This window comes from Amborella trichopoda, chromosome 6 (genome assembly GCF_054954075.1).
Source record: "Amborella trichopoda isolate Santa Cruz 75 chromosome 6, AtrichopodaSantaCruz75HAP2 v2.0, whole genome shotgun sequence".
NCBI lineage: Eukaryota > Viridiplantae > Streptophyta > Magnoliopsida > Amborellales > Amborellaceae > Amborella > Amborella trichopoda.
In genome coordinates this window covers 51202205-51261644 of record NC_142341.1, presented here as the reverse complement: position 1 = coordinate 51261644, position 59440 = coordinate 51202205, and the positions used below count along the sequence as shown (strand labels likewise).

Sequence of the window (59440 nt, the reverse complement as noted above, 5' to 3'; positions counted from 1 at the left end):
TTTATTTATTTATTTCATATTCATGATTTCTATGTTAGAGATTATATGTCCTTAAATATTAAACCTTAAAATCCATCTTAAAAAAGGATTTATTAATAGGCTTGCATTTTTACATTTATTGGCTTGGCCGCATAGTAACCAAGTCCATTTTTTAAAGATAATTTGATCTTAATTTTTAGAGTATATGTAATCTTTAACATGGAGATAATGAATATGAATAAATAAATAAATTTTGAAAATTAGAAATAATGATTATATTGAAGAATAAAATATTTAGACAGTTAGTTACAATTGTTTTTAGATAGATCGCCTATTTGCATCCATCCTCTGGATGGCATATTGTAGAAATGCGGTCGACACATGAAACAATTGTTCTTAGAAAAATTTTATTTCAATCGTCTTGGTTGAACATTATGGTTGTAAAAAAAAAAAGATTTTAAATTCTAAAAATATGGTTATCAAAAATTATCTAGACCATCAAATTCGCCTTAAAAATAAGTGTTCATAGATCCGTAAGATCTGTACTACTTTTTTAGTTTTAAATTTCATTCTTGGTGTTGAAAATTGTGCTAAAGCCATCATGGAGATTTCCGTTATCGAAAATGCTTTGTGGACGAGGATTTGAGGTGAGGGTTTATTTTGTTTTCATAAAACATAGGCCTTATACAAAAATCATCTTTTATTAAAAACCGACATTTCTTTGTCGTCTCGAGACACCATTCTCCCGGGGAGCGTTAATTTTAATTTTAATTTTAATTTTTTTCTTTTTTAAAACAGTTTCTTAGGCCCGCAACTTATCAAAATAAATAAATCATCACCTCATTACTCATTAAAAATTGCAATTCAAGCATTGAAAAACCTTTACGTCGATTATCTTGTAAAAAAAGCCTCACCAAACACGGGCTTCAAAAAATAGAAGAATGAATAGATCACCAAATAAACACCTAAAATTTCACCTAAAATTGTGGTTGATCCATAACCAGAAAAACTAGGTGGTCTTAACCCTAAAATTTCACGTAAAATTGTCGTTGATCCATAACCCGAAAAACTAGGTGGTCTTAACCCAAAACTAGTTTTCAAAATATATGGGTCTTAACCAGTCTAGGTCGGTCAAGCAAGGCAATGGTCTTAATAACTATGGTGTATGCACGCAAAGACGACTTAAACTCACATGATTTATCTCAATGCACATCCAATATGAAACACTTATATAATATTTAGAGCAAATTACATACGGATACCATGGTCATTACAAAATAGAACGTCATTTGTCCGAAAATACGAACACCACCATACGCTCCTTTTCCTGTGACATTTTTTTTTCCCGACAATACAAATACAGAAAACGAGATATTTTTTTTAAATCTTTCCCATGTTATCCGGTATTCTTAATACCAGATAGCTAACTGCTATCCCCAAAATTAACGAGCCGTCCATAGCACCAACTTGGCAATGCCCCACTTAGAGTCGAGAGTGAACGATCCGCCCGCATACACGAGTTTTGAAACACCAAAAAACACAACGACACGATGTGGAAGCCACTGACCCGATTATGCAAGGAAATAATTATGTAAGTGTCAAAAGGCCAAAAATGAAATCAAGAGCTTTCCAATAAGGAAGATAATTTTAAATTTTTCACAAAAAAAGGGGAAAGGGTTCTGATTTCAACAACATTCAGCATCTATTTAACCATAAACTCAAATATACATTTTAGTATATCCATAAAGGTCGACTCTACAGACAAAATCTCATTCTATAGATGAAATTCTCTGTTAAAAAAGATGAGCAGTAAGCTGAATAATAACGATGACATCTCTTGCACCAGCTTGACTCAGAACAATTTACACTGATCCGCTAAACATGTCTAGAGTTCCTTTCCCTCGATGAAAACATAACTCTGAGAAAATCTGGCACTTCCAGAACTGTTATAGTCCACTCATCAGAGTGACGGGCCCCAAAAATACCTACCAGATTAAAGTTTGAGTGAGAGATACCTAAAAAGAACAATTGGAGAGACCTGCCTCATTAAACTGAGGGAGATAGATTTTAAATCTACAAGTCCCTCTCCATTGTGAAACAGATGGATGAGAGAGAGAGAGAGAGGACTGACGATCAAATGTAATTTGAGGGGAGATACAATACAAGCGTGCAGGTTTACAAAGAGCATGGCATCAGTATTCCAACCGAGAGCATCAATCGGTTCTGTCCCTCTCACACACAAAAAATCTCCCAAATTAAAAAACACAATGAACCCCAGCAAAGAAAACCAGAAAGCAGAGGCAGAGAAAACAAGAATGAGGTAGACCATCGCAACACAACCAGAGATATGAATCCAAAACTCTTCTTGGTCAAAAAGAAAGGAGAGAGAGAGAGAACCTCATCTTTCAGTTTTCTATACTCCATGAAGAGCTCAAAGAAACACAAAGTGCAACTCTACAACGAGAGAGGGAAGCATCTCGATAATTATTCTTCTCTCCTAACAGATACCCGTCCGGTATTGGAATGCCGGACAGCATGGGATAAATTTAAAAAAAAAAAACCATGTCCCATGTTTGTATTGCCAGACGGAGGGGCAACTTAGGAGAAAAAAACATTGCGGGAAAAAGATGGTGCTCGTAATTTCAAACAAATAGCATCCCATTTGGTAATTGGCCCCCTTCAAAAGTGTGCGTATGTAATTTGCTCTAATATTTATGATTCCATCAAATTTCTAAGAACTAGCCAAACAAATATATTTCACATAATAAGGCCACCATGTTTCGCAAAGGAAAAGAACAATATAGTTTAGAAGCCACTTCAAAAATTTGTTTGGTTATGGGATTTAAAGATTATGTTTTTTTTTTGAGAACATTTATGGGATTTGAAGATTTAAAAACCACATATAAAAAATTTGTTTTCCTATTGGATTTCAAGTTTGGGACATTGGGCTGCAAGCATCAAAACAGTTACCAATCAAAGCCAATGCTGAAACAACAAAACATATGGTTCAGAAAAGCTTATCTCTTAAACCATTCCAACTTAACCTTTACTAGAAACCAGAAAGGAACAGAAACAAACATGCCTCTATGTTGCACCTGAAATTCCTATGCTCAAACTTGGCTATCAAATATTAGGGTTCCATCTCATGGCCAAGGCCTCAACACTCCAAAATTATGATAATTCAGCGAAAATGTTGAGTTTCTTTTGGGTAGAAGCTACCTCATTCCACATTAAAGAGAATCCCGAGTTACACAAGTTATTGATCTTTTATATTTCAAAAAAGAATATTTAACAAAAACCGAGAGGAAATCCAATATGCAAGAAGCCAACATTATTCTCAAGTAGTACTAAATAATCATTTTCCAGTTTTTGCAACAAAATAAATGACGCACATTTTATTCCATGGTTTTAGGGACAACAAATTGTGTTCTACAGGGCTGAGCTTGCCCTTCCAGAGCACGTTCAAAAAAGCCATTGAAAAAATAGGCACATCCATGGCAGTTTTAAAAAAAACAAATAACTTACGAAGTTATATTTATATATGGAACCAAAACCAGATATTATCAAAGACACAACATGATGAATGCAAAAAGCTTACATATTACTAGAAAAAACACAATCAAGCCTGCAAAAAGCTTGCATACTTAGCCCCGAGGAAGAGCCTTTGAATGCACAGAAGAGCATTCTTTGTTACCTCAGGGTTCTCATGGTTCATAAGCTTCATGACGCGGTCCTTTGCCTTTAGGTCCGAGAGTATGCCCCTTCCAGCTGGATGGTATTGAATGAATTGAGACAAGTCATAACAGGCGACAGCTAGTGCCCTTGGGTCAGTAGATGTGTCAAGAATTGTAAGCAACACACGAACAATCTGTGAAAATACCAATGTAAATTTCAATATTCAAAAAATTCTCTCAGAAAACTTGCACATGCAACTAATTGGTTTACAAACATTGAATCTAATCAGAGGGCTTTTGACAAAGAATCCACAGTTTTTAAGCACAGAGAAGTATTTCCAAAGTTCTCAAAATCTCTACTAGGAAAAAGAAAGAGTACACTCCATGTTGGGTTTAAATTTGACTCGTGATATACTAATCTAGATAATGACCGAAGCCCTCAGCTCAAGTCAAATTCTGGAATGGCCATGGTAAACTCCAATAAAAGCTCCGTTTTATTTTTCCAGTGGATAGGTCCGATACATGCTCTATGAAAGTTTGGGTGGATACTTCTACCACTTTCTTAGCCAAAACACAAAATCTTTTGAAGAAGTGACTCAGACCCTTCTCAGTACAAAGATCATGCCACTAGCACAACCACCTTCTTTGTTTGTTCATTCAAATTTTGACAAGAAAGCACATCGTTATTCAATTTATTACAATAAAATCTAAAAAAAGAATTGCACAGCTGAAATTTCTCATGGTATGCACTTTTTTCTTTTAGTTTACTTTATTCTCATTGCATGTTTCCACTTTTCTTTGTTTAATATGTTAATTTTTCTAGGAGTAAGAGAAGAGATTACACATCACCAAAAATAGGCTTCCCACATGCCTGGAACTCTATACAAAAAATAGGCCTCCCGCTGAGAGGGAGCTCTTTACAAAAAGAAGAAAGGCTACCCAAAGACAGGTAGCACTGTACAAAAACCCACCTAGGGCTGAACTTATTTCTCTCATAGGTTGCTCTTCTTAGCATTGTTTTCATGAATTGCAGTATTACAAAAAAACAGACACAAGACACCGACAAATTTTAAAACCAATAGGAGATGGGGAAATATAATCTTTTCATCATTACAGTTCAAATAAACTTCAATGTTAGAACATCATTCTAAAATCAACAGTAGTTTTCGTCAAATTCCTTAGATTTAAAATGACCCTTTTCAAAACATAGGGCTAAGTTCCACAAAGTTTAAAGCTAGGAATAGATTGAATTAGGATGACCAGCACACCCAGACTTTCAGACAAGGACATGCGGGATAACACCTAGGTTTTCCAGAAGTACCCCACAAGCCTAGGTTTTAATTAAAAAGAAAAAAGCAAGAAGGAGAAAGTAAAGGCAACGACCGAAAAGAGAAATAACCCAAAGTAAGTAGTACCCCACCTTACAAACTCACACCCTCTGAATGACAAATAATTTTACATTCACTTTTCCCCCCTGCACTGAGTTAAAGTGATGAACAGAAAATCCTGCAACGCATCACCAAGGATGAAAACCATACCTGAAAATCATTCTCCTCAAAGTTTTTAATATTCTCACGCCAAAATACTGGGTCTCTGTGCATTGGTGACCAGTCAAGATGGCCGAGAAGTACTTCCTGTTTGTACTTGTCAAAAGAGCTCATTTTCTTGATATTATCTTTCAACCCCTCCTCTAGTTGATTAAGGGCATCCAAAAGATCCTAGAAAACAGAATTAGCAGAAAAAATTTAAGAATAAAGGTGCTGAAATACTACATAGAGTTTCCAAAACCATGGTTCTACATCTATATTACAAAGGGATAATAAATAGTGGTGTGAAAATTGAATTTCCCTCCATGACTCCTTCCCCAGGACAATTTTCCTAACACCTATCTCCAAGGGAATAAGTTCATAATTCCTAGATCATCTCTCTCCTCTCATGTTCTATTCTCAATCTCTATTTAGCACATACACGTTACTCTTTAAATTATGGGAAAAATAATGGGTCAAGGTAGTATTGATCTTGATCCTTTTTGCGAAAGCATATTACCAATTGAATCTTTTTTTTGACACCAATATAAAATGTCCCTTTCTTTATTTAAGGGTTTGTGTCATCATTAAGAACAAAATGATAGAAGATGTCATCAAGAGCTAAGCCCAACATTTTCTTGTTACCTCATCACTCCATGCTTGCGCTTTCAATATCTGAACTATTTGGGGAAGACCAAGATCAACCATTTGTGCCCCAAATGTCCCCTTTGGAAGCAAATTTTTGAGGGTTAAGACAACAACCCTGACAACCTGAGACAAAAGCACAAATCCAAAAAACCCATACAATTAAAGTTAAATTCTTATAGGAGGTGGAGTTTGATGAGATATGCAGTCATACCTTCTCCTTAGTGGAAGTTTTGACAACTTCTATTAAGCGTGGCAGGGTACGAGTGGTGGCCAGATATTCCACAGCCGGCTCAAAGTATGACAACAGCCATATACAAAGGCATGTCTCGTAGAGCAGCTGCAAAACTGAATCCATCATCAGTAGAAAGAATATTCACAGATAGCTATAAAAGGCGGTAATTACAAGTAAAGAGACCAAGAACACATAAAAGAAAAAAGGTAAAGTCGTTTGTGAGTCAAGGGACACATGCATCACCTGACCCACTGAGGTCCATCTTAAGATGGACGTTAAAAGAAAAAAGGCACCCAAATAAAAGATGCAAAAAAATTTCAAAAAAATGACCTTTCAAATTTATTATTATTATTATTTTCATATTCAAGATCATCATGGCTTAGATTATGAATCTCTTAAAAATTCAGATTTAAAATCTATCTTCAAGATGGAATTTAGAGTGGGGACACACATGCACGTGAGTCTGGGGACTCATAGAAACCCCATCCCAAAAAAAAATATTTTAAACAAACAAACAACAGATCATGTCACCTGGATAGATTGCTGGGTTGATGCAGGAGAAATCAAAGGAGCGAGTAATTTCACACCATCTGCTTTTACAAACGACGATCTAACTAAGGGTTCCCTGAGCAAAGTTGCAAGGCAACTGACAGCTGTTGGAACCCCGCGATTGGGATGAGAAGGTTTCTTCAACTGCATTTAACATTTCCCAGTAGAAACACAAATTAGGCCAAACAAGTAGAAAAAATTACTACTTACTATAGTTCCCTCGGAGAACCATTAATCTAAGAGCATCTTTATCCATTTGGTCCCTTGATTCAGCAAAAGAGTTTCTAAGTTGAAGAAGCAACTATTATGATTAGGTGCCAGAAATTCCTAGACCATCAAAATTTATGTCAACTACCTCACGTCTTGGAGTCTCAGAATAACTACAACAGCTCTCAAATAATAATAAGCAATGAAATTAGAGTATGCTGAACTGGAAAAATCAGAGGTCCCATGTGATCCATGTCCACCAAAACAAGGAGAAGGAGTCACTAGAATACAACATAAATTGCTTCTTGTTGCCGCAATATGTAAATTGTAAGCTTTTGTGGGATTTGTTCAAGAAAAGGCTCTTTGAATTTACTTCATAATGTGAGAAGCTGTTTTCGCAACATGGTCAATCTTTCTTCTTTTTTCTTGTTCTTTTTTTTGGTTGTTGCATTACCTTTTTTGAGTTAGTAAGTTCAGATATTTGAAACCTAGACTTCTCAACTACGATCCATAAAATGACTCCCACATCAAAGAAGAATCAAACAAGAGAAGGCTGACCTGAGCACAGAGCCACTCTACTAAGCCCTTCAGTACATCATCAATTGTAGTGAACTTTTTTTTTGAGGATTCTCCATTTGGAAGAATACCTTGGGACTTTGGCCTGGCACTGTGTACCCAACATAAGCATAAGGAAAAAAGTCTCAATACAAAATTTCCAGGAATTTCCAAGTAAATGCACGGAGACTTGGGATCTTAATACCATATTATTAAAGCCAGTATTTTGCAGCTTTTCTCTTGTATAAACCAGTTTCCTTTCCAAAGCAACCTGAAAACAATGATAATGTCTTGTGAGGAAATCTTTACCATATTGTATGATCCAAGGGAACATATCACACTTATGATTTCTATTTTACATTATTAAACATATTATAGATAAATGTGGGAGACCAAAAGACTTAAGGACCTGCAATTACAGTCTTGATTTTGCACTCATGAAAGAAAAAGAAAAGCCAATCATTTTCCAAATGCCATAAGAAACCCCTTATTTGGGGAAAAAGCATTATTATTGACCATGACGTTTGCATTTATTCAGATATCAATAGTGTGCAGTTCATTCAGATGTCTGAAAGTTCCAGAGCAGAAATAATTAACATAGTAGCATTGCTACTAGTATGAGCATAATATAATTGTAAAAGAAAAAAAAAACTAATATTAGAACCCATGTGATAATAAACAACAAAGACAACAATATTTTTATATCGTAAGAGCCTTCTTATGTAAATGTTTAGCAACAGCAACGAGCCTTCTCATGGAAAACAAATCAACATGTTTTCACTATTTATGTACAAGGTTGCAGTTGCGATATGATATTAACCTACACTCCGTTCTAATTGTCTTCTCAGAGATTCACACAACAATCCCAGCCTTCGATTTTCTTTTTTATTTTTAAGTTTTTTAATGATAATCCCATCCCTTGATTTTATGTAAGAGAAAGTTGCGGTTAAGCGAAAACCCTACGTAGAAGGAGAAGGAATGAGAAGTTTCACGATATTTTTCCCCCAATTGCATGGAAGAATGGCCACTTGAAAAACCTATAACCAATCACAGCCTTCCATTATCTCTTTTGAATTGGTACCCTTTATATCTATAAATCCAATCCCACAAGAAAAGTTATTCTTCATCTTTTTAAAAACTATCTCTGTTTTTCCTCTTTATGAAAATCCATTCACATAGACTCCTCAAATAAACAAAATCTAGCAAAAAAGTTTCCATTATCTCTTTTGAATTGCTGCCCTTTATTTCTATAAACCCTAAATCCCACAAGAAAAGTTTCCATTCATCTTTTTTAAAACTATCACTCTTTTTACTCCTTTATGGAAATCCATTCGCAGACTTCCAAAGGAGACATATTAGGCAAAAAAGGGATTTATTACACTCCCTCCCTCCCTCCTTTCTTGCATAGCATGGACCGTGGACCAGTGCAGCAAATTTCCAAAACCTAAGTAAGAAAGTACTCTATTGTAAAAGCAGCAATAACAAGATAATAAAAGTAATAACGAACTAAACAGCCATTTTTTGTTCATATCAGATAGTGTGACATGGGAAAGGAACTTAACTTAAGAAAGGCTCGTAAATATCCTCATTTGCAAGGGAAGGATCATGAAAAAGCCTTGCACGTTTAGGATTAGCTGCAAGAAGAGAGAGAGAGAGAGATAGAGAGAGAGAGAGAGAGAGAGAACAATATAAGGAAAATATGAGGCAGAACAGGCAGTTGAAAAAAGAGCTCTAGCTTGTGTTACCTGTCAACATTTCATCAATAAGAGCAAGGACATATTCTACTGTTTCCTCCTTGGTGATGTCGCGCAAAATGCTAACAAATACCCTTACATAGGCTGGTCCATCCTGTCCCAGTTCACACCATTCAGCATTTTCATAATAGAGATACTTTTATAATTAACTAGTATTGCTAAAGAAATGACAAGAATCTCCTGCATTGATGCCCCATAACCGATTGCTAGGAAAAACATTGACTATTTCATTGACATTGTAATACACTTTCTGAGATGGATATCTAGAAAGCTACAGACATATTCATTAGGTATAAGATATTCAGAGGCTATATAGGAGGAATGTAAATTTAAGATCGGAAGTAGGTGGACTTGTTAAATAGGAAAAAAAATGTGGCCATGGGAAAAGATATGGTCCAATAAGCGGTGGGAAAATAAGTGACGTATCCAAGATCCCAAACAAAGCCAATCCTAGAATATCAAACTTTGAGATTTCCAATTTTTGATTCATAAGTTCCAGATAATAATGAAACTATCTTTTAACCAAGAAATAATGTATCATACACAAAGTGAGAAAACTGACTTGAAATGCACATTTTAAGAATACAACTAATTCCTTCACAAAATTCAGGCAGCAGGATGTACGATGTTTGGTAGGAAAGCTGGTAAGTCTAAATTCTTAGAGGCATGATGAAGGAGTAACATTCAATCATAACCATTTGAAACAAAAAGACGCCATAATTACATCACAAAAAAGGCATAAAAGAAACCAATATTAAGGCACAGTGTGAAATAGAAAAACATACGAAAGATGACCAGGAAATATCAAATTTAACCACATAACATCCAGAAAAAGCAAACAAGATGACGAACAATGAAAGAACCTCACCCCAGCACAAAAGAATCCATATTGGAGTGCTAAGAAGTCATTACTTACATCATCAAGCAACTGTGCACAATAGCTCTCAGACCTCTTCTCATATCTTCTCAACAACTGAAGAGATGTTCCACTAATCAATTTGGTTGCCATGTAAGTTTCCCATGGAATGTCCCTTGTTAGAACCTTAGAACAAAATAACATGTTAGATGATCACCACCATACTTATGAATCACAATCAGTAGCCATCTAATATACCTTTCAAACTTCCATGCTTTACCATAGTACTATGATATGAGGTGAACTTAGTTTCTCAAGAGTAAGAGCCCCAGGTAACTGAAACATGTGATGTGCACTAGCCATAACAGCCTTCTGATTGGGTCTGAATATTCTCATCCAATAGATAAAAGAACCAAATCCAAGACACAATGAAATATGGTACACTAAGATTCCAAGCAGAATTGAACAGAATGAATCATATCATAATCATGACAGTGGGTGCACTACACATATCAACACTTAAAATCCATAGATAAAATCTAGAGAATGTCATCTGCACTCTGACGATGAGATCATGACTATAATATATTAAAGTAGTGGAGGCACGCGCATTGCACATAGCTTATGATGATATAAAATGAAAAAACAAATATTCGAAGAAAAAGTATACTATGATCCATATGATTGAGGTAATAATATGGTCATGTTACTTATCATACTTTAATCAAGCTTGGACAGTTATGGAGAGTCCAACCTACCCATGGAACTTCAATAACCCTTGTGTTCTTAGGACAATTAGTGTTAACTTGGGAACTGCTGGTGGTTGTAACTATAACCATATAGCTCATACAATATCTTTCCTTCGGTAATCAGGGTCAACATTGATTGTGCTATAAGCCTTTTCAGCTAGACAATCATATAGTATATCTTTGCATCTTTCAAACCTTTTTTTCCTTTTGACGACCATAATCACATTGAACCTCTATAAAACAAACTAAATATGACAGGGGACAACTGGATTGTTAAGGTGATCATGATTTCATCTCACCAATTCAGCAGCGTAATTAAATCTTAACATGTGTTCATCAATAAAAAATTAGGATATAAAACAAAAGATTATTACCATAGCTACGCATACAATTAATGCATGCCTCTCTCTCCAAACCCCCAAGGGAATAGAGAAATGTATTCAGCATCAGTTTTATGGGACTCGCCTAAGTCCTAAGTAAGTTGGCTCGCCCCTAGGGCGAGCCTGAGTTACCCCAAGTTTTGTGTACAACCCAGGGTACACTAAAAAATTAAAAAACATCCGAAAAATTGTAAAAAATATGGATTGTTCTATAAATATTTTATATATAATTTGGATGTTTTCGACAAAGATTGGTGAGCTTTTTTAGCATAATTTTGAATTTTATATTTCCTTTTTTGGATTTTTTAAATGGTCCCAAATATTTTTTTAATATATTTTTTCTGTACTTTTTTTAGCTTATTTTGAGTTTTTAAGGGCTTTTTTTATTTTATTTAACTTTTAGTAGCTTCTTTTTATTTTTTAAAAGTTTTTCTATTTTTTTAATTCATCTAGGGCTTTTGTCCCTGTAAAAGGCCCGGCCGAGTCCATTCGGACTCAGCAGAGTAACTCGTCTCAATCCTTCCTAATCATTGTCTAGCATTGTCATTTAAAGAAAAGATTAAAATTGCAATTTTTGTGTTTACTATCCATTTTTTAGCCAGAAGTTAATCCTAACCCAGCAAGATTGAACAATACAAATTCAATGAATTCTCTTAATTCGAGCATTGCATAAACAGATGAACACAAAAAAGGGGAAAAAAAAAAACATTACTTCCTTAAATCCCATTCAATCCATTTTTAACATTCCAATCCAAGTACTGCATTACTATATCAACCCAAAGCCATCTAAAATGGGACCACAAAAGGGATAGAAAATTCAAATTAACAAAATAACAAATGAATCCCCCTAAAAGGTTCGTTACATATAACATTTCCATTAAAAAATTAAAATTCATTTTGAAGCTAACATCAAAAGCCTGTTACCTTCTCCGTAGTCAACTCGGCTTGATCCATCTCAACAAAACTTTCAATAAAGACACAGGGTATCCCTTAACAAATTCTATCACGAGCTAGCACATATCCAGTATTCCCAAGCTGAAAGCAAATACAATTCAAGAATGAGACAAAAATATCCAAATTATCTGCAGAATCACAACAAATATCACAATAAAAACTAAATCAAAGGAAACCCACAGTTTCAAAGTCACTAAAAACTGAATACTAAGCTGTAAATAAAATAAATGAAAAATTGTGAAACCGAGAGCAAATATCCAAATTATTGTCATAACTGCCACAAATCTGAGTAAAAAGTAAAAACAATACTAAATAAAAGAAAACCCAAATCCAAATCACTGAAAATCGAGGAATTTACAAGTGGGAAGATGGTGGAATTTATTAAGGAATCTCGAATGGAAAGCCACTGAAAATGGAAAAACAATAGCAGAAAGATCATAGAACAAGTAACGGGAGCAGTCTAGATCCGAAACAAAAGTTACTGAAAATGGAAAGAATTACCAGTTAGGGTTTTTGCTCGCTAAATCATGGATTCCTTCGAGCTCGACTAGCAGAACATAACCTTAAAATCCCAAACGAGAAAAAAGGAATAAAATTGCCGATCTCTATATATATATACATAGAGAGAGGGCCTGTATGGTGGGATGATTTTTTACTATGATCCGTACCTTCATGATAAAACCATGGTCACAAGGTATCACCAGCGTTCAATTGATATATTTACGGTGATTCAGGCAGAGTGTGTACAGCTAGGTATTGTGCATGTTTGGTGGGACCATTATCTCTCCATCACCGTCCAATAATTTATTGGAGGGAGATGATCACCGCCATTCTTTTTACCGCGTGACAATGCATTGTTTTTTATAAATAAATGTAAATTGATAATCTTTGCTCTTTCATTTGCCCTTGAACAAAGGGTTTTTCAAATAGGGAAAAGTTTATATAGCCCAGGCTTTAAACAATCAAATTAAAACTTAAGACAAATATTTTGCTAGAAGAGGTGATTTTGATGATGCTCAGATATCCTCAAAATGATCATCTCGATATCAATATGGATGGACATGAGAAAAAAATGGATTTTAAGTTTTCGAAATAATGTATTTTATAACGCATTGTTAGACCGTCAATTTTTAAGATTTTTAAATTTTCATAGAGCTGTCGATTTACATTATTTTTTAAGCTTTAAACATTGTAAATAAAAATATAAAAATTTTAAAATAATCACAAAAATTTTCAATATTAAAACCACATTTATCGTCACTATTTGAAAATAGGTTTTCATTTTGATTGTTTAGAGCCTAGACCTTATACAAACTAGAAAGAGGGACTTGTCCTTTTAGGTAAATTAGGAGACGCAGAGCTGGCAAATACACGTGCCAGATTATGGCCCACTAAAATCGGGAGCGTTCCCATACACCAATGGTGTATGATATGTTATGTTTCATTGAGGGTCAACCGTCTGTTTCTTTGATGGACGGGAACAGGTTAACCACAATGCCAATGAAGAACTATTACTTAAGGAGCAGTGATTTAATGCAAAATGCAACGACCTTTAAGAACCATGTTATGGATGGTTTTCATCTTCACATCCCATCATCCAAACGGACGGCCTCTGTAGCCAGTTACATCATATGGAATAGTGTATATTACTTAAGGAGCAATGATTTCATGCGACAGTTGCTTCATAATATAATATAACAACCTTTAAAAACTATGTTATGAATGGTTTTCATCTTCACATTCCATCATCCAAATGGAAGTTAATCTCGATTATTGGATGTGAAATTTAAGTGAGGCAACAATAGTTGATAAGATGGGATATAGTAAACTTATATAAGATAAGATATAATAAACTTAGGTGAGCTATGTGTGGCGTAAAACCCGAATTATACATCTACATATATATTAAGAAGTACGAGTTAGTTCAAGCCGCAGGCTCAAAAAAGATAAAAGTAGACCTTAAATAATGTGGTTGGAAATAGTGAAAAAATATACGAGAATTTATAATAAATCGTAATTAATTAGAAAAAAGCTATTATGATGATGATTAGATGTGAAATTTGGTCGGAGCATTTACTAATCAAACTCAAAGTTTTTTAAAAAACTATCCAATTAAAGTGTACCTCCAAATTTTATCATAATATGTACTTTTGTTGTCAAAAATTCTTAGGATTATCTTAAAATATATTTTTATATCTAATTAGAAAATTTTAAATTGAAAAATTGCTTAAAATAAAGTAGATCTATAAATATGTGAAAATATTGAAAATGCACGGTCTAGAAAATATCTTGCAAGATGCACTATTTATGGGATTCAAAAAATAAATAAATTATATTTATACATATCGATGTCGAGATGATCAATTAGAAGGTTTTTCAAAATTAAAAGGTTTTTTAAAATTAAAACAATATTTTCGATAGATTTTTGAGGTGCATATGTGATCCTAAATTAAATTTTAAAGTTGCAACTTTATATAAACTTTTCCCTAAGACATATTCAAGATTGTGCCTCATCCCAATTAAATAGGGAGGTTAATACCGCTTTTGACTGATCAGATTAAGGGTAATTTCGGCCTTTTTACCAATTTTGACGGTTATGGGTTAGTAAACGATCAGTATTATTCCCGCCGTTAAAAGGACTATCTTCTCTCTCTAAAGCCTCTCTCTAGGAAGCCATCTCTTTGAATATATTCTCTCTAATATCTCTATAAAACTATCTTCCTCTCTCTAAAGTTAAACTCTCTTTCTCTCTCTAAAGTTTTTTTAAAGGCCGGTTGAATCCCTCTCTAAAGGGGAGAGGAGATAGCCATTCTCTGCAAATATGGGTTATTCTAATGGCTATCTTTCCCTCTTCTTTTGTATCCTTATGGTCATGGCTTCTGTCCAGTCCACAAGAGACCATCAAAGAGAGTTCGATTACTTTCTTTTGGCCCTCCAATGGCCTGGAACCATATGCCAGAGGACCCACCATTGCTGCTCTTCCAATGCCTGCTGCCGACGGTAAATTTGCTTGCTCATTTTACATTTAATTGCTCATTTTACATTTAATGTTATGAGAAGTGCTTTGCTTCTCCCTTAACTTTCCAAAGCTCAATTCTGATTCTTAGTTCCCATCCATTCCTTTTCAAAACCCAGTTCTATTTTTATCTACTTTAACAAATCCACTTTCCATTTACATATTGTGGGTTAATGTTTTTGCCAATTCAAGGTCATAATACAATCAAGGCTCTGATTGGGTAAATTTCTCTATGGAGCTCTTTGAACTTTATCAGTTTTTGGTTCCTTGACATTCCACGAAATAGGATCTTATTTATGTTGCAAATTTGGAGATTCTGGAATTGGTGATGTAGTATTGCTATTCAATAACCCTAACTTATCATTCTAGAAATTGCCAACTCCGATTTTGTAACATGTGTGAAAAGTGTATCATTTCTTCAGGCATAGCTTGTGGAAGATTAATGGGTCCTTTCCAAATATTTCCATAGTGATTGACATATGAGTTAAATGGTTCTTATAGGTTTTACTATATCTAAGCGTGTCACAAAAAATTATATTCCAAATTTTCTGATATAGGGTTGGAATAGTTCATTCATCCTACAAATGTTGGTTCCAGTGATACGACGATGAATTTTGTTGGCCCTTGTGTGAATGCTTAGTTGTCATAGGAATGTGTTATTCATGCACTCGGAGTCTCTCTTCCTTTACCATATCTATTTTATGTCGTGATCAAGAACCTATGAGTCAACCATAAAACAGCTAATTATTTTTCTTTGATAGTTCAACCATAAAAAGGATGATTCGGTCCTCGGTCCTTTTCTCTTCTCCTCGGTCCTTTTCTCTTCTTGATTGGTAGAGGAGACCAAAATGACCTTACCCAGATATACATTTCAGAGTGTTAAGTTGTTCAGATATTATGATTTACAAACCCAAAATTAGAAAATTAAGTTCCAACATACAGGAGTAGAAAAAAAGTAAAATCTGGCAGATGATTATTTTTATGGCCTCCCTCTCTAGAGATAGGTTCATTACCAGTGAATCTACAAAACTGAAAACTGTTTCCTTCATGGAAATATTAGAGATGTTTCCGTTCACAAAAAATTTAATGCCAACGCAAATAGTTCACTAAACTGCCAAGCAGCTAAAAAAAATATCACCAGGAAACTAAACAGTAATAACCAATGATTACTCTTTAACAATGGAATAGGCTTTGTTTTAGTGATGCAAATCGAATTAAAAAAAAATTCATTTATTTCAAACTTTATTTTATTTTTTTATTAGGAATTATGGAATTTGTTGACTTGAGATAGATTTGTATCATTATGGGATGTGAGTTATGAGATTTGTTGACTTAGAGGGGAAATCATTATTGGGATAAGAGTTAGTGGAATTTATTGAATTTGAGGGAAAACATTATTGATATGGGAGTTAATGGGATTTGTTGACTTAGAGGGGAAAGCACTTTTGGGATGGGAGTTACTGAGATTTGTTGACTTAAAGGGGAAAGCACTATTAGGATGTGAGTTAGCGGGTTTTGTTTGATTTAAGGGATTTGTATGGCTTATAGGTTTATGATGTACGAGAGTCAAAGATAGAGAGAATGTCTATGGGGCATTTATTAAAGAGATAGGCTTATGTTAGGGGGACTTGGTAATTTTTGTAGAGACTCTTTATGTTCATGAAAGAAGAAAGAGGTTCTTCTCATCCTTGGCTTGATTTACAGCCACCTATTTCCTCCATTTTTGTCGAGTTTTTACTTGTATCAAAAGAAGACCAAATTTAATTTTCTGGGCTCCTTTCGCATCAAGTGGTATTAGAACACGGTGCGAAAAGGTTTAGCAACTACGATGGCTAGTCATGGAGGTCGCAACTGTAGGAATGCTGAGCGGGACCAAACATACAAGAAAATCGATAACTTGACGGAGATGGTTGAAAAGTTGTAAAAGGAAAAATTGAGACAACACATATCAAACAAGATTAGATCTACAGTGTTGATCTATATTGTGCAAGTTGTTGTAGAGATCAGTGTAAATCAGAACGCGATCCTGAGCAGGAACGACCTGATGTTATGCTTGATCATACTTATGGCTTCGATGCACGACGACATCGACGAGAGCATGAACCCAAAGAAAAGTTGGGTAACCAACAACCCTTAAGCTGATGTGATTGGCGTAGGGGAGTAGGCTCAAATCAGATTATAGACAAGCAGAGAAAGAATTTTACCACATCCAAATCCACCCCTGGAGTAGGATCATCCTAGGCTAGGAGACCAATACCTCCAACCCGGGGAGTTGTTATCCCTTCAATAAAACTGCGACCTGAACATCACAGAAGTAAACAGACAAAGGTATGTGATATTCAGGTTACAGTGTTATTGTAGGAATAACAACTCCCCGGGTTGGAGGTATCAGTCTCCTGACCTAGGATGATCCTGCTCCAGGGGTAAATCTGAATGTGGTAAAATTCTTTCTCTATTTGTCTCTACATTGATTTGTTGATTTGAGTCTACTCCCCTATGCCAATCACATTGGCTTTGGGGTTGTTGGTTGCCCAACTTTTCTCTGCATTCATGCTCTTGTCACTGTTGTCGTGCATCAAACCCATAGGTGCAATCAAGCATAACATCAGGCCATTCCCACTCAGACTCACACTCTGATTTACGCCAATCTCCACAATAACTCACACAATATATAATCTAACACTGTAGATATCATCTTGTTCGATGTGTGTTATTGCAATCTTCCTTTTACAACAACTTTTCAACCATCTCCATCGAGTTGTCGATTTTCTTGTCTATTTGGTTCCGCTCGGCATTCCTATGGTTGCGACCTCCACGACTAGCCATTGTAGTTGCTAAACTTTTTCGAACCGTGCTCTGATACCACTTGATGCGAAAGGAATCCAGGAAATTACATCCAGCCTTCTTTCAATCTTAAACAATAAAAAACTCAGCAACAATGGAGGAAATAAATAGTTGTAAATCAAGTCAAAGATGAGAAGAAGCTTTTTCTTCTTTCATGAACATAAACTCTCTCTATAAAAATTACCAAGTCCCCCAAACATAAGCCTATCTCTTCAATATATGCCCCATAAACACTCTCTCTATATTTGACTCTCGTGCCCCATAAACCCATAAGTCAACAAATCTTACTAACTCACATCCCAAGAGTGATTTCCTCTCCAAGTCAACAAATCTTACTAACTCTCATCCCAATAATGCGTTCCCCTCTAAGTCAACAAATCCTACTAACTCCCATCCCAATAGTGTTTTCCCCTCCAAGTCAACAAATTCCCCTAACACCCATCCCAATAATGTTTTTCCCTCTAAGTCAACAAATCTTATTTAACTCTTATCTCAATAATGCTTTCTCCTCCAAGTCAACAATCATAACTCCCATCCCAAGAATGATGCAAATCTATCCAAGTCAACAAATCCCAAAACTTTTAATAAAATAAATAAAGTTTTAAATAAATCAATTTTTTTAATTCAAAAATTTGCATCATTTAGGGTTCCCTTTATTAGTATGGCTGAATGCACACTAATGCATCATGGAATTCAATGTACCATGAATCCATACATATATATCTGAATGTTTTGATGTACGAAACGGATGATTTTAGGGACTAACATCATCTTGTATCATACTTCTTACACAAATAAGAGGTCAATTGTCCGACAACAGAGAGAGAATTCCTCCTTTTATTTGAGTAACTGATTGTTCTTTTCATATCTTTAGTAAGTTGCTTGCGGCTATGGTGTAAGCCCCTACTAAGAGGGAACACATTAGCCATTGCATGCGACTGTTTGATGTCATTTTGTGTCAGCTGTCAAGTAGTTATTGGACTTCAATACCTGGTTAGTGTTCCTTGTGTTCAGCGTCTTGGCTTGATCTTCATCAAGAGTGTTTAGAGTTTGTGGCCCTTCACTTTATGGTCCCAAGCGTAGCTAGCAAATCCCTAACAGCGATAAATGTTTTTGCCACAAAATCAAAATTAATTTGGTCTGGTCCAAAGAGTAGTAAAATAGCCAAAAGTTAATAGAGTGCCAAAAAGACTTTAATGAAAAGGTGTGATTATTTGGATTTTACTCAAACAATCAGATTTAAAAAGCAGCCATATATGAGTATTTTTAGGTGAATTTATTTCGGGATGGTTACTGCAAGCAATATATTATAAGTAGAACAAAGAAGAATTTATTTTCATAATGTTGGTGGGCTATACTAGATCAGCAATAAGACCTTGTTGTTTTAACCAAATAAAACTCATTTTCTCAAGTGAAATTAACTAAGGTTAAAACGGCATCCCATATTCCATAACAGGGCTGTGATGATCAAATGCAAGACGAGCAAAATTTGGAGAGAGAGAGAGATAAATAGGTTGCATACTATGGGCCATGAGAGGTAGATACAGTTAACATGTGATATCTTTGAGGCAATTTTTTGGAAGTTTTCTTGGAAGTGTTTTATATAATGATGTAATATGGATATATCTTGTTTCCTTCAAAAAAATGAATGATTTTGTAGTGATTTTTAAAATCACACCTTTTTTAATGTTTCTTAAAAACAGTCATTTTTTAAAAAACAAGTAAATGGAGTATTGCTAACTATGGTCCTAAATTCTTGGTGCCTTTACCTTACTAAGTGACTTTATGAATAGATTATTGATCTTTTTACCATGACTTAGGCTTAAGGCATATTCTGGCTTTCTATAGGGTGTGTGGTATTTGCGATATTGCACCTGAACCATTTGGTAAAGGAATTTTTGTGGTTGGACTCATCCTTGATTCTCTCCTATTCATTTTTCTTTCCAGAATGGATGTGAATTGTGCAACATGCTCATGTTGCTTTTCTCTTCCTATAAAAATTTACTTAAACTTGCCTTTTATTTTTCTTGTTAAAACTCTAACTGATGTGGCACATGTTATTTATGGTTTTTTGCAGCTCTTCCAGCCCAACAGAGTTTACGATACGTAAGTTCGGCAGCTCTTTTCAAATTGACCCCTGTAGTCAAATGCTAAAATGGTTACTGGCATGCTTTTCTTGTCTTTGACATGAACTAACCCATTAGCTAGATTAAGTCTGTCGTCTTTCATGAATGAAAGAGGTGCATATGATTTCTCAATATGGATATTGGTTTGACATGATATTTTTGCATTTTATCTATCAAATGGTCTTTCATATCTATTCTCTTCCGTAAATACCGAAACTTCCAATCAATCCATCTGCTAACTCTGTCATTTGGCCATCACTAAGCCATGTATGACTAATTTGTGCATTCGGCTTTCAATTTAACATCTACATACATGGTCCTTTTTTGGTAATTGGTTCTTGGACTTGGTGATCTTCTCTCTTTTCCTATAACTAGTTCATGGCTAAGTTTTCATTCTTCTTGTCCTATTAACTGACTTTGGATAACAGTGCTTCTCTTTTTTGATAACTGGTTCTTTGATTATAGTTATCTATTTATCCTTCTTTTTTGGTGACTTGCTATTCATTTTTATTTTTATTTTTGTTGTAGTTAGGGCTAAGAATGTTTATTTGTGTATGCCATGGCTTAACAAAAATGTTGTTTCAGATGGATTATGGGCTGACTATAATGATGGAAGCTGGCCAGCTTGCTGCGGAAGATCTGATTTTGATGAAAATAAGGTTATTATAGGACAGCCCTGAGCTACACTCATGCATTTCTGATTTTATCCTCAATTCAGTTATGCTTTTAATTATTGTTTATTATGTCACTATTTATTGTAGATTACAGCTTTGATTGGAACTCTTGAAAAGTATTGGCCATCCTTGTACTGTGGCTCTTCATCTGTTTGCCATGGTGGAAAGGGATCAATCTGGGCACATGAGGTACATCTGGATAGATTTTCTTTATTATTCTGATGCCTTTTTTGTATAGTTTCTTTTTTTTTCTTTTTTTTTTAAGTGTTAAGAGTGGGAAAGGAGCCTGGGCCATTATGTTGTGATACCTGCCCCCCTAACCATCGACCGGTATAGTTTTCTTTCCACTTTATTAAAAATAAAATTTCAGTTGCATTCTGTACTTGAATTATGGTTCCTTTGCCTAACATTGCTTTTCTCTGATGTTGTTTTCATGGCTAACTCTGGTTCAATGTCATCAAACAGTGGGGTAAGTACTCAAACAATAACCCAGGCTTCTTATTTTCATTACTGATAATTGGTCTCTCTCATAAGGACAACTGAAATATATTGAACTTTCTGCTAGTGTCAGAAGCATACTCCAGGCTTGGTTTGATTTAGAGCTTATGTTGTCCAAGTGAACGAAAGGGCTCACAGAAACTTTGCTCCCTCGCCCTTCCTAATCTCTCTCTCTGAATCAATCAAGGGAAATACTGCCCTTTCCTTTATACAGTCCTACATAGAGAGAGAGAGAGAGAGAGAGAGAGGTGGGGCACAAATGTGCTTGTGCTTCCTTTATCTGTAGACTATCCAAACTATGTTTCTGAAAAAGTACCTGCAGTAGTCAGAAGTACCTGATTTCATCCAAGTCTATGATTAATTTTAAATCATATTGAAAAACCCGTGTTATTTTATCTTCTTATATCAGTTCCTAGGGAAATAATTGTAACAGGATTGATACTTTATAATTAGTATTAATAGAAGTGGAAGTTCCTGATGATTTAGTCAGAGGCTTATTCAAGAACAAGTTGGTTCTATAGATGATAAGATGATTTAACATACCCATTAATCAATGGATTAGAAATGTAACAATATTGTTATTATCAGGATATTTTATTTTTTTCTCATATTATCTATAAAATACTAGTTATCCTATATTAAAGTACCGTCTTACAAGTTCCCACATTTCTATATAATGATGTGTTCCTCCATTATTAAAGAAGCAGCAGCTAGCATTTTTCACTTCAAAATCGCTTTCTAATTGTTGTGTTTGGCATTTTTACTATGCAGAAAAGCATGGGACATGTTCTTACCCTGTGATTCAGGACGAGTTCAGTTATTTCTCAACAACTCTGGATCTCTACTCCAAATATAATGTCACAGTTAGTTACCTAATTCTATATATTGAAATCTTAGTCGGTTTCAAGGCTGTAATATATACTGGGTTTTCATGTTGTTTTCTTTATAATCTTCCCATTTGAGAGAGAGAGAGAGAGAGAGAGAGAGAGATCTATTTTGAAACTTTAAAATGAGGAATGTCCTTTTTGCTCTTGGACAACAGAAAATCTTGTCTGATGCGGGGTATACTCCCAATAACCATCAAAAGTATCTGCTGGGAGACATTGTTGCAGTGGTTGAGAGAGCTTTTGGGGCCTCTCCATTAATTATCTGCTCACATGGAGCAGTGGAGGAGCTCCGTCTATGCTTTTACAAGGATTTCAAGGTTTGTTTGTGTACTCCCCCACCCCCTCCCCCCTCCCCAAGAAAAAAAAATACACACACGCGCACACACACGCATATACTTCTTTTCTTTTGAAGAACACTCACAGACATACACATGAGTTTGCTAGTACCATGTTCGATATTGTTACTCATTCTCTCTTCTTTTAACAAAATTTGCCAGCCACGAGACTGTGTCCTGCGTACTGCTTTGCTTGAATCAAAAAGCTCATGCCCCCCATATATCAGCTTACCAGAAAATAATGCCCTGAGTAAGTCTCGATAAGATTTTGACACAATCTTCTGAGTTCAGGATCGATAAATCGTTGAAACTGGCACAATATGATTTCCCAATTGCAGCTGTTTAACTTTGTCTTGAGTTTTCGGCATTAGAATTGTGTATGAATTTACTTATATCTTTCTCTTCCTTTGTTTACAGTGCTAGAAACTGAAGTAGCTAGAGAGGTCCTATGAGAGTTGAAATGAAGATGGGATCGAGGAAGCACGTATTGCTGATCACTGCCAGCCTCATTTAGATGCTATTATTACTGTAAAATAGTATTTAATTATTATATTCTTATTAGAATGCTGATTTGGGGTGTGTGTGAGAAAATGAGCTTCTCTATTTGTGTAAAATCCAGAGATATAAGAGTAAATATAAAAGGGATTGTCGACAAAGAGAGCATTTATTTTGGTACATGGAAGTCAATTATTCTCTCATTAAATGTCAAATTGGATGGCTCAGGATGAGGCACAAAGTACGAAAAATTTTTTAGCCTTTGAGTCTATTCAATGATACTTTTACGACCACTTATTTTGAAATTCAAGGGATAAGAATGATTGTGACCTATATGTGCAGAAGAAAAATGGTCTCTTTAGGCAATCCCTCTACATAAAAGTTCCCATGTAAGTTATAAAATTTAAGATAAGAAAACCGAGACAATAAAATTTAAGATGTAAAAAACTAAGATAAGTTTATAGGTGCCGTTGGAAGCTAGAAACAGCTCACAATATTGTGTACGTCGAGTCGAGCTCTGCGGAAGCACTCCAATGGTCCCTCAGGCAAAGGAGATACTTGTGAGGATTTAGTTGATCTGAATTATTCAGATTTGTTTGGAGTATCTAGATGAGAATTTTACATAAGGAATTATGATTTCGAGTTCTGAAACATTTTGATGTAACAGTCTAAAAATTGGATGGTCTCCGTTGGATTGTAAGAGGATTTTGAGTTTTCAAACACTTGATGTGATAAACTAAAATTTGGATGGTTGGATTTTAAGAGGTTTTTGAGTTTTCAAACACGTAGATGTGATCAACTAGAATTTGGATCGTCTCTGTTCGATTTTAAGAAGTGTTTTTCTTTTTTATGTTGGGGAGGATGTCCTCCTAAGATCTTTAGGTCTAAATATGTTCCTAAGTATAGCTGAGTGTGTATAGCGTGCTCCCACAGAAGTGTAATGTACAGTTACCCCCTTGAACATCCGTTTCCATGGACACAATGGAGACACAACAATTATGCCACGTGGTCAAGAGTGTGAATACTCGTGTTGGCCTCATGGCACGGTTTAGATAATATGTTACAAGATAATATGTTACAAGATGCAGTATATTTACGACTTCAAATCTTTTCCTTTTTTTTCATTTTCATCCATTATGAGGTTGAGATGATCAGTCAAAAGGCTAAGGGATGGCAGCAACTTTTTTTGGCGGGTTTTTATATTATAAAGTTGCCGTCTTATATGCGCTTTTTTACACGCTTACACATGGGTAAGGTTCTTATAAGATCCCCATCTCATTTGGTGCAAGTAAGGCATACCTCTACATTTTGTTGAAAGATGTTCTAGTATAAGAAACATTATGATGATTTTGAAATCCATGTTCAACTTTTATTATAAAATTCAAAATTTCAAAAATGTTGCGAATCGAGTAGATCAATAAATACTTAAAAATCTTGAAAATAGATGGTCTAGATAACTTGTTACAAGATGTATTATTTTAAGTCGTTAAATACTTTTTTTGTTTTCTTTTACATTAATGTATCTCAATATCAATATGATCAATTAGAAGGTTTTTCAATTTTAGAGCTCTCGTTTTTATTGGATTTAAAAATAAATTAAAAAATATATCCTCAGATATTGAAAATCCAAAATTAGTAACTGGCAACATCGGAATAAAAATGATAACAGTGATGCACGCCTAATATACAAAAATAAAGACGAACTTCCATAATTAAAAAACAAACCGGTAACCTAGATCGGCCATCCCAAAAACCATAGCCGGCGATTTCGAACAGGGAATCAGTTGGGTTTTGCCTCAAAGAATTTCAAAAATTAACTAAAAACCTTTAAAATAGTGTTTTTTTTAGTTTTCGAAAAATAAATAAATATAGGTGATATTGGGGGTGGTGCATTATGCGTTAAACAATGGTTTCTTTTTCAACAAAAATGACATTACCGCATCCTCTCTCTCTCAAGGCTCGACTACAATGTAAGAGGCCAGCTCTCAGCCTCTCGACAATCATAGAGTTGCTGTGGCCTATGTTAAGCATAATAAACAATTATTTCCTTTTTTACTTAAATGACAAATACCTGTTCTCACTCAGCTGAAATGGTATGAACCTTCTCTCTCTCTCTCTCTCTCTCTCTCTCTCTCTCTCTCTCTCTTCAAGTGTCCATTTAATTATTCTTGCACAAGTATACTAATCGCCAAAACCAAAATGCCAATCAACCCATTACCCACACTAATATTGTGCTTACCCAATTTAGTGGCCTTCCTCACTTACATTATTAATTCTCTTTACTCCTTCAAAATTATCACAAACTAACCAACTATAATATTATGCTCTAAAATTAAATGTATTAGTGCATAATTTATAATTATTTTACATATAAATATGAATAACTTTAAACTATTTTATAATATCATCTAATTTAAAAAATATATATATATTTATATAAGGTTACCACCTTAGAATGTAGAATTAAGATGCACCTCAAAAATCTATCATAAAATATTGTTTTAATGTTAAAAAACCCTCTAATTGATCATCTTGACATTGATATGCGTGAATATAAAAAGAAAACGGATGTTGAGTCTCATAATTAGTGCATCTTACAACACAATATCTAGACCTTCCACTTTTAAGATTTCATATGTTTATATATCTACTTGATTTTGGCTATTTTTGAAGTTTGAAATTTTAAAATTAGATATGAAAATAGATTTTGAGATAATCCTAAGACTTTTTTGCAATCAAATTAGATAAAATTTGGAGTTGGGCCTTAATTGGATTGTTTAAGGTTGCAACATTATAGAAACCACACCTTTTAAAAAAGGAAAAAAGTTTATATAAGGTTGAAACCTTATAATGTATAACTACGGGTGCACCTCAAAAATCCATCGAAAAAGGATGTTTTAAAGTTGAAAAACTTGTGATTGATCATGGGGATGTATGACTATGAAATTTAAAAAGATTTTGAGTCTCTTAAATAGTGCATGTTACAACATATTATCTACACTGTCCATTTTCAAGATTTTCATACATTTATAGATTTACTTGATTTTAACTATTTTTTAAATTTAAAATATTATAATTAGATATAAAAATAGATTTTGAGATAATCTCAAAAACATTTTACATCAAAATTATATATTATGATAAAATTTGAAGGTGCACCATAGTGGGATTGTTTAAGGTTGCAACCATATACCACACCTTTTAAAAATATCTTAGTTATAACAAAAATAATACAATATAGAATTTATAATATAAACAAATTAATAAATAAAATACAATAATTTCTTATTAATGCATAACATAATAAATACTTTTTGCTCAAAAAATATAATAAAATATCTACCAAAATATAAAATAAAAAAAATAAATGGTGCGGTTTGTATAGAGCCTAGGCTCTAAACAATCGAATTAGAGCCTACCTTCAAATACCATTGAGAAATGTGGTTTCAACATTCGAAATCTTTGTGATAGCCTTAAAATATATTTTGATTTTTATTTATAAAGTTTAAAGCTTAAAAAATAGTATAGATCGACAGATCTATAAAAGTTTCAAAATCATGAAAATTGACGGTCCAAAAATTCATTACAAAATACACTATTTCCAAACTTGAAATCCATTTTTTTTCTCATATCCATGCAACTTGATGTCGAGATGATAAATTTGAGGATATTTGAGCATCAAAACAACCTCTTCTAGTGAAATATTTGACATAGGCTCTAATTTGATTGTTTAGAGCCTCGGCTCTATATAAACTTTTCTCAAAAATAGAGCCCCTCATAGATTTCAGGCTATGACATTTTCGAAAAATATCTTTAAAAAATTATTTTCCTTAGAAAAAAACAAAAATAATGGCATCAAATTTTATACAATAAAAAAATAATAAAAATTGAATCACATACCATATGAATCAATAACCTAAATGCATTAAAAGCCCTAGTTTCTCCATAAAATTATTAAATTTCCATTTTTTTTTAAAACAAGTTCTCAATATCCCAAAAAATCAATTTGTAATTTGGCCCAAAATCTATGCTGTTTTCGATTTCTATACATTGTATTGGATATGTAATATGGAAGACAAGAAGACAAGTTCACTATGATCATTTTGATTCAAGTTTTCAAGGATTTTGATAGAAATTTGAGGGATAACAGTTTGAAATAGCGGAAACCGTAATCCGTGCTATCTTCATGCAAAAAAAATTTGTAGAAAAAATGTACCAAATGAAAGTGAAAATATCTTGATATATATCAAAGCTAAAGCTCTGTAGATCAAAAACCCTATTAAAATATGATCCAAATCAACTGAAATACCCATTGATTTATTGATTTTTTTTTACCATTAAAGTCTCGGGAACGTTTCGATTTATTGGACTTTGAAGCAAAATCGATTGGGATCCTAATTTAATCGAACAAATTAGCAATATAATATCGTGTAATTTTAATTATCTCCAAATAAAACCAAATTTCAGGACATTTGATGACAAATCGAAGCTGAAATCCATAGAATGATGGATTTCTACAAAAGCTTCCAAAAACCCCTGATTTTGATTGCCAAATCTGATTTTTTTTTTTCAAAAATAGATAAAATAATGGTTATATAACCAATTTGCAATCATTTTAGAGTAATATTTATGGGAAAAAAAAGGCCACGAAGATGGATAAAAAAGCCGCAAATCTGGATCGAAAGTATGGAAAACCTATGCCCAAAATAGTGGAATCGGTGTTTTAATGTAGCAAATTGCCAATTCGCTACTGTGGAATAGGCGATTCAGGTAGGACCCGCGACTCGAGGGATCCAAATTGTTGTTGACGATTCTTGGTTCTGATGATCCTGATCGCCAAATTTTCAAACCTTAGGTAATCAGGATTAGTGAATTTGACTGATTCTTTATCTGAGATTTGGATCCAACAAATTTATTAATAAATTTAATTTTGAAAAAAATTAGAAATAAAAAAATATCAAAATACCTATAAGGAGTTAACTATTCAATACTTTACCCTTTTGGAACTATTCCAACTCAATATCATATGATTTTTTTTACGTGTTTTGAAAATGAATTTTAAAAATTAAGGAAAGTCTTAAATTGTTCATTTCGTATTGATGGGAACCAGACAATGTAGGCGATTCAGATCAGCCCGTTTCCTACATACTCGCTCAAGTCTCCGATATAAATGGGCAAGTCCGTCAAAATCAGTGATTAAAAAATCGGTGACTCAATCCGGAATCGGGTGATCCAAATTGAGAATCGCTATGACCGTCTTGATCCGGTAAAAAATCGAGATTCGGTCGATTAATAATAATACACTTGCCGAATTTTTTGTGGAACCGTCGATTCCGTTGATTCTTCATTGAGTTTAACCGATTCTGACTAATTCTTCATTGAGTCAAGCAAGAAAAAAAGAGAAAAATAGTTATTTTAAAATTATTTTCTAAAAAATTTTGGGACAAAAATTACCAATTCCATTCATTTTTTCAATCCGACATTACCACAAATTCCCTTGATCCGACATGGATATGGGTGTGACCGATTCGAATCACTGATCCATTCGATCAAAATCAAACACATTCCCATTCGAATTGGGAATCTGGTTAGTTCCTATCATTCTCAATCGAAAACGGCAAATTAGGGTTGACGGCAGGCTGGCCCCTTCCCACCAAGGGCGAACCCTCCCAAGTCTTGGGGACAAGGCCAGGCCAGGCCAGATAGAATAAAGTAAAAACGATGCAAAAAAAATATACAACAATAAAGGTAAAGCTGGGCCAAGTGGTTTTAGCCCGGCATGGCCCGACCCGACCCGGTTATTGCCCAAGCCTTTTTTTTAAATTTTTTTTACCCAGCCTATTTACCATCCCTACGGTTAATTTTGTCTCAGAAACATAAAACTTTAAGGGCTATATCGCCATTATGAAAATTGTCCAGGGGTTCCAAGGTCATTCTAAAAGGGCAATTCGATCGATTTTCCCACTAGTGCCCTAAACCTCATCGCGAGCTTCTTCACTCTTTGTTCATAGATTATAGCAGAACCCCCCTCCCTTTCTTTATATATCTTCTCCCTCTTTATGTATACTTTTAACTCTCTTCCTCTCTCTACAACGCTCTCTCTTTCCACCTTCTCGATTGCTGGAAATCAGAAACCCTATTTTTTTTCCCTCTGAAGGTATGAACCTCAATCTCGTAACAGTAGTAATAGATTGCTTGATATGTTTTTCCTTCTGTTTTATTATTATTATTTTTTGTTGTAGATATCCATTAATCGATAAGCATAATACTTGCTATTTTTTATTGACCGTAACATGCACAGAATCTGTTACTTTTAATCATATGAGGCCTATGGTTGCCTTTTTTTCGTGTACTTTTTTTTTTTGGGGTTTGATAATGTGGTGCTATTTTCGAAGCGTATTCAAAATTGGCTATTTCATGTTCATAGGGCCAGATCTTGATGGTTTAAAACCACTATTACAATGGAGTAGTATTCAATAGCATTGATGATAAAACCAGTCATCAATGGCTTTATTTTAGTGATTGTTGGATTTGATAATATGTACAACTGGTCTGGGGTTTCTCTGAGAGAATAGATTCTTAATTTGCTTGAGATTAAGATTTTACTGGTTTAACAGTACTGATAAGGTAAAAATCCGATATTTTAGGGCTACTATATCTTTGTATGCATCTGGAATTTTTTTTAATCTAATTATACGGGAATTCGTCGATATTGTTTCGTTTTGCTTCATGGGTATAGAAGTAGTTAAGTTTATATTGCTCTGGTAAATGAATAGAGTGATTGTATTATTTGGTATTATGGCTGAAATTCCCGAATGAATGCTTATATATTATGTGATTTTTCTATTTCTTTTTTCATGGCTAGGATTTATTAGACTGGTTGAAGTAGATAAAATGATGGCTGATGGAGCACCGGTCGATGCAAGGGAGGAAATTCCCGAGGTAAGTTAACTTTCTGGGATTCAATGGGAAAAATTCAATGATTCATTTGTTCTTTTTCGTTTTTAAAGGTTTTCAGACTAAGAGAAGTGTGGATATTATTATTTATCTACCATGCTATATTAATTATAAATGACCCTTCAAATTTTCTACAGTGATACTTTGCCAGTGGTTAAATTGGATGTGGAGATATATGTATACCTATACATAGTTAAACATGCATAAGATTAAATATAGATGGATGTCCTTGAGATGTAGTAACTCATAAGTGAAATATATAACATTTAGGGTTTATTCACTTTATGGAGGCCATTTTATTTATTGTTTTTGGCCCTTTAATCACTTTCATTGGATTACTTGTGTGCTCTGTTTTTATTTTGATGGACTTTTGAATTCTATTAATCAATTTTGTTGGGGGAAAAGGAAATCTTTGCTTGAAAGCTGTGTTTGGTTCCTGCATAAAGGTAGTAATGAGTGTCAAAGAACGGGAATCTAGAAACAGGAAAAGGTTAAACTAGAACATTTTTTTCTTTGCAGTAACTCGTAGATGCCACATTTCACATTATTTTGTTATTATATTAATCATTCTTCATGAAAAAAGAAGAATTTAAGACTTTAGGATTCTTGAAATCAATCTGACTGATGGCCATGTAAATGGCTTCTTTCCCCTTTATGCACCAATTTACTTCCTAAAATTGTGCTTTTCTTTTATACCTATATTATGCTGATTCCTGCACCTAAACTCATTGTTTTTACCTGTTTGTGATGGCCTCTCACTCACTAGTGTGAATGTTCTAATTAATTCTGAGGCCACTTTGTTTATATCTGTTACTTTGTTAGGGTGGAGGCTCTAAGTAACTGTGACACAAAGACTAGTTTCTGGTAGGAATTAGGGGAATGCATATGTATATATATATATATATATATATATATATATATCATCATGATCATCATCATTTTGGCCTTTTCCTAATTAATTGGGGTCGGCCACATGAATCTTGGTTCTCCATTCTGCTATTTATCAGGATTCATTGTGGGTTTTGGCAAAATTTTACTTTAGCTGCCTACCTGACACAATCATGCCCCTTTACCCGGGCATGGGATGGGTTAAGGGAAAGTTTAAGGTCATCACCCTTCTTAGACCTATATATATATATATATATTTATTTATTTGGCGTTAAACCATTTATATCAAAGAAGATTGCATTTGTTGGTCTTATTGTAAGTTTGTTCTTATGGAAGCATAGGTTATGTGTAGTTTGCCAGTCATTTCTCATCGATATTTAATTTCTTTTGTAATTATTTGTAACATATTTTCAGTATATTATGTCTGTATTCATCTTCTTTTTGTTTTTATGATCATGTAGCTTGCCCCATTTGATCCTACTAAGAAGAAGAAAAAGAAGAAGGCTGCAGTCCAAGACCCCACAGAAGAGGCCGATAAACTTGCTGAGAAAACAGAAAACCTTTCAGGTTAGTTCATTTTATTGTGTATGAATGGCTGCCTTGGACCATTTTCTATTTGTGGATGTCTTTATCTTGATAATTTTGGTTATTGCTTGTTGTTGTTACGCTGTGGATAAATTTGTTCTTTTTTGTTTTTGCAGTGGCTGATGGACCTGAGACCTCATTTGCTGGCATGAAGAAAAAGAAGAAGAAACCCGTAAATAATGCTACATATCTATGTGTACTTTATTGGGACAATATGGTAGTAGTCCAGCAGACTCTGGAATCCATAGTCCATTGGGGTTCATCACCATCTATTGAAATGATGGACAGGTGATAGAGAGAGAGAGAGTGGGACCACCTGTGCATGACATGACCCCTGTGGTGGGTCTCACTTTCTCCCCAATGTTGAATCCCCAACAGACTATGTTTTTTCTCCATGGTCCATTGGATTATAGGGTACTTCTCCAATCTTATATTGTGCTATTGCTTTATCATTGGGAGATTTTGATTATGCAATTGTCATTATGTTAGGTAGAGACCGACCTCAATGAGGACAATGGAGATGCAGGCGATGATATTAATGGTGAGCACTTTGGTTATTTGTATGTTTATAGAAAACAATGAAATAATTTAGCCTATGAATCACCATCTATCACTAAAAAGGAAAGGAAAGAAAGACCAAAGACCTTATAACAACTTTTCTTCTAGTTTTTGACTTTTGGAGAAGTTTACTTTGGTCATGCATACTTTAGGAGGCAGCCCCTTGTGAAATAGTTCTCAGCTCCCTGAGTACCTTTTTAAACTCGTGTATTTTTTGCAATTTATAGGTGATGATGTTGGGGAGGATGAAGAAGGAGAAGGCATTGTCCTGCAAGGTCGGTATCCTTGGGAAGGTACTGACCGTGATTATAAATATGAAGAGGTAGAGTTGTCTTTTCTCTGCATAGTATTTCAATCTCTATTTCTAAAATATTTTGGCACAGTTGCAGAATAATTAATGAGTGTAAAGCTTAGGGTTGATTCTCAATTAAAATAATATGAATTATGATTACTAGAAATCATTTTCTTTGTCGAGGTTTGTCCAGATTATATGTCAGGGAATATATTATGTATTTCATTGATTCGGAATTAATTTTTTTACCACTTATATGAAGCACTTGATTTTTTCTGTATGTGATCTTTATTGGACACTCATGTTAATAGGTTTAATGCCATACTAAAGAGCAGTTTGTATTCAGATGGACTATCCAGCTTACCTGGGTGGCGTTCCTGCAACCCTAATGTTGTTTCTGACTAGTATACCTGTTTAGGTATGTTCATTATAGGGTCTATAAATTCCTTTTGTTGAGCATCCTTAATCTCTTTGTAAGATTTGTATCTACCTCATGCATTTCCTTCCCTAGGAGTAGTATTTTAGACATGATGCATCCTAATCAAAGCGATGTCACTCAATAACTCAAACCAATAATTTGTTGCCTGAAGGTGTTTCTGACCTCCGACGACATATCCTCCCTTGCCTATCTAAGAATACTATCCCGCTATTAAATCACCCTCCGTGGACTTTTCTCCTCGACCGCAATATCTGTCCTGCATTCCAGTTTCGTCCCACGCATATTTCACGGAGACTGATGGAGAGAATGGGACCTGTCATTGTTGTCATGTCTTGTATTGATTGACACACTCTTTATCACTTTCTCTCTTTCCATGGAATGCAATGAACCCTATGATGTATGTTTTCACAGATGCCATTGGACTATATTAAACTTCCTATCTATTTTTATCTTTCTGATATTGCCCTTGTTTAGATATTCTAAGCCCGGAGATATGAAGATCTTATTGCCATTAACCAGAATCCTATCCCTTTGGTATGCATTCTTCAATATTTCTTAGTTTCACCTTCAAATCACAAGAGATCTGCGTACACTATGGCATAGCAAATGGGGAGATTTTGAAATGTTGCATAGTAAAATGGGAGATCAACAATATCATGGTCTTAATCAACATTTTCCTACCTCTTGTATGCTGTATCCTTGATTTCCAGTTTCTTATTTTGATTGGATTTGATAGTTTCCTTCTCGTGTGTGCGTGTGCATGCGTAGAGTGTGGGTGCATGTGTGTGTGCTTGTGAGAATGGCTTGGGGCCTTGGCGGTAGTATTGCCAAGCCTCGATAAGGATTCTGACTCCATTCTCACCAAAGGGTAGGGGCCCAAAATCCTCATTGACTTACTACTTTCCATTCTCACCAAAAGGGTAGGGGCCCAAATCCTCACTGACTTACTATTTTACTTACCCAAAAAAATGTGTGTGCTTGTGTGTGTGGGTGTGCATGCATGTGCCTGTTGCATGTGTGTGAGTGTGATGGGTTAATATATATTTATCTGTTTTAATTCAAGTGATATTTGTGCAGCTTCTTGATAGAGTGTTCAACATCTTGCGTGAGAATAATCCAGAGCTTGCTGGGGATAGGCGAAGGACAGTGATGAGGCCTCCCCAGGTTCTTCGGGAAGGAACCAAGAAGACAGTGTTTGTGAATTTCATGGATCTATGCAAGACGTATGATCTATTTTCTTTACATATACAGGGAAAGTGTACAAAGAGACCATTTACCTTTTGTACATAATATTCACAATCATCCCAAGCCGCTAGATGCGAAATTTGACAGCTGGAGTTGTACCAATGACGATGCTCAAAGTGTGAGAAGATTTTCTCCCAACTTTGTGCAGAGAAATACAGCACACCGTAGCAATCCAATTTTACACTTGACAGCTTGGGGTGTTGGTGACCTTACTGTACAAATGCTAGGAGTTTCTTGCATGAAATCCCTTATTATATATGTATGTATGTGTGTATGTGTGTGTGTGTATGTGTGTGTGTAGGGATAGTATACTATAAGATCATTTACTTTTGGTGCAAGGAGATGCCATCACTGTTAGCTGTTCGATGTGAAATCCTATGGGTTAAAGTGTGTCCCAACACGTCTTCAACCACTTGATTTCACATCTAACATTCAATAATGATTGCTACCTCCTTATACCAAAAGTAAATGGTCTTATGATATGCATTTCGACATACACACGCGCGTGCACACATACACACACATATGTCTGTGTATATATATACACACACACACATATATATATATTGTTGTTTATTTACGCTCTTTTTTTTATTGTATAACTATGGTATGGTTGCTATGCATGTGTAACCTATGCTCTATACTGGTCATACAGCTTGATTTGGTTTTTTGGTTATGCCATATTAGTCCATGAAGGTTGTTCAATTTATTTATTTTTCCCATTATCTGCATTTTCCCATTGTCTGCAATAAATTTGAATGAACAAAGCGAAACGGAAAATCTAATCCTTTGGTTTTGTTGCGTCGGATGCATATGTTTTAATCTACTGCAATGGTTCCTTTTTGAAGCGAACAATGAACATAAGCGAACAATGGACATTTGATACATAGATGGTTTCTCAGGAAGATCTACAAAACGAAGGTGTGTAGTCCATGGAATATGGATAGTCATTTTTATGGAAAGGGACTCCTAAAGTCAAGGGATGGTTGGGCAATAGCTGGTTTTCACCCTTAGTCTGTTTAAGGGAAATGTTCTGTTTGATGGAAACCAACCCTTTATTTTATTTGTTACTGAACTAGGTAGAACTGTATGATGCTATTGGCCTGCTGTGATGAGTACCCCTGGTGAGTTTATCAACAAGGTGTTGTGTGGGTTTTGGAGGTATTCTCGAGTAAGGAAAGAAAAAAATACACATCTTAGAATTTTTAGGTGTGTTTAACACTCATATTTTATCATTTTATGTAATGTGAACGCATCACGTCAACTCCTCTTTGGATTTACCATGTTACATATTTGCCTTTTAGCAATATTTTTGGCTGAGCTATTTAATTTTTTTAATATTTGTCTTTGCAAATATACCCACCATAAATTAGTTGAGGGGGTGTATTATGTCTTCAGGAATGTCAAGGAACTACAGAAACACACGGAGCAATTTATGCTTGGTATAATCAAATTGAAAGGATTTGCTCGGGAGTATACTTAGATTATTTGGAGTTTCATTCGAATACAAGAAACTCACTTATTTCCTTGTTGATTAATAAACTCACTTCCCATAAAATAATTATGATGATATTGTTGCTTCTAAGTAGTGACTAATTTCAATACTATATTTACTTATTATGTTGATGATTCTGTCTTTATCGGTGCCTTTCATGCTGATGTTATTAGCGTCATGTTTATGACACGCACAAGCGTATCATTAATCAAATTCAAATGATGTTCCCTATAGTACATCTGTATGTGTATTTCCTTGTTTTATTGGTCCCTCTAATAATCCTGATTTTTACATAGTTGGAAGTCATGACACTTTCAGATCATATTTTGCAAAAAAATTTTCATGCCCATGGCCAAAATTTTTTGCATGCCCATGGCCTTTTACATTAGTTGCTTTTTAATGGATGGAGGCCTGGTATTGTTTACTTGAAATATATAGTTGTACTTTATGTTTATTTTAACTATTCTCAATTTATTATGTGCAGGATGCATAGGCAGCCCGACCATGTCATGACCTTTTTACTTGCTGAAATGGGAACCAGTGGATCACTTGATGGTCAACAACGTCTTGTTGTTAAGGGGCGATTTGCCCCTAAAAACTTTGAGGGGATATTACGAAGATATGTCAGTAAGTTCCTTTTTTTTTTGGGCTTTACATCAGTTATCCATCTCAATTATCAAGAAACAGAAATGAATATCATGTACTCACCACCTATCAAAACTGGAAGAGTATTGCTCTATGTAAATTTGTTCACCAGTAAAGATTCATGGGAGTTACGAGGGAATTATGTATCAAGAGAGAAAGAGAGGGTGGGGGGGGGGGGGGGGGTGGTGTGGGGTTATGTTTTTTTGTTTTGTGGGAATGGGAGAATTCTATATTGGAGGGGGGTGATTGCAGAGAGAGAGAGAGAGAGAGAGAGAGAGAGAGAGACTAAACGCTGATGTCCTTTTATAGAAGCTTTTATGCTTGAACACTTTTCTTATTATGTATTATTGGCATTCCAGATGAATATGTTATGTGCAATGGTTGCAAGAGCCCAGACACTATCCTTTCCAAGGAAAACCGACTATTCTTTCTTCGATGCGAACAGGTTAGGTCTTGTGTTTAATCCTCTCCTATATTTTACTATCAGAAGACTATTTTCAAGAGGCTACAACTTCTTAGGGCCTACAATTTGTGCATCACCTCCATTGATCACCATGAGTAGATGGTGGATGTATTTGTTTTTTATGCATATACATACACTCCATGGGATGTTGTATGTTTGCCTTTCACATATTGTTTATTCTCTCTCTCTCTCTTGAAATGTGCCTTGTTGATTCTTCTTTGGCAGTGTGGGTGCTCGCGTTCTGTTGCCCCAATCAAAGCTGGTTTTGTTGCACGTGTTGGGCGCCGCAAAGCTGGAACCTGATTTCCAAACCCTCATAGGTTCTTTTTTGCTGATTTTGTTTGTGAATTTAAATGATAGCGAACTCTTTTGGCATGTGTACTCTATTTGATTGTGTACTTTGTGACTTTAAGTCTGAAGGTCTCTTTGGCCAAGAAACTTTTAAAGAAAATATGGTTCCCTCGGTTATTTATAACTTCTATGGAAAAGGAATTTTTTGGTTAGGCAAATGAGAATGCATACAATTTTTTTCGTTTTTCTTCCAATTGAAACATGGTTATTTTGCTCCCTTCTGTAATATGAGTAGGGGTGTAAATTGTCAAAATATGCTCCTGTTTTCCCCTCAATTCTATGGTATGAATCAAATGCTTTGGTTGGATATTCATATTGGCAGTTTATCTTTTTCTTTGTTTTGTTTCTGGGAATTAGATCAATAAATGAATTAGATCAACAATTTTGCCAACAAAGTGGTTATTGTGGTTATTTTGACAATATCTGTTCACTTAGGTAACTCCTCGAGAACCTGGTTAAAAAATACTCAAATTGCAATTCTTCCAATTTGGAACCCTAAAGAAGTGATGTTATTCACTTGAGCTAAATGAACTAAGTTCTGGTACGGGGTTCCAAATCAAGTACATGATTCTATCTCGAAATTTTTGCTTCTTATTTGGAAGTTGTCACGTGCGTTTGGTCTAATTTAAGCCAGCTGAAAGATATATTTGTTTAGTTCTAGGTTCCAAATTTGGTACATTATGTTTTATTGAAAATATATTTGCGTTTGGAACTCAAAACAAGGATTGAGCTCAAATGACTGAAGTGGCGAAATTAAAAGAATGCCATTTAATTGTTCAACGTTCCAAGTTTTTTATCAAAATATTTCAGAAGGTGGTTTGGTGAATTAAACATTGAAAGTGCAATTTAGCACCTCAATGATTTCTAAATATGGTTTGGCCGTTTTGGTGATTTTTTTTTGTTTCAATTCGATGGAGAGAGAGAGAGAGAGTGTGTGTGTGTTAAAAGGCTCTTGGCACCTCAAGCTTGGGAGAGAGAGATAAAAGACTCTTTGCACCTCAAGCTTGGGACCCTGTGCACCCTATCTATCCAGTAAGTGAAAATTGGAGGGGTATGTTTAAGCCCTCGAGATATTAAGATTTAGACCCCTTTGGCAGATTTTCGTCAAAATTATCACTCTCTTTGGGAGTTATTCGAATTTTGATTTTGATTCTCCTCTGCTAAGGTGCTGCCACAGCTTTTATTAAAGATCACCAGTTTATGGAATGCTTCGATCACCAGCTTATGGATTGCTTCCTCGTGGACCAGGAGTGCATCCATATGACAACAAAAAAAAGGGAAAAATAAGGTAAGAGTGCATCCATATGACGAAAAAAAAAGAACAAAAGGAGAAATAAAAAAAAAATGAAATAAGGTAGACTAACGTAATCTTATTTCTACAAGTATGGTTGTCACCAGTGTAGGAAAAATTGGGTGGTTCAACTTCTAGCCACATGGTTAGATAGGAATCGGCCACAAGCCAGTTCCGGTTTCAGCTCGTTTTGGTGAACTAGTTGGGTATTTAAAAAAAAAAATTACATAAAATATCACAAAATACTATCTAGCCACTAGCCAGTTTTGGTTTTGGTGAACCAATCGGGTATTTTAAAAAAAAAATTACATTAAATATCAAAAAATAAGAGATTTTGTTTGTTATGCATTTTTTAATGTCTTATCATTTTGACAAAGATTGGAAATTGTTTTGGCCATTAATATTTATTTTTTATATTTTTTCTTGTATAAATTTTTTCATTTGAGAAGTTTGGTTGGAGTTAAAATATGATTACATATAGATGAATTTTGTGGAAGTGCTGAAACTTAGAGAATGATAATTAAATATATGGAAAAGGACAATTGGAGAATTTTAAACTTAGTCTCTTAAAGAGGGATTTTAGAAAAATTTAACAGTAATAACAATAACAATAATAACAATAACAACAACAACAATAATAATAACAATAATAACAATAACAACAACAACAATAATAATAAAATTCAAATGCATTTTGTATGTGTAAGACTCTGCATGCAATAAGAAGTGTTTGGATGGCTCCATGTCCACGTAGCATAAGCTCAACTTTGATGGAAGTTCTTTGGGTAATCCGGGACCGGCTAGAATTGGTGGAATTTTATGAGATTGTTATGGTAATGTACTTTTTTCCTTTGTTTGGCCAATTGGTTGTGCTACAGCTAATTTCGCAGAATTGAGTACTTTATTATGTGGCCTGAAGATTTCATTGAGAGAAATTTGGGAACTAGCTGCTCGATAGAAGGCGACTCTTTGGATGTGATAAGATGGTGCAGAATGGAACAAAAATTCCCTCGGGAACTTCGACTTTTGTGGCTGCAAGTGATTGATTTGACAGCAACTGGTATGGTGTCTTTTACCCATGTTTATAGAGAGGCTACATAAAGTAGCCGATTGTCTTGCCAAAAGGGGTACTTCTTTTCCTTCACTTCAACGACCTTGATCCAAAAAAAAAAGATTCTATATGCAACAACAAACAACAACAACACAATAATAAAGTTCAAATATTGCATGCAAAAAGTCTCAATATTGAGGGACAACCAGATCTCAAAATTCAATTTTTTTTTCTTTAAGAATAAACTGAGGTAGATCTCAAAATTTTGGATGTAAATTATTGCCCGAGGAAGTAATCATACAACATGCCCCCGCTCAAGCATTTTATACATACTCTCACTAAAATTGATGCTTGGAGTGCTATCATGGATGATGGAGAACTTAATCGACCGGTGATAGAGCAATTAATGTGTAAGGTAGTGTTTTAAAAGACGGCGATTTTTCTAAACATTCATGATGGTTGCCTTTATTTGGATCGGGAACCGCTCATCGGTAATGTTCAAAAAAGAAGGAAAAAAAAAGAACCTCTCATCAAGATCAAAATTAGTAGTTGGGCGATCTGATCCCCCTATAATCGTATATTAATATCATTTAAAGACCCATTTGGATTCGGGAAAAAAAAAAGTGCAGATAAATCCATTTCTTGTGAAATATTTATTGCGAAAGGTATCTCCTATAAAAACAGCTCTGTTGTTTTGAAAGCATCTAGATGCAATCTATGATATACATTTCATCTGAAAAATCTTAAATGCAAGCAATCTCTAGAGCGAAAAACATGATGGAGAGAAGGAAATGACTAGAGCAAGATGAAAGTAGAAAGAGTGCGGATTTTCTTGCCAAAAGAGGCTCTGATTTAATTATTGATGTTTCTCTGCCCGCTTAAATTGATTGTAATTTCTTGATGAGCAATAAAATTTCGTTAGATTGTCCAAAAAGAACAAAAACGAAGAAAAAAAACAAAAATGAAAGCAGAAAGAGGCTTCAATAGAAGAGGAGGGATAAATAGAGAAAAATATTTTTGGCAATAAAGTTTCCTCTCCAGATTTGGATCCAAACCAAAGAACTTGGAAAACCATCTTTTTGATAATCTTCCCCAGAATTCCAAATGGCCCCTTGATATTCTAATTCTCAATGCAAATCATCGATCCGTATCAGTATGTTGCAAGCAATCACCCGGGTTTTGAAACTCTGGTACGATCAATTCACTATTTTAATTATGGAAAATTATACAAAGGAACTATATTAACTTTCGGTACGTGAAGATCACAATCATTGTTATCCGCCGGATATCAAATCGAGTAGTTTTAAGAGTGTCATCGACTAGTCCAAAATTCCAAATACAATTTTTTGAACTTTATGATACACCCCAAACCATTCAACGTGACATCTAATGGCTAGGAGTCATTGTGACATCTAATGGCTAGAAGTAATTGTGATTTTCGCGTAATAAAGATAACTGGGTCTCATGACATACAATCCGTGTTATATTGTAGATGTAGTTTCTATAAAGCCAAGGGTTTATAAAAACAAAATAAAACTTCATTTTGAATGCTCGTCCGAAAAGCACTTTGAGCATAAAAAATCTCCATGAGGCCTATAAAATTAATTTGTACACTGAAGACTAATTTGAAACTAAAAAAATAATATAAATATTGCAAATATATGAACACTTATTTATAAGGTGAAAGGACGGTCTAAATAATGTGTTATACTAAAGGTTTAAAATCTTTTTTTTTTTCCACAAAAAATTCTCTCTACACTAGAATTATAATTTTTTTTAGTGAGTCTTTAAAATATTTTCTTTTAATATTTTTAACAAGTAAGCGAGTGAACCCGGATCTCATTCTTGAGATTTGAGTTGAGACCAAATAAAGGTGATTTTTACAAGACCCATGCCATTAAGATCATTATTCTTAATTATTTGGCGTGGCTCGAGGCCACCATATCGATCACCATCAACACCAAACTCCAGGAAACGATGTGTGCCTGCATTATTAGGAAACATTTAATCGCCATCCATTTTAAGAATGGAGGATTCCCATGCGAACAACCATAATACAGACTACCACATATTTAGTGTATGGTGTGCACATGGTGGTAGATTTAAATAGTACACTCCCTCGACAACTTAGACCCACTACACGTTGTAGAGAGAGAAAGTGTAGAGAGAAATAGAGGAGAGAAAAAGTGTGTGCATGTGAAAACCAACTGTTCCGCTCTGCAACACACGCCACTTGTCTCTCTTCCTCTCTCAATCTCCTCTGTTTTCTCTGCCTCTCATTTAATTCTCTTGTCTTTCTCTACTCTCTCTCCTCCATTTTTGTTTTCTATCTTCTCTCTCCTCTGTCTTTGTTTTACTCTCTCCTCTATATCTCATTTAATTTGCTTTCTCTCTCTACCACTCATCGAAACTTTGTCCTCTCCTCTCTCTTCACTTCTCTTTCTCTCTCTAAGATTTATTTGTTTCCTCTCTCTACTCTCGAGAGTCTTAGACGTAAACAATTCGAAAAACTGAGAGCTTATTGGTTCGCTATAGAAAACAGTTTCGCTCTCTGCAACTGCCTGTAACTGCTCTGCCAAGAAAGAGCTTGGATTTTCTCTCTCCTCTCTCTCTCATGGCTGATTCTTGTGATCTCCAACAAAAACATGGGCTTTCCGATCTCCAAAAACCAGAAGAAGAGAGAGAGAGAAAAGAAGAAGAGGGGGGAGGAGAGAAGTGTGTGGGTTTGTCCCGAAAGGACTTTCCCCCTTCGTTCATTTTCGGCGTCGCCACTTCATCTTACCAGGTACTTCCCATTTTTGGTTTTTGCTCCCTCTCTCTCTCTCTCTCTCTCTAACCGTTTTTCTTCCTCTCTCTTACCAGGTACTACTCATTGGACATCTCTCTCTCTCTCTCTGTCTAAATTTGGTGGCTTCACTTAGGTTGAGCAGTCATGGTTTCTTATAACCTCATCATTGGGGCTTACTTTTTGTTTCCCTTTAATTTCCTATTTAGTTGTTATTTTTTTTCAGAGTTCATCTTTGCTGTATGTATCAACAGTCATCCCTCATTCTCCAGTTTATTTCCCCTTTCATGCATTTCAAATCATATTTTCCCGCCTTAAAATTTTTGTTTTTACTTCATTTTTCCATATAACTCATACTTGCAATCTGACTGTACCACTTTCCTTATTTACTGTAAAGCTGTACTCTCCTTCCTTTCAGTATAGATGTATTTATATTGGTTGAATCGGTGTTGGAGAAGTCGGGTTAGTTGGTTATGGCAGGTTTGCAAAATCTGGAAGCACACACATGGGAGCCGGCCAAGTCTGTCAGACTGGCACAGGCTCGGGACCCTGGCAAGCCCCGCTCATATATATATATATATATATATATATATATATATACACTTCATTTTATATGAAATAACTGTTGCAAAGTGGGGCATTCGTGACATGCTTAATGGTTTTGTGGTTTCCTTAATTTTACTTTGAAATTATATTCTCCTTCTTTTGAATAGAGGTATAGCTATCTTGTGTAAGCTAATGAATACCATGATAAGAGCACCATTGTGAGACGCACTGACATGCTTTATGAAGTTACCTTCATTTTACTTGGAAAGTTTGTTATCCTCCTTTTCAATAATACAATGAAAAGATAACCATTGCAAAATGAGACCTCACAGACTTGCTTGATGGAATACCCAATCTGCAGATTGAAGGGGCTACAAATGAGGGGGGTAAGGGACCTAGTATATGGGACATTTTTTCACACAGTGAAGGTATATGCCATTTTAGCTATTCAGTTTAGCATTTCTTATTGAGATTCTATTGTTTGTTTGTTTAGACGTTTTTTTCTTTGGTTAAGTTGTTATATATTTCATTTGTTCATATACTCCTTTTGGGTTTTCCTATATCCATCTTTGACATATGCATCAGGCAAAATTCGTAATGGAGACCATGGGGACGTTGCAGTCGACCACTACCATCGTTACAAGGCATAGTCTCTATCATCTATTCCTATTTCATTAGAAGTTCCGTTTGATTAGTACCACTGTATTAGAAACAAATAATGAGCATGGTGCTATTATGCTTAAAATTTTATTTTGTTTTACCTGAAATGGATTTGCTATATGCTTTTCTGGAGTTCCTTGTCAAAGGTATATTTAGGATATTTGGGATGGATTTTTTATATGTTATCTTGGAATTCCTCATCTATATTGATGAATAAACTATGTTTCTATTCTTTAGCTCTCTCTTTGTAATGTTGATTTAGTCTATCAAAGGTTTCACTATACTTCATTTGGAAACTATTTGTTCTAATTGCTAGGAAAAGTTGATATTATTATGTTTTCACAGTTATCTCAGTCTGCGGTAGCTTTGAAACTTTAAATATTTATCAAATTGTACCAATCAAGTGTTTAGGACATTCGCTTACATTTGTATGCATCTTAGTCTGCTCTACTAAAACAACAACAACAGTGTATACCCATTTTGATGTGAGGCCTCTCACATATATATATATATATACACACACACTTCATTTTATATAAATTCAGGTTCTTGGTGTTATCTGTGTTTTCTTTTCTTTTCTTTTTTCTTCTTCTGTTTTTTTTTTTTTCTTTTCTTTTTTTTCTGTGTAGGTCTGCTTAGTTTGCAAAAAGGAAGCTTGAAACCTGGACCTTCCTCCTGTGAACCAAGCACCTCACCATTATCTATTGCTTATTGGAATCTTGACTTTTGGTTCTATGCTCTGCCTTTTGGCCTCTTTTTGAATTTTGGCTATTAATTCTTACTAAAGGACATGTGGTTACGCACCATGATGCATGAATGCTTGGAAGTGGGTGCAATGGTGGTTTTTAATGTTTCAAAAGTGCATATCGAATTAATAGGAAACTTTTTATCATAGTGGTGGTGCTTATACCTTTAACCTTTACTTTTGGGCTATGGACATAGATAGCCTTCACATGTATATTTATATGTGCTTATGGACATAGATAGCCGTCACATGTATATTTATATGTACTTAAGGGAACCACTGACAAAAAATAAGAAAGACACCAACATCAAATGCGATATATTACCACAATACATCATTTACCTATATTATTTACTCTCCTCGAGCTGAGAGGGTGCCTGCATTGAAAGCTTGTTGTATATAGATGTCTACTTGTCGATTTAAAGTGCTGTTGGCAAAATATCACACTTTCTGATCCTTTTATGTGAAAAGATTTTTATGTGCTTATGCTGATTCATTTTCGTTAATGAGACGATTATCTGTGTTGACACTTAGCATTCTTGTGTGAAATTCTGATTTGTAGTAACCAGTATCTCTCGTATGGTAGCATTAGGCATAATAATAGATGGTTTGTTCTTCACCATTTTCAATCTTCAAGTATGTCGTATGGCCATGTCATGTCCACTGCAACAGATCAATTGCTGAAATCTACAACCACACCTAAATGTGCAGCATTTCTCTTTATCGATCCCATTAAAGTGGGTACTCAGGTTGAAATCTGTGTCATTTGGGAAATTTACCCATTGGTGTTTGTCTAGGAGAATGGTTTGATAAGGGTGAGGACCTTAAACTTTCCCTTAATTCGTTCCAAGCCCGGGTCAAAGAGGTGGGTCGCGTTAGATAGGCAGCCAACGTAAAATTATCCACATCATATCATGAATCCTGGACCTATGAATGGAGGAATATGATTCATATAGGCAACCCCAAATAATTGGGATAAGGCTTGGATGATGATGATGTTTGACAAGGAATTGATGTATCACTATATCCCCTTCATTGCTTTATAATGCTCATTTGGCCATTTATGCATGTGAAAAGATATTTGATTAATAGTAAAGACTATGTCAGATGCTGAATATATACATTCGGGACTTAAAAATTGTAAAAGAATTGTTCTCAATTTCTTATAAATTGTGCAGGGATATACTTCTATTTATGTAAGGAAAAGTAGGGATCAAATTCTTTAAGCCCATAGAGATAATTTGTCCATTATTTCAGGCCTTTTAGGTTATGGAGCTAATATCAAACTTTCACTAGCTTCCCCGACCATTGAGGATAAAGTCTTTGCTGTGTGAAACATGTAGTGAGGTTCTTTCAGAATTGTAACCAAGATCACCCAGCTGTGTGAGAGATTCTATTAACCTCATAGAATTTCTGTTTGCTATCATATTAAAATCATGTTATAGTTAGATATCAATTTAAATGGAATGCCTTTTCAAAGATGCATGAACAATAAAATTTTTCTTGGCCAATATAGATCACAAATTCAAGTAGTGCTTGTTGGCTCTATCTTTCTAGTATTAACATTATTCACATGTATTTTCTATTTATTGAATTATCAATTTGGTGTTGCATTTAATAATTGTAGGAGGACGTCGAACTTATTGCCAAATTGGGATTTGATGCATATCGTTTCTCCATATCTTGGCCTCGTATCTTTCCTGGTATTCTATTTGGTTTTGTATCTTTTCTAATTATCTTATCGAAAGAGGTAACATGTTCCTTTGGAAAAAATTTCCCCCTTTTGAATGGGAATTTTCATGTGCTAGATCAGTGCATAACTCACTTTCATAATGTTTTATGTAGTCCTGTTGTTTCAAGAAGAGGAGGATCTCAAATTGCCCTAAAATTTGTCATATTTGTAGCTTTAGTAATTATTGTTTGATTATCAGCACCTTTGTTATTGGTTGCTATTGCAATTGCGATTAGCTGTTGAGGTCAATGTTATTAAGACAGGACGGGAATGGCCGCTCCAACCGGTTCAAACCGGACCTGGAATTGATCTGATCTGTCCACTGAACCAGCAAATGGTCTGAACTGGTCCTTCAAACTGGGTTTTATTCATATTTTCCAAACAGGTCTGACCTGCAAACCAACCAGTTCGACATGATCAATGTCCTCGTTGGTTGAATAACTGGTCCAGTCCTGTTAAAAATGGCAAGATTTGTGAATATTGCACTGCTATTTAATGCAATGTTGATTTTATAGGTTTTTATCATTGTTACTGCAATATTGATATTTTAGGTTTTGTATCATTGTTGGCCTTAGCTGGTGGTACAATCATTGGGCTGTGCTAATTTTTTATTTAAATTGATTGTTTGTCATACATGCAGATGGGTTTGGTACTGAAGTAAACAAAGAAGGAATTACCTACTACAACAATCTCATTGATGCCTTGCTAGAAAAAGGTCATTTTCTGCTCTTTCGTTTTGACCTTTGAGACACATCCAACAAAACAAAGTTTTGTGAAAATGTGGATGGTTATTGCAGGCATTCATCCTTCTGTGACGTTGTACCACTGGGATCTTCCATATAAACTTCATGAGACAATGGATGGGTGGCTTAGCAAGAATATTGTGTGAGTTTCTGATATATATAAAAAATATTTAATTCCTTTGTACCTTGTAGATATTTTGGTGGGATCTATGGATTTCTTTATATGACATATTTAGTTCCTTTTATTATTATTATTATTATTATTATTATTATTATTATTATTATTATCATTATTATTATTATTGATATGTAGTTCTTTTTTATCTCTTGCGGCCTTAGAGAACTTGTATAATTGTATAGGACACGGTTAGCATGCGGCCAGCCCGCATATTGTATAAATGCGGGCTTGGCAATAAATATATTTTTTAAAATATAATTTGATCCTAATTTTTAGAGTATATATATAATCTTTAATATGGAGATCATGAATATGAAAAAATAAATAAAAATTTTAAAACTAGAAATAATAATTATATTAAGAAGACATTTGGACCGTTACTTACAATTGTTTTTAGATGGACCACCTATTTGCATCCATCTTTAAGATGGATGCCTTATACCTCTGGACTGCATATTGTAGAAATGCAGTCCGGCCCGCATGAAACAATTGTTCAGTTGTATATTGGGTAGGATCAAACCATGGATATATGCAAAGTCTCATGCATTTTGGGTAGGATCCAGCTGTAGATATATGCAGAGACTCATGCTCAATGAATGGTCTTAAGAATCAAGCATCTGATTTTGAGTGCCTTGACGTATTGTTTGGGCATGTACCGCACATACCCTACTGAAAGAAAATCTGTGACAATGCGGTTTCAATTTTGATGAACTTCTTGTTTTCAGCAGGTAAACTCAGTTCGAGTAACCTCAAGGTAGCTACGACAGGCACCTTTGAGTTGAGCTATGGGATTCAACCCAAGTTTCATGCACTTCTTCTGGGACAATATATGAAGATACATTGCGTGATCATCTCTTAATTTATTGCTCTTGTTTGGCATGTTAAAATATGGATTCCAGACCAAACACTTTATGCTTTTTAGAAGATACACAAAAGAAAAAGAATATTATGGACACGAAATTTCTGCACAATGGAACATCCGAGACCTTGCTTGATCTTGCATTCCAGATCATTAGATGCATGAGATCAAGAACAATTAGTTGCATAAGTTCCTTCTTCAATCATCATGAACAAAGGTGAATTTACGCCCCCTCTGATCCCCACAACCAAGTTTACATGTTGAAATGAAATGCTTTATAATTAATGTCCAAAAAATAAATAGCTTATGTAATTAGAAATCTTTTGTTAAATTTATTGTGATAAAGCTATACCATATATTTCTGTAGATATACTTTTTGAACTATATTTAATACATAGGAGGGAACTTAGGGGTAGCTCCAATAGATAATAAGAGGGGGGAAAGTGGACTTAGGTGGTAGGCCATGTGCAGCGTAGACCTAATACAACACTGGTTAGGAGGAATAAATCGGTTCAAGTGGAAGACTCTAAACAGATAAGGGGAAGGCCCAAAAGGACATGGATGGAAGTAGAAAGCAGAGATATGGTGATAGGGTGACTTATGGATCATGTACCTGACCCCAAATATTTGGGATAAGGCTTGGATGATGATGATGTTGATATGGCACATCTAGACTTGTGCATATGAATCTTATAATGTAAATGAACTTCATATATCTAAATGAAACATAATATGATTATCACAAATCTCTCGAGGAGTTGAATGAATCCAAATGCTAGATATTTCTCACACTGAAATATTGAGTAGAATGAAGTGCTAAGGTGGCACTTATATGGCAATAATCATTTGCAACTGACTCATGTAGTTCTTGAAATGATTAAAGTGCCCACTGATAAATTATCTCATGAGCGTCTTTAAATGATTCATATAGCAACACATGAACAATTTGTGGCAATTTTCCAGAGAGGGTTTTTGAATAGCTGGCATTCTCCCACAGGGTGAAATTTTGACAGAGTATTTGTTGGTCACAATTTCTAATTTTGTGAGATTTGGATTGTGATCAGTTTGACAATGTCTGTTCTTAAGTTTTGGTTGTATTGATGTACCATAATCCTATGGCTTGACTCATGAACCTAATGAAGACTATTTATTTGTGTTGCAATTGTCCAGAAAATGCTTTGCACTGTATGCTGAAACTTGCTTTGAAGCTTTTGGGGAAAGAGTTAAGCATTGGGTCACTTTCAACGAGCCACTTCAAACTGCGGTGAATGGCTATGGTACCGGAATTTTTGCTCCAGGAAGATGCTCAGATAGGAAACACAGTGATCTTGGAGATTCATCAACTGAACCTTACTTAGTTGCACATATCCAACTTCTGGCTCATGCAGCAGCTGTTGAGGTGTATAAGAGAAAGTTCAAGGTATTCTAGTTCTGCATCATCATTTGCATGGCCTAATACATATAACAGAAAATTTATGATATAGTTTTGTGGCCTTCATTTATCAAATTTTTTTCTGTTGGGTGGTAATTTCATTAAAAATTGGAACTTTTTCTTACATCTGATAGATTATTTATATAAAATAATCAACTAAGTAGAATAATCTGCTAATTGATAGCCCCATGGCTTATATAACAGTTAAAAATCCATTCCATTGATGGAAACACTTCAAATATCTGCTTGTTTGTCATAGTATTCCATGCAATGTCAAAAAGTCTCTGACTTGGGCTCGGACTCGCCTGAGTCACTCAAATCGGCAGGATGCTGGTCCAGAACTCCAGATGACTAACCAATCGCGTAAGAATGACCCTAGTCCAAGATTTTTATATTGAGACTAGGCCAAGTGAAGCTGTTCACCTCAGCTTAATTGGCCTTCGTCTCAGGCTTGGGACATTAGCTAGTCCCAGCCCAAGTCTAGGTTCTTAAACAATGATTACATGAATGACAATTCTGAATTCCATGCAATCGTATTTGGAGTTTTTTTTTTTTTTTTCCTTTAAATTGCCATTGATCCTGTAGTTTGGCCTTATGAAAAAAAAAAATCTTTTTTGCCATTTGTAATTTTCATTAGCTTTTAGATTTATCTTTGATCTTCAGTCAAAACCAGCCAAAATCTTGCATAAGTTATTGGAAATTATCATGGTTAAATAAATAATTGATGTTTGATTGTTGCCATAAACCAGGGCCATTCTTATTCTACAGAGGCTTAATTAGACAAAGAAAAACCAGCAACGCATTCATGACTTATATGATTAGGGTGCAGCATAGCATGACTTAGTCTTACATGTGGCCTAATGTTTCTTTTTATGATGTTGTTGACCACGAGTTTGGTCTCTGTTGTTTGGATGGTACAATTGGGATCCCATTTTATTTGTAGTTTTCGACAAGTTAAATGGTATTTATGAGTGAAGCTTCTTTTGTTATCCTATGAATAGCAATAATACTTTATGAGTCAAATAGTTCTGGATGTATAATTAGGGAGTTATTTGCTCTGTACTAGGATATTCAAGGTGGTGTTATAGGGTTGGCACTTGACTGTGAATGGGCCGAGCCTTTCAGTGATTCATTAGAAGATAAAGAAGCTGCGCAAAGACGTGTTGAATTTCAGCTTGGATGGTATCCTTTTCTACTTTAGTATACCATTCATATCAGTTTAGTTTTAGATAAATAATGCGTTTTTTGCAGGCCTCTATATTTTGCTTTACATTATTTTTCTTATTGCTGGATTAATCTATTGCTTTTGGTTGAGATAGTGCAGGTTCCTCGACCCAATATATTTTGGGGACTACCCAGCGATTATGCGTGAGAAACTCGGAGATCGTCTTCCAAAATTCACAAATGATGAGGTTGCATTATTGCGAGGATCAGTGGACTTTGTTGGTCTGAATCACTACACGTCAAGATTCATCAAGCCATGTTCTCGAGGTTTCCAATGGAATGGTTTCTATGATGAGCAAGAGTTGGAGAGAATAGGTAATGGTATTTCAAGAGCGATTCAAAACTCATCTCAAATTTTTTGTTGTATGGCGGTTGTTTTACTCATGTGATTGTCTTTGCAGCTGAGTGGGATGGAAAGGCAATTGGAGAGAGGGTAAGTCTCTCTCTCTCTCTCTCTCTCACACACACACACACATCTTGATATGCATACATGCTCATGCATGCATTCTTTGCATATTATTAAGCGTGCATATCTTGAAATTCTTTCCATATTTTTGCAGGCTGCATCTGAGTGGCTTTACATAGTTCCTTGGGGCATTAGAAAAGTTATCAGCTACATGACCGAGAAATATGATAGACCACCAATATATGTGACTGAAAATGGTGAGTCCCCATTTCATTTCTTCATCTATTTTCCTTTCTATAAATTGATTTTCTGAAGAACCTTAATGAGAATTATTTTCTTCTATTCATTCTACATTAAGGATAACCACAATGAAACGAATGGCTTTTACGTATGGTAGTATAATTACACATGCAATGAATCTCTTAATTTTGAATGAAACAGATTTTTTTTTTTTTTTTTAATTATTTGAGAGTCACTTGTCACATATATAATTTATTCATGTCCTTGTGGTCAATACATCGTACAGGGATGGATGAAGAAGATGGTGAGTCATTATCACTGCAAGATGCATTGAATGATACAAAGAGAGTGAATTACTTTAAGGGGTATCTTACTTCTGTAGCAAACTCTATCAAGTATGTTCTAGCATCTCTTCTTGTATATTTCCTTCACTTTGGTTTCCCTTCTAACATGAGCTGCGACTATTGATATGAAGATATCGTATTTCTGGTCTGATACTTGTAACTTTAGTGGCATCATTTACTGATCACAAAGCAAAACTTCTTTCAAGTACATAGATCCCAGAAATCAGTAGGTCCTTGTAATAAAACTATTAAGCATTCTGCTTATGTTTTTGTTATTGCTTACGTGAAAAATCACATGTCTTTCTTATTTAAGTTGGGATAATCACAACTAATGTTCAAATAAATGGAAGAGTATGTATTGATGTAGGTGCTTTTTTTGTAGATTAGAAGCAATCACCAACTATGTGAAATCGTTTGTATACTCTTTGGAATGAGTTTCGCTGTGTGTTCTCTTTCCAAAAAAACCCATCTTAGACATTGATTTTTGACCGATCATAAATTTGGAAGTATGATCATGAAAACACTATGATCATGGGGAGCTGGACAGTGAAACATGTCACCATCAATTGTATGACCCACTCCAAGCTGGACAGTGATGACCCCTATGACTATACCCTGATCATATGGGTCATAGCTTACATTCCCTTTATGTAACTATGTGTCTAATAATCCAATGATCAACCACTGTTAGATGCCTATCTTTCAATTAATATATTTTTGCATGCATGTGTAACTATGTACATAACTATCTTCAAACTATAGGCAAAAGTTGCTATAAGCTTTTATGTGTATTGGTATATATTATCATATCCAAAGACAAGTTAAATGCATGGATGGCTGTATATTTTTCTATATATTTACATTGGTATGATTGTGTCAGAACTGCATGCATAATGCATTTGAGTTTGTGTGTATGTGTGCATCGGCAGATCTTTGCATGTATATACTGATGCATCTATCTGAATGCGGTGCATGTTGCATTTAAATGGGGGTGTGTGTTCATGCATATATAGATTCAGAATAGATGTATGTCAAGCTCATGAACAATGACATGAAAGATTGCTATCCCTAGATGAGGTGTGTATATTTACAGCCCGATGTAAGTCACGTCTAATTGAACTAATAAATTCTATACACACACACATGCACACATTTATACATGTGGGTGTTAGTGCTAATTGTACTGATCTTGTAGGGATGGGGCGGATGTTCGAGGGTATTTTGCATGGTCACTTCTGGACAACTTTGAGTGGGCACAGGGTTATTCAAAGCGTTTCGGTTTGGTGTATGTGGATTTCAAGGATGGCCTGACTAGGCATTCCAAAGCGTCAGCCAACTGGTTTTCTGATTTCCTCCACAAAAATGACCAGGTTCTTGGCCAAAACGGAGTCATGAATGAATTAAAATGTTCCACATAAAATAGGTTGCTAAATTTAGGAGTTGGCTCTGATACCATGTTAGGGATCCATCATATATCATAGAAATAATCCTGTGGCCATGAGAATGGCATATATAGAAAATCTAACAACCCTCTCATATTTTTCTTCTTCAGCTCTTTTGGTTTTTTTTTTGTTGTTTTTTCCTTTATTGCTTAGTTATACAAGGGTCAGGTTTGAAAGTTTAGATCATTTTGCATTTTAAATGCATAATGAACTGAGTGTTTTTTAAGTTAAAAAAAAGAAAAGAAAAAGAACTGAGTGTTTTTTCTTTGTTGTTAGAACAGACAAACAGATGCTGGTTTGAAATTTTCTTTCTATTTTGGTGCATGTTCTGAAATTTTCTGGTTTATTTCTGAGAATGGACAAAGTAATATTGGTTTGAAATTTTCATTCTTTTTTGGTGCATGTTTGAAAATTACAAGGATATAGTTGAGGAAAATAGAACCCCTAATCACTGGACTACAGGTCAGCCTGCTTTTGGACTACAAAAAGTTTGTTTTTCTCCTAAAGGATTTGAATATATGTTGAATGTATCAAACTAAATCAGTGGAATGGAGGGAAGTGCAACGTAGCCTAATTTTGGGCTATTCCCATCGGGAAAGATCTCTCTGTGGAACTTAGCCTACTCTCTCTCTCTCTCTCTCTCATTCTAATAGGGAATGATTTCTTCCCCCCACTCCACGCACACAAAAAACAAAAACACGGAAGGCTCTCTCTCTCTCTCTCTCTCGGCAAAATATTATCTTCCTTTTCTCTCATGGGAGTGGAGTCAAATGAGGCTCCACCATTCCAAAGAAAAGCAGCTCTAAAGATGAGTAGACCCATGGTCCTGGGATTTGCTCATTCGAAAATTGACCGGTGCCCCCAGAAATATTTCCCTCCTCCATGCCACAGTTCACAGGACTAAATTTGTCACATTCCCCTTGCATATCTTTTTTATTAAAGCTTCTTGGAATCTCTCTCTCTCTCTCTCTCTCTCTAGGCACTCCTCCATGCAAATGTACTCACGCACCATACTAGCACCACATTGTGTTTGAAAAGCATGAAAGTTGCCCTGGTTCAGAGAACATTCTTGGAAAGAGTTCGTGTCGGATTTTTGTAGAATTGCGGTTGTAGTTCAAGCGACTATAACAGCACATAAAAATTTAATGGTGAAATGGTCGGTTCAATTAACATCTTGAAATGGAGGACCGTGTTAGATGTTGAGAGTGCAAACAAGATGGAGCGGCTGGCTTCCAATCTTTTTTTCTTGATTAGGATATTGATCTTAAAAGAAGCTTAGGATATTGATCTTAAAAGAATCTATTTTGTAGAGTTTTGAGTTCTTAATCCGTAATGTGTTTCATCATTACCATCATCATCATCCAAGTCTTCAACTGCGGTTATAGTCACTTCAATTACAATCACATTTGTGCATGTGACTACGGCCATATTTGTACTGGAACATTTTCAAAATTTGAAATAAAAAAAGTCAAACAAAACTCTAAATAGAATGAGTCTTTTCACAACCTAGCTTCAGCTTTCTTCCATGTTAAGAGAAAAATAGTTCTTTCATCTTCCTTTTGGACCTTAATGTTCCTACTTTCTAAAGTCTAAAATCCCTTTGACAAAAGAAACACCCTCTTTCTCTCTCTAAACTCTAAAATCCCTTTGGCAAAAGAAGCAACCTCTCTCTCTCTCTCTCTCTCTCTCTCTCTCTCTCTCTCTCTCTCTCACATTAGAGCAATGCCTCTGATTACTCCAATAATAAAGATCGTTTCTTTTTTAAAATTTCTAAAAGTGAAATGGTCGCTTATCCATCAACATAACATCTTAACCTCCATTTCCACTAATATTAATAACAACAACAATATCAACAATATGCGTAAGAAAAATCAAACCGAAATGGTTAACCAGACATGGGCTAGAAGTTGTTCAACAGGCTAAATCCGTAAACCAGCCAGTTCAACTGATCTAACCAAACAAGTCTTGAGTAGTAAAAAATGTGTTAAAAAATAAAAAATTAATAAAATATAAAAAATATATTTAAAACATGATTAAACAAAACATATCGAAATGAAGTTGAAAATTAATGAAAAAATTGATTTTTAAAATTTATTTGTACTCAAGGGTATTTTTGAAAAATTTTAAAATAGGAAAAATATAAAAATAAGTATTAATGGGCACCATTTTTTGCCAAAATAATAAAACATATTAAAAAATAAATTACAAACAAAATCCTTTATTTTTTAGAATTTTATTTAATTATTTGGATTTTTTAAAATACCGAGCTACCGGCCGAAACTAAAACTGCCAAGTGGCCGTTTCCGGTTCCAATCTAATCGAGTCCAACAGGGCAGTTAGAATTTGAACCGCCCGATTTTTTCGAAAGTACACTGACAACAAGGACAATAATAGATAAAAGATATTTGCTTTCATTCAATGTTGTTTTAGAAGATTGTCCCAACATTTGTACCTAGGTTGAGTTATAAAAAAAGGACTTTTGTACACAGGTTTTAATAAAGGGTGCGGTTTGTATAGAGCCTAGGCTCTAAACAATCCAATTAGAGCCTACCTTCAAATAGTATCCAAAAATATGGTTTTAATATTGGAAATCTTTGTGATAACTTTAAAATATATTTTTATTTTTATTTATAAAGTTTAAAACTTTTAAAATAGTGTAGATCGATAGATCTATGAAAACTTAAAAATCTTGAATATTGAAGGTCCAAAAATGCGTTACAAAATACACTATTTTCAAAACTTAGAAATCCGTTTTTTTCTCATGTCTATGCATTTTGATGTCGAGATAATCAATTTGAGGATGTTCGGGCATCAAAACAACCTCGTCTAGTGAAATTTTTGAGATAGGCTGAAATTTGATTGTCTAGAGCCTTGGCTCTATATAAACTTTTTCCTTTTATGGGTTAATAAAAGCTGAGTCACCATTGGATGGTGGACAGAATATATAGGAAATTGGAGTCGTGGAGAAAGCTAAAGCTCTACAAACTCGAAAACTTTCACTTAGAGGGTATTTTTAAATTTATGCGCTGCGCATAGGGTTGTTAATGGGTCGAGGTCGGCCCTGACCCATACCCGATTTGACCGGGTTCTAGCTAGACCAAGGCCCAAACGGGAATTGCATCAAATCCATGTCATTAAACCCAGACCGAACCGTCCATTAATTTTATAACACATAAAAAATATTGCATATATACATATGTAGTATATATACACATGGCATTGGGTCAGGTCGGTTCAATCTTGACCTGGAACCCGACATGACCTAACCCATTAGGTCATGCATGGACACATACCCAAATCAGGCCCAAGACTTTACTGTGCTTATTATTTTCACCGAATACAGCCTTTTCCACCTAACTGATTGGAGTAATTTTTATGAGAAAGTATACTTCGATTTGTAATTGAAAGTCTATTACCATAAGTTGTATCACCTTTCAAATGGCTGGTGATGGAGAAAGAGTGGTACAATTCTAAGTAGTAAATGTATACAATAGTACATTTTATTTTTAGAATAAGGATATCACAGCTATTATTGATCATTAGATGTGAAATCAGGTGGTTGGAGATGTATTATTGATTAGGCACAATGTCCAAAATTAAATTTATTGAATATTATAACCCATTTCAATCTGTTGGATTTCACATCCAATAGCTAAAATAATGGTGACCTTTTGTATAAAAAATGATTAGTCTTATATCATACAATCCGTTTTAAATAAGTGAAGGTCATGTTCTCCTTATCGCTTCTAGTATGTATAGAAGATATACTGTCCCCTCCCATCCAGTTGTCCAATTTAGATCAAATGAGTCACTGACCATTTGATCAAGATTTAACTCTCATAGTATTTTTTTTCTATTTTATTTTTATAAAACTTATATGAGTATGAAATTTAGTATATGCCATCATCGCAATTGGGAGCACCTAAAAAAATATTAAAAAATATTTTCAATAAAATATAATGATTAAAATACCCCTGAATAATTCAAGAGAATTTTGGCTATTTTATTATATTGAGAATATTATTTTTATATTTCTGTAGATGCAAGCTTAATAGAGAAGCGAACACTAAAAAAAATTAAAAGAAAATAGTATAGAGGTATGACATTGTAATTGAGATCATTTCAAATGTTCATGTGGAATAGACGGTTAGATAGGGAGAAATACACAAGTTTTATAATGTAGGGGAAGTGTAGAAAGCTCACAATCGGGCAAGAGCACTTGTGATTATAGATCTTGTAAGGTCATGATACATGTATCATGGTCTATTTATACCTTTATTTATCAATGATATAATAATAACAAAAAGTCGATTTCAAAGAGACATCATCATTTTTTTCCCCAATACAAAATCTTAGTACGACAAAATGGCCATTCGGTGCCTCTTTCCCACAACTTCTTTAGTTTCAATTTTTGTAAAAAGCATTAAAGTAGCTTAAATTATTCTTTTTTGCATGGGTGATGGTGGGGTCTCAAAAATAAAAAGTTATATTGTTGAATTTTGGTTAAGATTCATTACTTTATTTTGTATGTGATGATAACGGTGATTATTGATTTCTCACTTAAATAAGGGAATTGTCTATTTCCACTAGTGCTTGTACTTTTAAAATAATTAAAGAGATACTTTGGTCCAAAAAGCAAATCCCCTAGATTGTATGCTCTAGTAGGAGCACACTGTATAGTTTAGCCAAAATCCTATCTAGGATATCAAAATTTGGGGAAATCACTTAAAAAGGAAAAAGAAAAAACACTCCTACTACTAAACAAAGTCTTTCCAATTTTTGGAGGTCATGTATAAGTGTTTACGAACTCAAAATCAACTTTTATTTTTCAGAATATCAATAAGATGATTCTAACCTCGGAGGTTCATATAAAAAGTCAACCTTAAACATTCAAAGTAAGATGCACCTTCAAACCCCATCAGAAGATGTTGTATCGGTGTTGGAAATTCTTTAATGGCCTGAAATTCTATTTCTACCACAAATAATGAAACTTAAACCTTTAAAAATAATCAAGATCAAGTATATGTATAAAAACTTTAAAAAATAAAATAAAATTGGACAATTCAAATAATTTATTATGAGATGCACTATTTTTAGAACTTAAAATCCTTTTTTGACCATATATATACCTCTCAAAGTCGAGATGATCACATAATTTTTTATCATCTAAACACCTTTTTCAGTAGTTTTTTTATACACACCTTACTTTTACAGTATAAGGATGTGGCCTTGTATGAACTTTTTTCTTCTAAAATAAATAGAAACTTTCACATCTAAAGAATCATGCCTCAAGGAATAGATGTATAGTATGCTCCCACAGAAATATACTACAAGAACTCTAGAAATTAAAAATAAAATAAAGAGTGATAGATTTTCTGAATATTTTCAATTAAAAATAAGAAAATGAAAAATGAAAAGGTGTCGGTGGATATTAGAGATGTCAAAATCACATGCCCTTGTTTTTGGAACCTAGGAATAGCGATGTTCAATTCATCGGCGAGTAAATTGTTTCGGTGATTAATAGGGAGCTCATAAATTTGAAAATTGGCCTCGGATTAACACAAGAAGGAAAACTTCTTGGTGAGCAGGGCGGCAATCGGGTCGGGTTGACGCCACGACCTGGTGGGTCGACCCAATTTCGGGACAGTGGGTCGGGTTTAGGTCCGAGTCCAAAATTCTGGGCCCAGGTCGGATCTAGGTCCAGGTGAATATTTTTTTAAAATATTTTTTTAGGCTCTAGATGCTGACCCCAATCGGGTCCAAGTTTTTGACTCGATGAGTCAGATGTAGGTCCGAACTCTTGGGCCCAAGTTGGATCCAGGTTGACCTCCGAACCCGACTTGACCCATGCCCACTCCTAACAATGGATAGTCGGCCTTCTCACCTATTCATGTGTGGTCTCCCTCTAAAATCATCTAAAATGTAAAATTTTGATATGAAATTTTAGGATTTGTTGATGTCAACTATGATGATGCTTATGAATCCATAGCTGTTTTTTTTTCAAAAAATGTAAATATTTTTTATATTTTTTTTCCACCATCCATTTGAACTTGTTTGTGGATGCACCATTTTATGATGTCCATCGTGGAGCTGGTCGTTTGATGCATGAGGGACCCGGACACCAATAGGCGAGCAAGCCGACTCCCCAACACCATGTCCATAATAATTCAATACACGATTAAGGTTTCCTAATGCCCAAAATTAAAAATCCAACCATTTCTTATGGAAAGGATTATGTCTTTTTTCATTAAACTGATAAGAAAGATAGAGGTTAGGTTTTCATTCCTGTGTGATCTTGTAAAAAAAAAAAAAAATTATCATTTTTTGACCCATTTAAAAACTATTTTTAATATCTTATAAAAGGTTACCAAGTAAAGATTTCCTCTCTCTTTTTTCATATTTATTTGGGACCCAGGGAGATTTTTTTTTTTTTTTTTTTTTCTATATGTCAATGGTAGGAATGGAGGGTGGGATGTTATGTAGAGGCATTTGATCTCTAACCACCAATCACCAAACGCCATTTCAATGTCACATTGCCACACTCCCATCCTAAACCAACTCTGTTTAGAGCTCCTTCTCTGTGCATAGTGCATACCATCATTAGTTACCATGTAAATTAGCGATGCGAAATGGGACCGGATAAAATTTAGGTGAAAAATAATCTTCTTTTTAAATAAGTTATGAGTCGTGTTATCAGGATTAGACTGGTCATTGAATTGAAGAAAGATTTGATTCAATTTTATCTGGCATGACTAGTGCTTAGATTAGTTATATAACTTTTTAGGGAAAAGTTTATATAGAACTGACGCTCTAAACAATCAAATTTGAACCTACCTCAAAAATTTCGCTAAAAGAGGTTCTTTTGATGCTCAAATATCTTCAAATTGATCATCTTGACATCAAGAT

At 34.7% G+C, this 59440-nt stretch overlaps 4 protein-coding genes across 7 annotated transcripts; 3 read left to right on the top strand and 1 right to left on the bottom strand.

The window, feature by feature from the left end:
* Positions 1 to 3345: 3345 nt before the first annotated feature.
* LOC18448693 (vacuolar ATP synthase subunit H family protein) lies at positions 3346 to 12608 on the bottom strand. The gene is made up of 12 exons (XM_088869195.1): positions 12565 to 12608; positions 12034 to 12144; positions 10041 to 10166; positions 9116 to 9218; positions 8934 to 9004; positions 7576 to 7643; positions 7374 to 7482; positions 6591 to 6752; positions 6039 to 6164; positions 5825 to 5950; positions 5192 to 5371; positions 3346 to 3847 (listed from the first exon to the last, which is right to left on the bottom strand). The coding sequence occupies exons 2-12, from the start codon at positions 12061 to 12063 to the stop codon at positions 3599 to 3601; spliced, it is 1350 nt and encodes a 449-aa protein (XP_088725321.1). The 5' UTR covers positions 12064 to 12144; positions 12565 to 12608; the 3' UTR covers positions 3346 to 3598.
* Positions 12609 to 14854: 2246 nt separating this feature from the next.
* RNS2 (ribonuclease 2) lies at positions 14855 to 23099 on the top strand. Its single transcript, XM_088869197.1, has 9 exons — positions 14855 to 15063; positions 20001 to 20029; positions 20635 to 20708; positions 20811 to 20912; positions 21189 to 21192; positions 21993 to 22084; positions 22264 to 22425; positions 22606 to 22693; positions 22861 to 23099. The coding sequence occupies exons 1-9, from the start codon at positions 14885 to 14887 to the stop codon at positions 22893 to 22895; spliced, it is 765 nt and encodes a 254-aa protein (XP_088725323.1). The 5' UTR covers positions 14855 to 14884; the 3' UTR covers positions 22896 to 23099.
* A 5825-nt stretch (positions 23100 to 28924) lies between these two features.
* LOC18448694 (eukaryotic translation initiation factor 2 beta subunit) lies at positions 28925 to 37014 on the top strand. 3 transcript variants are annotated; one of them, XR_016057314.1, is made up of 10 exons: positions 28925 to 29095; positions 29804 to 29880; positions 31245 to 31350; positions 31485 to 31540; positions 31858 to 31909; positions 32154 to 32248; positions 33735 to 34823; positions 35882 to 36024; positions 36402 to 36487; positions 36731 to 37014. XR_016057314.1 is itself a non-coding variant. In XM_006858755.4 (10 exons), the coding sequence occupies exons 2-10, from the start codon at positions 29833 to 29835 to the stop codon at positions 36806 to 36808; spliced, it is 810 nt and encodes a 269-aa protein (XP_006858817.2). In that variant the 5' UTR covers positions 28925 to 29095; positions 29814 to 29832; the 3' UTR covers positions 36809 to 37014. The 3 variants fall into 3 exon arrangements, 2 of the variants coding, with proteins under 2 accessions (XP_006858817.2, XP_011628723.1); XM_006858755.4 differs by having other exon boundaries at positions 29814 to 29880; positions 33735 to 33880; XM_011630421.3 differs by having other exon boundaries at positions 33735 to 33880.
* Positions 37015 to 41714: 4700 nt separating this feature from the next.
* Positions 41715 to 52915, top strand: BGLU42 (beta glucosidase 42). 2 transcript variants are annotated; one of them, XM_006858756.3, is made up of 13 exons: positions 41715 to 41983; positions 42891 to 42957; positions 43115 to 43173; positions 45562 to 45637; positions 46307 to 46381; positions 46464 to 46551; positions 48617 to 48866; positions 49945 to 50060; positions 50203 to 50417; positions 50504 to 50535; positions 50663 to 50765; positions 51035 to 51143; positions 52288 to 52915. In XM_006858756.3, the coding sequence occupies exons 1-13, from the start codon at positions 41813 to 41815 to the stop codon at positions 52508 to 52510; spliced, it is 1584 nt and encodes a 527-aa protein (XP_006858818.1). In that variant the 5' UTR covers positions 41715 to 41812; the 3' UTR covers positions 52511 to 52915. The 2 variants fall into 2 exon arrangements, with proteins under 2 accessions (XP_006858818.1, XP_088725320.1); XM_088869194.1 differs by lacking the exon at positions 45562 to 45637.
* The last annotated feature ends 6525 nt before the right edge of the window (positions 52916 to 59440 follow it).

Coding starts and splice junctions, on each gene's coding strand:
- LOC18448693 (XM_088869195.1), bottom strand. CDS start 12,063: ATGGATCAAGCCGAGTTGACTACGGAGAAG. Junction 5,372..5,824: donor CGCAAGCATGGAGTGATGAG/GTAACAAGAAAA, acceptor TCTGTTTTCTAG/GATCTTTTGGATGCCCTTAA. Junction 3,848..5,191: donor TTGAGGAGAATGATTTTCAG/GTATGGTTTTCA, acceptor GTATTTTCACAG/ATTGTTCGTGTGTTGCTTAC.
- RNS2 (XM_088869197.1), top strand. CDS start 14,885: ATGGGTTATTCTAATGGCTATCTTTCCCTCTTCTTTTGTATCCTTATG. Junction 20,709..20,810: donor CTGATTTTGATGAAAATAAG/GTTATTATAGGA, acceptor TATTTATTGTAG/ATTACAGCTTTGATTGGAAC. Junction 22,085..22,263: donor ACTCCAAATATAATGTCACA/GTTAGTTACCTA, acceptor CTTGGACAACAG/AAAATCTTGTCTGATGCGGG.
- LOC18448694 (XM_006858755.4), top strand. CDS start 29,833: ATGATGGCTGATGGAGCACCGGTCGATGCAAGGGAGGAAATTCCCGAG. Junction 31,541..31,857: donor AGAAAAAGAAGAAGAAACCC/GTAAATAATGCT, acceptor TCATTATGTTAG/GTAGAGACCGACCTCAATGA. Junction 33,881..35,881: donor TTCATGGATCTATGCAAGAC/GTATGATCTATT, acceptor TATTATGTGCAG/GATGCATAGGCAGCCCGACC.
- BGLU42 (XM_006858756.3), top strand. CDS start 41,813: ATGGCTGATTCTTGTGATCTCCAACAAAAACATGGGCTTTCCGATCTC. Junction 46,382..46,463: donor TGATGCCTTGCTAGAAAAAG/GTCATTTTCTGC, acceptor TGGTTATTGCAG/GCATTCATCCTTCTGTGACG. Junction 50,536..50,662: donor GAAAGGCAATTGGAGAGAGG/GTAAGTCTCTCT, acceptor ATATTTTTGCAG/GCTGCATCTGAGTGGCTTTA.